Source organism: Anas platyrhynchos, chromosome 5 (genome assembly GCF_047663525.1).
Source record: "Anas platyrhynchos isolate ZD024472 breed Pekin duck chromosome 5, IASCAAS_PekinDuck_T2T, whole genome shotgun sequence".
Classification (NCBI taxonomy): Eukaryota; Metazoa; Chordata; class Aves; order Anseriformes; family Anatidae; genus Anas; species Anas platyrhynchos.
In genome coordinates, this window is record NC_092591.1 from 67643601 (window position 1) to 67714982 (window position 71382).

The following is a 71382-nucleotide window of genomic DNA, read 5'->3' on the forward strand; positions in this document are numbered from 1 at the left end:
AAAAATCAGGCCCCAGGAAATGCGTTCCGAGCCCCTTTGGACCATCCAAAAGTGTCACCAAAGGAAGGCTTTGGGTACAAGTGAACTCCCCAGGGGAGCCTTTATGCAGCCCCACATGCAACTGGACCCTCCGGGTTCGCTGTTTCCGAGCATCCCTAAACATAGCCCTAGCCGGCATCGAAGACGACTGAAAAATCAGGCCCCAGGAAATGCGTTGCAAGCCCTTTTCGCCCATCCAAAAGTGCCCCCAAAGGAAGGCTTTGGGTACAAGTGAACTCCCCAGGGGAGCCTTTACGCAGCCCCACATGCAACTGGACCCTCCGGGTTCACTGTTCCTGAGCATCCCTAAACATAGCCCTACCTGGCATCGATGGTGACTGAAAAATGAGGCCCAAGGAAATGCGTTACAAGCCCCATTCGCCCATGCAAAATTGCCCCCAAATGAAGGCTTTGGGTACAAGTGAACTCCCCAGGGGAGCCTTTACGCAGCCCCACATGCAACTGGACCCTCCAGGTTCGCTGTTTCTGAGCATCCGTAAACATAGCCCTAGCCGGCATAGAAGACGACTGAAAAATCAGGCCCCAGGAAATGCGTTGCGAGCCCTTTTCGCCCATCCAAAAGTGCCCCCAAAGGAAGGCTTTGGGTACAAGAGAACTCCCCAGGGGAGCCTTTACGCAGCCCCACATGCAACTGGACCCTTCGGGTTCGCTGTTCCTGAGCATCCCTAAACATAGCCCAAGCCGGCATCGATGATGACTGAAAAATCAGGCCCCAGAAAACGCGTTGCAAGCCCCTTTGGACCATCCCAAAGTGTCACCAAAGGAAGGCTTTGGGTACAAGTGAACTCCCCAGGGGAGCCTTTACGCAGCCCCACATGCAACTGGACCCTCCGGGTTCGCTGTTTCCGAGCATCCCTAAACATATCGCAAACCGGCATCGATGACGACTGAAAAATCAGGCCCCAGGAAATGCGTTAGAAGCCCTTTTCGCCCATCCAAAAGTGCCCCCAAAGGAAGGCTTTGGGTACAAGTGAACTCCCCAGGGGAGCCTTTACGCAGCCCCACATGCAACTGGACCCTCCGGGTTCGCTGTTCCTGAGCATCCCTAAACATAGCCCTACCTGGCATCGATGATGACTGAAAAATGAGGCCCAAGGAAATGCGTTACAAGCCCCATTCGCCCATGCAAAATTGCCCCCAAATGAAGGCTTTGGGTACAAGTGAACTCCCCAGGGGAGCCTTTACGCAGCCCCACATGCAACTGGACCCTCCAGGTTCGCTGTTTCTGAGCATCCGTAAACATAGCCCTAGCCGGCATAGAAGACGACTGAAAAATCAGGCCCCAGGAAATGCGTTAGAAGCCCTTTTCGCCCATCCAAAAGTGCCCCCAAAGGAAGGCTTTGGGTACAAGTGAACTCCCCAGGGGAGCCTTTACGCAGCCCCACATGCAACTGGACCCTCCGGGTTCGCTGTTCCTGAGCATCCCTAAACATAGCCCAAGCCGGCATCGATGATGACTGAAAAATCAGGCCCCAGAAAACGCGTTGCAAGCCCCTTTGGACCATCCCAAAGTGTCACCAAAGGAAGGCTTTGGGTACAAGAGAACTCCCCAGGGGAGCCTTTACGCAGCCCCACATGCAACTGGACCCTCCGGGTTCGCTGTTCCTGAGCAAAACTAAACGTAGCCCTAGCCGTCATCGGAGACGAGTGAAAAATCAGGCCCCAGGAAATGCGTTGCGAACCCCATTGGACCATCCAAAAGTGCCCCCAAAGGAAGGCTTTGGGTACAAGTGAACTCCCCAGGGGAGCCTTTACACTGCCCCACATGCAACTGGACCCTCCGGGTTCGCTGTTCATGAGCAAACCTAAACCTAGCCCAAGCCGTCATCGGAGACGAGTGAAAAATCAGGCCCCAGGAAATGCGTTGCGAGCCCTTTTCGCCCATCCAAAAGTGCCCCCAAAGGAAGGCTTTGGGTACAAGAGAACTCCCCAGGGGAGCCTTTACGCAGCCCCACATGCAACTGGACCCTCCGGGTTCGCTGTTCCTGAGCATCCCTAAACATAGCCCAAGCCGGCATCGATGATGACTGAAAAATCAGGCCCCAGAAAACGCGTTGCAAGCCCCTTTGGACCATCCCAAAGTGTCACCAAAGGAAGGCTTTGGGTACAAGTGAACTCCCCAGGGGAGCCTTTACGCAGCCCCACATGCAACTGGACCCTCCGTGTTCGCTGTTTCCGAGCATCCCTAAACATATCGCTAGCTGGCATCGATGACGACTGAAAAATCAGGCCCCAGGAAATGCGTTCCGAGCCCTTTTCGCCCATCCAAAAGTGCCCCCAAAGGAAGGCTTTGGGTACAAGAGAACTCCCCAGGGGAGCCTTTACGCAGCCCCACATGCAACTGGACCCTCCGCGTTCGCTGTTCCTGAGCAAAACTAAACGTAGCCCTAGCCGTCATCGGAGACGAGTGAAAAATCAGGCCCCAGGAAATGCGTTGCGAACCCCATTGGACCATCCAAAAGTGCCCCCAAAGGAAGGCTTTGGGTACAAGTGAACTCCCCAGGGGAGCCTTTACGCAGCCCCACATGCAACTAGACCCTCCGGGTTCGATTTTTCCGAGCAACGCTAAATATATCACTAGCAGGCATGGGAGAAGACTGAAAACCCGGGCCCCAGAAAACGCGTTGCAAGCCCCTTTGGACCATCCCAAAGTGTCACCAAAGGAAGGCTTCTGGTACAAGTGAACTCCCCAGGGGAGCCTTTACACTGCCCCACATGCAACTGGACCCTCCGGGTTCGCTGTTCATGAGCAAACCTAAACCTAGCCCAAGCCGTCATCGGAGACGAGTGAAAAATCAGGCCCCAGGAAATGCGTTACGAGCCCTTTTCGCCCATCCAAAAGTGCCCCCAAAGGAAGGCTTTGGATACAAGTGAACTCCCCAGGGGAGCCTTTACGCAGCCCCATACGCAACTGGACCCTCCGGGTTCGCTATTTCCAAGCGACCCTAAACATAGCCCTAGCAGTCATCGGAGACGAGTGAAAAATCAGGCCCCAGGAAATGCGTTCCGAGCCCCTTTGGACCATCCAAAAGTGTCACCAAAGGAAGGCTTTGGGTACAAGTGAACTCCCCAGGGGAGCCTTTATGCAGCCCCACATGCAACTGGACCCTCCGGGTTCGCTGTTTCCGAGCATCCCTAAACATAGCCCTAGCCGGCATCGAAGACGACTGAAAAATCAGGCCCCAGGAAATGCGTTGCAAGCCCTTTTCGCCCATCCAAAAGTGCCCCCAAAGGAAGGCTTTGGGTACAAGTGAACTCCCCAGGGGAGCCTTTACGCAGCCCCACATGCAACTGGACCCTCCGGGTTCACTGTTCCTGAGCATCCCTAAACATAGCCCTACCTGGCATCGATGGTGACTGAAAAATGAGGCCCAAGGAAATGCGTTACAAGCCCCATTCGCCCATGCAAAATTGCCCCCAAATGAAGGCTTTGGGTACAAGTGAACTCCCCAGGGGAGCCTTTACGCAGCCCCACATGCAACTGGACCCTCCAGGTTCGCTGTTTCTGAGCATCCGTAAACATAGCCCTAGCCGGCATAGAAGACGACTGAAAAATCAGGCCCCAGGAAATGCGTTGCGAGCCCTTTTCGCCCATCCAAAAGTGCCCCCAAAGGAAGGCTTTGGGTACAAGAGAACTCCCCAGGGGAGCCTTTACGCAGCCCCACATGCAACTGGACCCTTCGGGTTCGCTGTTCCTGAGCATCCCTAAACATAGCCCAAGCCGGCATCGATGATGACTGAAAAATCAGGCCCCAGAAAACGCGTTGCAAGCCCCTTTGGACCATCCCAAAGTGTCACCAAAGGAAGGCTTTGGGTACAAGTGAACTCCCCAGGGGAGCCTTTACGCAGCCCCACATGCAACTGGACCCTCCGGGTTCGCTGTTTCCGAGCATCCCTAAACATATCGCAAACCGGCATCGATGACGACTGAAAAATCAGGCCCCAGGAAATGCGTTAGAAGCCCTTTTCGCCCATCCAAAAGTGCCCCCAAAGGAAGGCTTTGGGTACAAGTGAACTCCCCAGGGGAGCCTTTACGCAGCCCCACATGCAACTGGACCCTCCGGGTTCGCTGTTCCTGAGCATCCCTAAACATAGCCCTACCTGGCATCGATGATGACTGAAAAATGAGGCCCAAGGAAATGCGTTACAAGCCCCATTCGCCCATGCAAAATTGCCCCCAAATGAAGGCTTTGGGTACAAGTGAACTCCCCAGGGGAGCCTTTACGCAGCCCCACATGCAACTGGACCCTCCAGGTTCGCTGTTTCTGAGCATCCGTAAACATAGCCCTAGCCGGCATAGAAGACGACTGAAAAATCAGGCCCCAGGAAATGCGTTAGAAGCCCTTTTCGCCCATCCAAAAGTGCCCCCAAAGGAAGGCTTTGGGTACAAGTGAACTCCCCAGGGGAGCCTTTACGCAGCCCCACATGCAACTGGACCCTCCGGGTTCGCTGTTCCTGAGCATCCCTAAACATAGCCCAAGCCGGCATCGATGATGACTGAAAAATCAGGCCCCAGAAAACGCGTTGCAAGCCCCTTTGGACCATCCCAAAGTGTCACCAAAGGAAGGCTTTGGGTACAAGAGAACTCCCCAGGGGAGCCTTTACGCAGCCCCACATGCAACTGGACCCTCCGGGTTCGCTGTTCCTGAGCAAAACTAAACGTAGCCCTAGCCGTCATCGGAGACGAGTGAAAAATCAGGCCCCAGGAAATGCGTTGCGAACCCCATTGGACCATCCCAAAGTGTCACCAAAGGAAGGCTTTGGGTACAAGAGAACTCCCCAGGGGAGCCTTTACGCAGCCCCACATGCAACTAGACCCTCCGGGTTCGATTTTTCCGAGCAACGCTAAATATATCACTAGCAGGCATGGGAGAAGACTGAAAACCCGGGCCCCAGAAAACGCGTTGCAAGCCCCTTTGGACCATCCCAAAGTGTCACCAAAGGAAGGCTTTTGGTATAAGTGAACTCCCCAGGGGAGCCTTTACACTGCCCCACATGCAACTGGACCCTCCGGGTTCGCTGTTCATGAGCAAACCTAAACCTAGCCCAAGCCGTCATCGGAGACGAGTGAAAAATCAGGCCCCAGGAAATGCGTTAGAAGCCCTTTTCGCCCATCCAAAAGTGCCCCCAAAGGAAGGCTTTGGGTACAAGTGAACTCCCCAGGGGAGCCTTTACGCAGCCCCATATGCAACTGGACCCTCCGGGTTCGCTGTTTCCAAGCGACCCTAAACATAGCCGTAGCAGTCATGGGAGACGAGTGAAAAATCAGGCCCCAGGAAATGCGTTCCGAGCCCCTTTGGACCATCCAAAAGTGTCACCAAAGGAAGGCTTTGGGTACAAGTGAACTCCCCAGGGGAGCCTTTACGCAGCCCCACATGCAACTGGACCCTCCGGGTTCGCTGTTTCCGAGCATCCCTAAACATAGCCCTAGCCGGCATCGAAGACGACTGAAAAATCAGGCCCCAGGAAATGCGTTGCAAGCCCTTTTCGCCCATCCAAAAGTGCCCCCAAAGGAAGGCTTTGGGTACAAGTGAACTCCCCAGGGGAGCCTTTACGCAGCCCCACATGCAACTGGACCCTCCGGGTTCGCTGTTCCTGAGCATCCCTAAACATAGCCCTACCTGGCATCGATGATGACTGAAAAATGAGGCCCAAGGAAATGCGTTACAAGCCCCATTCGCCCATGCAAAATTGCCCCCAAATGAAGGCTTTGGGTACAAGTGAACTCCCCAGGGGAGCCTTTACGCAGCCCCACATGCAACTGGACCCTCCAGGTTCGCTGTTTCTGAGCATCCGTAAACATAGCCCTAGCCGGCATAGAAGACGACTGAAAAATCAGGCCCCAGGAAATGCGTTGCGAGCCCTTTTCGCCCATCCAAAAGTGCCCCCAAAGGAAGGCTTTGGGTACAAGAGAACTCCCCAGGGGAGCCTTTACGCAGCCCCACATGCAACTGGACCCTTCGGGTTCGCTGTTCCTGAGCATCCCTAAACATATCGCAAGCCGGCATCGATGACGACTGAAAAATCAGGCCCCAGGAAATGCGTTAGAAGCCCTTTTCGCCCATCCAAAAGTGCCCCCAAAGGAAGGCTTTGGGTACAAGAGAACTCCCCAGGGGAGCCTTTACGCAGCCCCACATGCAACTGGACCCTCCGGGTTCGCTGTTTCCGAGCATCCCTAAACATATCGCAAGCCGGCATCGATGACGACTGAAAAATCAGGCCCCAGGAAATGCGTTACGAGCCCTTTTCGCCCATCCAAAAGTGCCCCCAAAGGAAGGCTTTGGGTACAAGAGAACTCCCCAGGGGAGCCTTTACGCAGCCCCACATGCAACTGGACCCTCCGGGTTCGCTGTTCCTGAGCATCCCTAAACATAGCCCAAGCCGGCATCGATGATGACTGAAAAATCAGGCCCCAGAAAACGCGTTGCAAGCCCCTTTGGACCATCCCAAAGTGTCACCAAAGGAAGGCTTTGGGTACAAGTGAACTCCCCAGGGGAGCCTTTACGCAGCCCCACATGCAACTGGACCCTCCGGGTTCGCTGTTTCCGAGCATCCCTAAACATATCGCAAGCCGGCATCGATGACGACTGAAAAATCAGGCCCCAGGAAATGCGTTAGAAGCCCTTTTCGCCCATCCAAAAGTGCCCCCAAAGGAAGGCTTTGGGTACAAGTGAACTCCCCAGGGGAGCCTTTGCGCAGCCCCACATGCAACTGGACCCTCCGGGTTCGCTGTTCCTGAGCATCCCTAAACATAGCACTACCTGGCATCGATGATGACTGAAAAATGAGGCCCAAGGAAATGCGTTACAAGCCCCATTCGCCCATGCAAAATTGCCCCCAAATGAAGGCTTTGGGTACAAGTGAACTCCCCAGGGGAGCCTTTACGCAGCCCCACATGCAACTGGACCCTCCAGGTTCGCTGTTTCTGAGCATCCGTAAACATAGTCCTAGCCGGCATCGAAGACGACTGAAAAATCAGGCCCCAGGAAATGCGTTGCGAGCCCTTTTCGCCCATCCAAAAGTGCCCCCAAAGGAAGGCTTTGGGTACAAGAGAACTCCCCAGGGGAGCCTTTACGCAGCCCCACATGCAACTGGACCCTCCGGGTTCGCTGTTCCTGAGCATCCCTAAACATAGCCCAAGCCGGCATCGATGATGACTGAAAAATCAGGCCCCAGAAAACGCGTTGCAAGCCCCTTTGGACCATCCCAAAGTGTCACCAAAGGAAGGCTTTGGGTACAAGAGAACTCCCCAGGGGAGCCTTTACGCAGCCCCACATGCAACTGGACCCTCCGGGTTCGCTGTTCCTGAGCAAAACTAAACGTAGCCCTAGCCGTCATCGGAGACGAGTGAAAAATCAGGCCCCAGGAAATGCGTTGCGAACCCCATTGGACCATCCAAAAGTGCCCCCAAAGGAAGGCTTTGGGTACAAGTGAACTCCCCAGGGGAGCCTTTACGCAGCCCCACATGCAACTAGACCCTCCGGGTTCGATTTTTCCGAGCAACGCTAAATATATCACTAGCAGGCATGGGAGAAGACTAAAAACCCGGGCCCCAGAAAACGCGTTGCAAGCCCCTTTGGACCATCCCAAAGTGTCACCAAAGGAAGGCTTTGGGTACAAGTGAACTCCCCAGGGGAGCCTTTACACTGCCCCACATGCAACTGGACCCTCCGGGTTCGCTGTTCCTGAGCAAAACTAAACGTAGCCCTAGCCGTCATCGGAGACGAGTGAAAAATCAGGCCCCAGGAAATGCGTTCCGAGCCCCTTTGGACCATCCAAAAGTGTCACCAAAGGAAGGCTTTGGGTACAAGTGAACTCCCCAGGGGAGCCTTTACGCAGCCCCACATGCAACTGGACCCTCCGGGTTCGCTGTTTCCGAGCATCCCTAAACATATCGGAAGCCGGCATCGATGACGACTGAAAAATCAGGCCCCAGGAAATGCGTTGCGAGCCCTTTTCGCCCATCCAAAAGTGCCCCCAAAGGAAGGCTTTGGGTACAAGTGAACTCCCCAGGGGAGCCTTTACGCAGCCCCACATGCAACTGGACCCTCCGGGTTCGCTGTTTCCGAGCATCCCTAAACATATCGCAAGCCGGCATCGATGACGACTGAAAAATCAGGCCCCAGGAAATGCGTTGCAAGCCCTTTTCGCCCATCCAAAAGTGCCCCCAAAGGAAGGCTTTGGGTACAAGTGAACTCCCCAGGGGAGCCTTTACGCAGCCCCACATGCAACTGGACCCTCCGGGTTCGCTGTTCCTGAGCATCCCTAAACATAGCCCTACCTGGCATCGATGATGACTGAAAAATGAGGCCCAAGGAAATGCGTTACAAGCCCCATTCGCCCATGCAAAATTGCCCCCAAATGAAGGCTTTGGGTACAAGTGAACTCCCCAGGGGAGCCTTTACGCAGCCCCACATGCAACTGGACCCTCCAGGTTCGCTGTTTCTGAGCATCCGTAAACATAGCCCTAGCCGGCATAGAAGACGACTGAAAAATCAGGCCCCAGGAAATGCGTTGCGAGCCCTTTTCGCCCATCCAAAAGTGCCCCCAAAGGAAGGCTTTGGGTACAAGAGAACTCCCCAGGGGAGCCTTTACGCAGCCCCACATGCAACTGGACCCTCCGCGTTCGCTGTTCCTGAGCATCCCTAAACATAGCCCAAGCCGGCATCGATGATGACTGAAAAATCAGGCCCCAGAAAACGCGTTGCAAGCCCCTTTGGACCATCCCAAAGTGTCACCAAAGGAAGGCTTTGGGTACAAGAGAACTCCCCAGGGGAGCCTTTACGCAGCCCCACATGCAACTAGACCCTCCGGGTTCGATTTTTCCGAGCAACGCTAAATATATCACTAGCAGGCATGGGAGAAGACTGAAAACCCGGGCCCCAGAAAACGCGTTGCAAGCCCCTTTGGACCATCCCAAAGTGTCACCAAAGGAAGGCTTTTGGTATAAGTGAACTCCCCAGGGGAGCCTTTACACTGCCCCACATGCAACTGGACCCTCCGGGTTCGCTGTTCATGAGCAAACCTAAACCTAGCCCAAGCCGTCATCGGAGACGAGTGAAAAATCAGGCCCCAGGAAATGCGTTACGAGCCCTTTTCGCCCATCCAAAAGTGCCCCCAAAGGAAGGCTTTGGATACAAGTGAACTCCCCAGGGGAGCCTTTACGCAGCCCCATACGCAACTGGACCCTCCGGGTTCGCTGTTTCCAAGCGACCCTAAACATAGCCCTAGCAGTCATCGGAGACGAGTGAAAAATCAGGCCGCAGGAAATGCGTTCCGAGCCCCTTTGGACCATCCAAAAGTGTCACCAAAGGAAGGCTTTGGGTACAAGTGAACTCCCCAGGGGAGCCTTTACGCAGCCCCACATGCAACTGGACCCTCCGGGTTCGCTGTTTCCGAGCATCCCTAAACATAGCCCTAGCCGGCATCGAAGACGACTGAAAAATCAGGCCCCAGGAAATGCGTTGCAAGCCCTTTTCGCCCATCCAAAAGTGCCCCCAAAGGAAGGCTTTGGGTACAAGTGAACTCCCCAGGGGAGCCTTTACGCAGCCCCACATGCAACTGGACCCTCCGGGTTCGCTGTTCCTGAGCATCCCTAAACATAGCCCTACCTGGCATCGATGATGACTGAAAAATGAGGCCCAAGGAAATGCGTTACAAGCCCCATTCGCCCATGCAAAATTGCCCCCAAATGAAGGCTTTGGGTACAAGTGAACTCCCCAGGGGAGCCTTTACGCAGCCCCACATGCAACTGGACCCTCCAGGTTCGCTGTTTCTGAGCATCCGTAAACATAGCCCTAGCCGGCATAGAAGACGACTGAAAAATCAGGCCCCAGGAAATGCGTTGCGAGCCCTTTTCGCCCATCCAAAAGTGCCCCCAAAGGAAGGCTTTGGGTACAAGAGAACTCCCCAGGGGAGCCTTTACGCAGCCCCACATGCAACTGGACCCTTCGGGTTCGCTGTTCCTGAGCATCCCTAAACATATCGCAAGCCGGCATCGATGACGACTGAAAAATCAGGCCCCAGGAAATGCGTTAGAAGCCCTTTTCGCCCATCCAAAAGTGCCCCCAAAGGAAGGCTTTGGGTACAAGAGAACTCCCCAGGGGAGCCTTTACGCAGCCCCACATGCAACTGGACCCTCCGGGTTCGCTGTTTCCGAGCATCCCTAAACATATCGCAAGCCGGCATCGATGACGACTGAAAAATCAGGCCCCAGGAAATGCGTTGCGAGCCCTTTTCGCCCATCCAAAAGTGCCCCCAAAGGAAAGCTTTGGGTACAAGAGAACTCCCCAGGGGAGCCTTTACGCAGCCCCACATGCAACTGGACCCTCCGGGTTCGCTGTTCCTGAGCATCCCTAAACATAGCCCAAGCCGGCATCGATGATGACTGAAAAATCAGGCCCCAGAAAATGCGTTGCAAGCCCCTTTGGACCATCCCAAAGTGTCACCAAAGGAAGGCTTTGGGTACAAGTGAACTCCCCAGGGGAGCCTTTACGCAGCCCCACATGCAACTGGACCCTCCGGGTTCGCTGTTTCCGAGCATCCCTAAACATATCGCAAGCAGGCATCGATGACGACTGAAAAATCAGGCCCCAGGAAATGCGTTAGAAGCCCTTTTCGCCCATCCAAAAGTGCCCCCAAAGGAAGGCTTTGGGTACAAGTGAACTCCCCAGGGGAGCCTTTACGCAGCCCCACATGCAACTGGACCCTCCGGGTTCGCTGTTCCTGAGCATCCCTAAACATAGCCCTACCTGGCATCGATGATGACTGAAAAATGAGGCCCAAGGAAATGCGTTACAAGCCCCATTCGCCCATGCAAAATTGCCCCCAAATGAAGGCTTTGGGTACAAGTGAACTCCCCAGGGGAGCCTTTACGCAGCCCCACATGCAACTGGACCCTCCGTGTTCGCTGTTTCCGAGCATCCGTAAACATAGCCCTAGCCGGCATAGAAGACGACTGAAAAATCAGGCCCCAGGAAATGCGTTGCGAGCCCTTTTCGCCCATCCAAAAGTGCCCCCAAAGGAAGGCTTTGGGTACAAGTGAACTCCCCAGGGGAGCCTTTACGCAGCCCCACATGCAACTGGACCCTTCGGGTTCGCTGTTCCTGAGCATCCCTAAACATAGCCCAAGCCGGCATCGATGATGACTGAAAAATCAGGCCCCAGAAAACGCGTTGCAAGCCCCTTTGGACCATCCCAAAGTGTCACCAAAGGAAGGCTTTGGGTACAAGAGAACTCCCCAGGGGAGCCTTTACGCAGCCCCACATGCAACTAGACCCTCCGGGTTCGATTTTTCCGAGCAACGCTAAATATATCACTAGCAGGCATGGGAGAAGACTGAAAACCCGGGCCCCAGAAAACGCGTTGCAAGCCCCTTTGGACCATCCCAAAGTGTCACCAAAGGAAGGCTTTTGGTATAAGTGAACTCCCCAGGGGAGCCTTTACACTGCCCCACATGCAACTGGACCCTCCGGGTTCGCTGTTCATGAGCAAACCTAAACCTAGCCCAAGCCGTCATCGGAGACGAGTGAAAAATCAGGCCCCAGGAAATGCGTTACGAGCCCTTTTCGCCCATCCAAAAGTGCCCCCAAAGGAAGGCTTTGGATACAAGTGAACTCCCCAGGGGAGCCTTTACGCAGCCCCATACGCAACTGGACCCTCCGGGTTCGCTGTTTCCAAGCGACCCTAAACATAGCACTAGCAGTCATCGGAGACGAGTGAAAAATCAGGCCGCAGGAAATGCGTTCCGAGCCCCTTTGGTCCATCCAAAAGTGTCACCAAAGGAAGGCTTTGGGTACAAGTGAACTCCCCAGGGGAGCCTTTACGCAGCCCCACATGCAACTGGACCCTCCGGGTTCGCTGTTTCCGAGCATCCCTAAACATATCGCAAGCCGGCATCGAAGACGACTGAAAAATCAGGCCCCAGGAAATGCGTTGCAAGCCCTTTTCGCCCATCCAAAAGTGCCCCCAAAGGAAGGCTTTGGGTACAAGAGAACTCCCCAGGGGAGCCTTTACGCAGCCCCACATGCAACTGGACCCTCCGGGTTCGCTGTTCCTGAGCATCCCTAAACATAGCCCAAGCCGGCATCGATGATGACTGAAAAATGAGGCCCAAGGAAATGCGTTACAAGCCCCATTCGCCCATGCAAAATTGCCCCCAAATGAAGGCTTTGGGTACAAGTGAACTCCCCAGGGGAGCCTTTACGCAGCCCCACATGCAACTGGACCCTCCAGGTTCGCTGTTTCTGAGCATCCGTAAACATAGCCCTAGCCGGCATAGAAGACGACTGAAAAATCAGGCCCCAGGAAATGCGTTGCGAGCCCTTTTCGCCCATTGAAAAGTGCCCCCAAAGGAAGGCTTTGGGTACAAGAGAACTCCCCAGGGGAGCCTTTACGCAGCCCCACATGCAACTGGACCCTTCGGGTTCGCTGTTCCTGAGCATCCCTAAACATATCGCAAGCCGGCATCGATGACGACTGAAAAATCAGGCCCCAGGAAATGCGTTAGAAGCCCTTTTCGCCCATCCAAAAGTGCCCCCAAAGGAAGGCTTTGGGTACAAGAGAACTCCCCAGGGGAGCCTTTACGCAGCCCCACATGCAACTGGACCCTCCGGGTTCGCTGTTTCCGAGCATCCCTAAACATATCGCAAGCCGGCATCGATGACGACTGAAAAATCAGGCCCCAGGAAATGCGTTGCGAGCCCTTTTCGCCCATCCAAAAGTGCCCCCAAAGGAAGGCTTTGGGTACAAGAGAACTCCCCAGGGGAGCCTTTACGCAGCCCCACATGCAACTGGACCCTTCGGGTTCGCTGTTCCTGACCATCCCTAAACATATCGCAAGCCGGCATCGATGATGACTGAAAAATCAGGCCCCAGAAAACGCGTTGCAAGCCCCTTTGGACCATCCAAAAGTGTCACCAAAGGAAGGCTTTGGGTACAAGTGAACTCCCCAGGGGAGCCTTTACGCAGCCCCACATGCAACTGGACCCTCCGGGTTCGCTGTTTCCGAGCATCCCTAAACATATCGCAAGGCGGCATCGATGACGACTGAAAAATCAGGCCCCATGAAATGCGTTAGAAGCCCTTTTCGCCCATCCAAAAGTGCCCCCAAAGGAAGGCTTTGGGTACAAGTGAACTCCCCAGGGGAGCCTTTACGCAGCCCCATATGCAACTGGACCCTCCGGGTTCGCTGTTTCCAAGCGACCCTAAACATAGCCGTAGCAGTCATGGGAGACGAGTGAAAAATCAGGCCCCAGGAAATGCGTTCCGAGCCCCTTTGGACCATCCAAAAGTGTCACCAAAGGAAGGCTTTGGGTACAAGTGAACTCCCCAGGGGAGCCTTTACGCAGCCCCACATGCAACTGGACCCTCCGGGTTCGCTGTTTCCGAGCATCCCTAAACATAGCCCTAGCCGGCATCGAAGACGACTGAAAAATCAGGCCCCAGGAAATGCGTTGCAAGCCCTTTTCGCCCATCCAAAAGTGCCCCAAAGGAAGGCTTTGGGTACAAGTGAACTCCCCAGGGGAGCCTTTACGCAGCCCCACATGCAACTGGACCCTCCGGGTTCGCTGTTCCTGAGCATCCCTAAACATAGCCCAAGCCGGCATCGATGACGACTGAAAAATCAGGCCCCAGGAAATGCGTTGCGAGCCCTTTTCGCCCATCCAAAAGTGCCCCCAAAGGAAGGCTTTGGGTACAAGAGAACTCCCCAGGGGAGCCTTTACGCAGCCCCACATGCAACTGGACCCTTCGGGTTCGCTGTTCCTGAGCATCCCTAAACATAGCCCAAGCCGGCATCGATGATGACTGAAAAATCAGGCCCCAGAAAACGCGTTGCAAGCCCTTTGGACCATCCCAAAGTGTCACCAAAGGAAGGCTTTGGGTACAAGTGAACTCCCCAGGGGAGCCTTTACGCAGCCCCACATGCAACTGGACCCTCCGGGTTCGCTGTTTCCGAGCATCCCTAAACATAGCCCTAGCCGGCATCGATGACGACTGAAAAATCAGGCCCCAGGAAATGCGTTAGAAGCCCTTTTCGCCCATCCAAAAGTGCCCCCAAAGGAAGGCTTTGGGTACAAGTGAACTCCCCAGGGGAGCCTTTGCGCAGCCCCACATGCAACTGGACCCTCCGGGTTCGCTGTTCCTGAGCATCCCTAAACATAGCCCTACCTGGCATCGATGATGACTGAAAAATGAGGCCCAAGGAAATGCGTTACAAGCCCCATTCGCCCATGCAAAATTGCCCCCAAATGAAGGCTTTGGGTACAAGTGAACTCCCCAGGGGAGCCTTTACGCAGCCCCACATGCAACTGGACCCTCCAGGTTCGCTGTTTCTGAGCATCCGTAAACATAGCCCTAGCCGGCATAGAAGACGACTGAAAAATCAGGCCCCAGGAAATGCGTTGCGAGCCCTTTTCGCCCATCCAAAAGTGCCCCCAAAGGAAGGCTTTGGGTACAAGAGAACTCCCCAGGGGAGCCTTTACGCAGCCCCACATGCAACTGGACCCTCCGGGTTCGCTGTTCCTGAGCATCCCTAAACATAGCCCAAGCCGGCATCGATGATGACTGAAAAATCAGGCCCCAGAAAATGCGTTGCAAGCCCCTTTGGACCATCCCAAAGTGTCACCAAAGGAAGGCTTTGGGTACAAGAGAACTCCCCAGGGGAGCCTTTACGCAGCCCCACATGCAACTGGACCCTCCGGGTTCGCTGTTTCCGAGCATCCCTAAACATAGCCCTACCCGGCATCGATGACGACTGAAAAATCAGGCCCCAGGAAATGCGTTACGAGCCCTTTTCGCCCATCCAAAAGTGCCCCCAAAGGAAGGCTTTGGGTACAAGTGAACTCCCCAGGGGAGCCTTTACGCAGCCCCATACGCAACTGGACCCTCCGGGTTCGCTGTTTCCAAGCGACCCTAAACATAGCCCTAGCAGTCATCGGAGACGAGTGAAAAATCAGGCCCCAGGAAATGCGTTCCGAGCCCCTTTGGACCATCCAAAAGTGTCACCAAAGGAAGGCTTTGGGTACAAGTGAACTCCCCAGGGGAGCCTTTACGCAGCCCCACATGCAACTGGACCCTCCGGGTTCGCTGTTTCCGAGCATCCCTAAACATAGCCCTAGCCGGCATCGAAGACGACTGAAAAATCAGGCCCCAGGAAATGCGTTGCAAGCCCTTTTCGCCCATCCAAAAGTGCCCCCAAAGGAAGGCTTTGGGTACAAGTGAACTCCCCAGGGGAGCCTTTACGCAGCCCCACATGCAACTGGACCCTCCGGGTTCGCTGTTCCTGAGCATCCCTAAACATAGCCCTACCTGGCATCGATGATGACTGAAAAATGAGGCCCAAGGAAATGCGTTACAAGCCCCATTCGCCCATGCAAAATTGCCCCCAAATGAAGGCTTTGGGTACAAGTGAACTCCCCAGGGGAGCCTTTACGCAGCCCCACATGCAACTGGACCCTCCAGGTTCGCTGTTTCCGAGCATCCGTAAACATAGCCCGAGCCGGCATAGAAGACGACTGAAAAATCAGGCCCCAGGAAATGCGTTGCGAGCCCTTTTCGCCCATCCAAAAGTGCCCCCAAAGGAAGGCTTTGGGTACAAGAGAACTCCCCAGGGGAGCCTTTACGCAGCCCCACATGCAACTGGACCCTCCGGGTTCGCTGTTCCTGAGCATCCCTAAACATAGCCCAAGCCGGCATCGATGATGACTGAAAAATCAGGCCCCAGAAAACGCGTTGCAAGCCCCTTTGGACCATCCCAAAGTGTCACCAAAGGAAGGCTTTGGGTACAAGTGAACTCCCCAGGGGAGCCTTTACGCAGCCCCACATGCAACTGGACCCTCCGGGTTCGCTGTTTCCGAGCATCCCTAAACATATCGCAAGCCGGCATCGATGACGACTGAAAAATCAGGCCCCAGGAAGTGCGTTGCGAGCCCTTTTCGCCCATCCAAAAGTGCCCCCAAAGGAAGGCTTTGGGTACAAGTGAACTCCCCAGGGGAGCCTTTACGCAGCCCCACATGCAACTGGACCCTCCGGGTTCGCTGTTCCTGAGCAAAACTAAACGTAGCCCTAGCCGTCATCGGAGACGAGTGAAAAATCAGGCCCCAGGAAATGCGTTGCGAACCCCATTGGACCATCCAAAAGTGCCCCCAAAGGAAGGCTTTGGGTACAAGTGAACTCCCCAGGGGAGCCTTTACGCAGCCCCACATGCAACTAGACCCTCCGGGTTCGATTTTTCCGAGCAACGCTAAATATATCACTAGCAGGCATGGGAGAAGACTGAAAACCCGGGCCCCAGAAAACGCGTTGCAAGCCCCTTTGGACCATCCAAAAGTGTCACCAAAGGAAGGCTTTGGGTACAAGTGAACTCCCCAGGGGAGCCTTTACACTGCCCCACATGCAACTGGACCCTCCGGGTTCGCTGTTCATGAGCAAACCTAAACCTAGCCCAAGCCGTCATCGGAGACGAGTGAAAAATCAGGCCCCAGGAAATGCGTTACGAGCCCTTTTCGCCCATCCAAAAGTGCCCCCAAAGGAAGGCTTTGGATACAAGTGAACTCCCCAGGGGAGCCTTTACGCAGCCCCATACGCAACTGGACCCTTCGGGTTCGCTGTTTCCAAGCGACCCTAAACATAGCCCTAGCAGTCATCGGAGACGAGTGAAAAATCAGGCCCCAGGAAATGCGTTCCGAGCCCCTTTGGACCATCCAAAAGTGTCACCAAAGGAAGGCTTTGGGTACAAGTGAACTCCCCAGGGGAGCCTTTACGCAGCCCCACATGCAACTGGACCCTCCGGGTTCGCTGTTTCCGAGCATCCCTAAACATAGCCCTAGCCGGCATCGAAGACGACTGAAAAATCAGGCCCCAGGAAATGCGTTGCAAGCCCTTTTCGCCCATCCAAAAGTGCCCCCAAAGGAAGGCTTTGGGTACAAGTGAACTCCCCAGGGGAGCCTTTACGCAGCCCCACATGCAACTGGACCCTCCGGGTTCGCTGTTTCCGAGCATCCCTAAACATATCGCAAGCCGGCATCGATGACGACTGAAAAATCAGGCCCCAGGAAATGCGTTAGAAGCCCTTTTCGCCCATCCAAAAGTGCCCCCAAAGGAAGGCTTTGGGTACAAGTGAACTCCCCAGGGGAGCCTTTACGCAGCCCCATATGCAACTGGACCCTCCAGGTTCGCTGTTTCCAAGCGACCCTAAACATAGCCGTAGCAGTCATGGGAGACGAGTGAAAAATCAAGCCCCAGGAAATGCGTTGCGAGCCCTTTTCGCCCATCCAAAAGTGCCCCCAAAGGAAGGCTTTGGGTACAAGAGAACTCCCCAGGGGAGCCTTTACGCAGCCCCACATGCAACTGGACCCTTCGGGTTCGCTGTTCCTGAGCATCCCTAAACATATCGCAAGCCGGCATCGATGACGACTGAAAAATCAGGCCCCAGGAAATGCGTTAGAAGCCCTTTTCGCCCATCCAAAAGTGCCCCCAAAGGAAGGCTTTGGGTACAAGAGAACTCCCCAGGGGAGCCTTTACGCAGCCCCACATGCAACTGGACCCTCCGGGTTCGCTGTTTCCGAGCATCCCTAAACATATCGCAAGCCGGCATCGATGACGACTGAAAAATCAGGCCCCAGGAAATGCGTTGCGAGCCCTTTTCGCCCATCCAAAAGTGCCCACAAAGGAAGGCTTTGGGTACAAGAGAACTCCCCAGGGGAGCCTTTACGCAGCCCCACATGCAACTGGACCCTCCGGGTTCGCTGTTCCTGAGCATCCCTAAACATAGCCCAAGCCGGCATCGATGATGACTGAAAAATCAGGCCCCAGAAAACGCGTTACAAGCCCCTTTGGACCATCCCAAAGTGTCACCAAAGGAAGGCTTTGGGTACAAGTGAACTCCCCAGGGGAGCCTTTACGCAGCCCCACATGCAACTAGACCCTCCGGGTTCGCTGTTTCCGAGCATCCCTAAACATATCGCAAGCAGGCATCGATGACGACTGAAAAATCAGGCCCCAGGAAATGCGTTAGAAGCCCTTTTCGCCCATCCAAAAGTGCCCCCAAAGGAAGGCTTTGGGTACAAGTGAACTCCCCAGGGGAGCCTTTGCGCAGCCCCACATGCAACTGGACCCTCCGGGTTCGCTGTTCCTGAGCATCCCTAAACATAGCCCTACCTGGCATCGATGATGACTGAAAAATGAGGCCCAAGGAAATGCGTTACAAGCCCCATTCGCCCATGCAAAATTGCCCCCAAATGAAGGCTTTGGGTACAAGTGAACTCCCCAGGGGAGCCTTTACGCAGCCCCACATGCAACTGGACCCTCCAGGTTCGCTGTTTCTGAGCATCCGTAAACATAGCCCTAGCCGGCATAGAAGACGACTGAAAAATCAGGCCCCAGGAAATGCGTTGCGAGCCCTTTTCGCCCATCCAAAAGTGCCCCCAAAGGAAGGCTTTGGGTACAAGAGAACTCCCCAGGGGAGCCTTTAAGCAGCCCCACATGCAACTGGACCCTCCGGGTTCGCTGTTCCTGAGCATCCCTAAACATAGCCCTACCTGGCATCGATGATGACTGAAAAATCAGGCCCCAGAAAATGCGTTGCAAGCCCCTTTGGACCATCCCAAAGTGTCACCAAAGGAAAGCTTTGGGTACAAGAGAACTCCCCAGGGGAGCCTTTACGCAGCCCCACATGCAACTGGACCCTCCGGGTTCGCTGTTCCTGAGCAAAACTAAACGTAGCCCTAGCCGTCATCGGAGACGAGTGAAAAATCAGGCCCCAGGAAATGCGTTACGAGCCCTTTTCGCCCATCCAAAAGTGCCCCCAAAGGAAGGCTTTGGATACAAGTGAACTCCCCAGGGGAGCCTTTACGCAGCCCCATACGCAACTGGACCCTTCGGGTTCGCTGTTTCCAAGCGACCCTAAACATAGCCCTAGCAGTCATCGGAGACGAGTGAAAAATCAGGCCCCAGGAAATGCGTTCCGAGCCCCTTTGGACCATCCCAAAGTGTCACCAAAGGAAGGCTTTGGGTACAAGTGAACTCCCCAGGGGAGCCTTTACACAGCCCCACATGCAACTGGACCCTCCGGGTTCGCTGTTTCCGAGCATCCCTAAACATAGCCCTAGCCGGCATCGAAGACGACTGAAAAATCAGGCCCCAGGAAATGCGTTGCAAGCCCTTTTCGCCCATCCAAAAGTGCCCCCAAAGGAAGGCTTTGGGTACAAGTGAACTCCCCAGGGGAGCCTTTACGCAGCCCCACATGCAACTGGACCCTCCGGGTTCGCTGTTTCCGAGCATCCCTAAACATATCGCAAGCCGGCATCGATGACGACTGAAAAATCAGGCCCCAGGAAATGCGTTAGAAGCCCTTTTCGCCCATCCAAAAGTGCCCCCAAAGGAAGGCTTTGGGTACAAGTGAACTCCCCAGGGGAGCCTTTACGCAGCCCCATATGCAACTGGACCCTCCAGGTTCGCTGTTTCCAAGCGACCCTAAACATAGCCGTAGCAGTCATGGGAGACGAGTGAAAAATCAAGCCCCAGGAAATGCGTTGCGAGCCCTTTTCGCCCATCCAAAAGTGCCCCCAAAGGAAGGCTTTGGGTACAAGAGAACTCCCCAGGGGAGCCTTTACGCAGCCCCACATGCAACTGGACCCTTCGGGTTCGCTGTTCCTGAGCATCCCTAAACATATCGCAAGCCGGCATCGATGACGACTGAAAAATCAGGCCCCAGGAAATGCGTTAGAAGCCCTTTTCGCCCATCCAAAAGTGCCCCCAAAGGAAGGCTTTGGGTACAAGAGAACTCCCCAGGGGAGCCTTTACGCAGCCCCACATGCAACTGGACCCTCCGGGTTCGCTGTTTCCGAGCATCCCTAAACATATCGCAAGCCGGCATCGATGACGACTGAAAAATCAGGCCCCAGGAAATGCGTTGCGAGCCCTTTTCGCCCATCCAAAAGTGCCCCCAAAGGAAGGCTTTGGGTACAAGAGAACTCCCCAGGGGAGCCTTTACGCAGCCCCACATGCAACTGGACCCTTCGGGTTCGCTGTTCCTGAGCATCCCTAAACATAGCCCAAGCCGGCATCGATGATGACTGAAAAATCAGGCCCCAGAAAACGCGTTACAAGCCCCTTTGGACCATCCCAAAGTGTCACCAAAGGAAGGCTTTGGGTACAAGTGAACTCCCCAGGGGAGCCTTTACGCAGCCCCACATGCAACTAGACCCTCCGGGTTCGCTGTTTCCGAGCATCCCTAAACATATCGCAAGCAGGCATCGATGACGACTGAAAAATCAGGCCCCAGGAAATGCGTTAGAAGCCCTTTTCGCCCATCCAAAAGTGCCCCCAAAGGAAGGCTTTGGGTACAAGTGAACTCCCCAGGGGAGCCTTTGCGCAGCCCCACATGCAACTGGACCCTCCGGGTTCGCTGTTCCTGAGCATCCCTAAACATAGCCCTACCTGGCATCGATGATGACTGAAAAATGAGGCCCAAGGAAATGCGTTACAAGCCCCATTCGCCCATGCAAAATTGCCCCCAAATGAAGGCTTTGGGTACAAGTGAACTCCCCAGGGGAGCCTTTACGCAGCCCCACATGCAACTGGACCCTCCAGGTTCGCTGTTTCTGAGCATCCGTAAACATAGCCCTAGCCGGCATAGAAGACGACTGAAAAATCAGGCCCCAGGAAATGCGTTGCGAGCCCTTTTCGCCCATCCAAAAGTGCCCCCAAAGGAAGGCTTTGGGTACAAGAGAACTCCCCAGGGGAGCCTTTAAGCAGCCCCACATGCAACTGGACCCTCCGGGTTCGCTGTTCCTGAGCATCCCTAAACATAGCCCTACCTGGCATCGATGATGACTGAAAAATCAGGCCCCAGAAAATGCGTTGCAAGCCCCTTTGGACCATCCCAAAGTGTCACCAAAGGAAAGCTTTGGGTACAAGAGAACTCCCCAGGGGAGCCTTTACGCAGCCCCACATGCAACTGGACCCTCCGGGTTCGCTGTTCCTGAGCAAAACTAAACGTAGCCCTAGCCGTCATCGGAGACGAGTGAAAAATCAGGCCCCAGGAAATGCGTTGCGAACCCCATTGGACCATCCAAAAGTGCCCCCAAAGGAAGGCTTTGGGTACAAGTGAACTCCCCAGGGGAGCCTTTACGCAGCCCCACATGCAACTAGACCCTCCGGGTTCGATTTTTCCGAGCAACGCTAAATATATCACTAGCAGGCATGGGAGAAGACTGAAAACCCGGGCCCCAGAAAACGCGTTGCAAGCCCCTTTGGACCATCCAAAAGTGTCACCAAAGGAAGGCTTTGGGTACAAGTGAACTCCCCAGGGGAGCCTTTACACTGCCCCACATGCAACTGGACCCTCCGGGTTCGCTGTTCATGAGCAAACCTAAACCTAGCCCAAGCCGTCATCGGAGATGAGTGAAAAATCAGGCCCCAGGAAATGCGTTACGAGCCCTTTTCGCCCATCCAAAAGTGCCCCCAAAGGAAGGCTTTGGATACAAGTGAACTCCCCAGGGGAGCCTTTACGCAGCCCCATACGCAACTGGACCCTCCGGGTTCGCTGTTTCCAAGCGACCCTAAACATAGCCCTAGCAGTCATCGGAGACGAGTGAAAAATCAGGCCCCAGGAAATGCGTTCCGAGCCCCTTTGGACCATCCAAAAGTGTCACCAAAGGAAGGCTTTGGGTACAAGTGAACTCCCCATGGGGGAGCCTTTACGCAGCCCCACATGCAACTGGACCCTCCGGGTTCGCTGTTTCCGAGCATCCCTAAACATAGCCCTAGCCGGCATCGAAGACGACTGAAAAATCAGGCCCCAGGAAATGCGTTGCAAGCCCTTTTCGCCCATCCAAAAGTGCCCCCAAAGGAAGGCTTTGGGTACAAGTGAACTCCCCAGGGGAGCCTTTACGCAGCCCCACATGCAACTGGACCCTCCGGGTTCGCTGTTCCTGAGCATCCCTAAACATAGCCCTACCTGGCATCGATGATGACTGAAAAATGAGGCCCAAGGAAATGCGTTACAAGCCCCATTCGCCCATGCAAAATTGCCCCCAAATGAAGGCTTTGGGTACAAGTGAACTCCCCAGGGGAGCCTTTACGCAGCCCCACATGCAACTGGACCCTCCAGGTTCGCTGTTTCTGAGCATCCGTAAACATAGCCCTAGCCGGCATAGAAGACGACTGAAAAATCAGGCCCCAGGAAATGCATTGCGAGCCCTTTTCGCCCATCCAAAAGTGCCCCCAAAGGAAGGCTTTGGGTACAAGAGAACTCCCCAGGGGAGCCTTTACGCAGCCCCACATGCAACTGGACCCTTCGGGTTCGCTGTTCCTGAGCATCCCTAAACATATCGCAAGCCGGCATCGATGACGACTGAAAAATCAGGCCCCAGGAAATGCGTTAGAAGCCCTTTTCGCCCATCCAAAAGTGCCCCCAAAGGAAGGCTTTGGGTACAAGAGAACTCCCCAGGGGAGCCTTTACGCAGCCCCACATGCAACTGGACCCTCCGGGTTCGCTGTTTCCGAGCATCCCTAAACATATCGCAAGCCGGCATCGATGACGACTGAAAAATCAGGCCCCAGGAAATGCGTTGCGAGCCCTTTTCGCCCATCCAAAAGTGCCCCCAAAGGAAGGCTTTGGGTACAAGAGAACTCCCCAGGGGAGCCTTTACGCAGCCCCACATGCAACTGGACCCTTCGGGTTCGCTGTTCCTGAGCATCCCTAAACATAGCCCAAGCCGGCATCGATGATGACTGAAAAATCAGGCCCCAGAAAACGCGTTACAAGCCCCTTTGGACCATCCCAAAGTGTCACCAAAGGAAGGCTTTGGGTACAAGTGAACTCCCCAGGGGAGCCTTTACGCAGCCCCACATGCAACTAGACCCTCCGGGTTCGCTGTTTCCGAGCATCCCTAAACATATCGCAAGCAGGCATCGATGACGACTGAAAAATCAGGCCCCAGGAAATGCGTTAGAAGCCCTTTTCGCCCATCCAAAAGTGCCCCCAAAGGAAGGCTTTGGGTACAAGTGAACTCCCCAGGGGAGCCTTTGCGCAGCCCCACATGCAACTGGACCCTCCGGGTTCGCTGTTCCTGAGCATCCCTAAACATAGCCCTACCTGGCATCGATGATGACTGAAAAATGAGGCCCAAGGAAATGCGTTACAAGCCCCATTCGCCCATGCAAAATTGCCCCCAAATGAAGGCTTTGGGTACAAGTGAACTCCCCAGGGGAGCCTTTACGCAGCCCCACATGCAACTGGACCCTCCAGGTTCGCTGTTTCTGAGCATCCGTAAACATAGCCCTAGCCGGCATAGAAGACGACTGAAAAATCAGGCCCCAGGAAATGCGTTGCGAGCCCTTTTCGCCCATCCAAAAGTGCCCCCAAAGGAAGGCTTTGGGTACAAGAGAACTCCCCAGGGGAGCCTTTAAGCAGCCCCACATGCAACTGGACCCTCCGGGTTCGCTGTTCCTGAGCATCCCTAAACATAGCCCTACCTGGCATCGATGATGACTGAAAAATCAGGCCCCAGAAAATGCGTTGCAAGCCCCTTTGGACCATCCCAAAGTGTCACCAAAGGAAAGCTTTGGGTACAAGAGAACTCCCCAGGGGAGCCTTTACGCAGCCCCACATGCAACTGGACCCTCCGGGTTCGCTGTTCCTGAGCAAAACTAAACGTAGCCCTAGCCGTCATCGGAGACGAGTGAAAAATCAGGCCCCAGGAAATGCGTTACGAACCCCATTGGACCATCCAAAAGTGCCCCCAAAGGAAGGCTTTGGGTACAAGTGAACTCCCCAGGGGAGCCTTTACGCAGCCCCACATGCAACTAGACCCTCCGGGTTCGATTTTTCCGAGCAACGCTAAATATATCACTAGCAGGCATGGGAGAAGACTGAAAACCCGGGCCCCAGAAAACGCGTTGCAAGCCCCTTTGGACCATCCAAAAGTGTCACCAAAGGAAGGCTTTGGGTACAAGTGAACTCCCCAGGGGAGCCTTTACACTGCCCCACATGCAACTGGACCCTCCGGGTTCGCTGTTCATGAGCAAACCTAAACCTAGCCCAAGCCGTCATCGGAGATGAGTGAAAAATCAGGCCCCAGGAAATGCGTTACGAGCCCTTTTCGCCCATCCAAAAGTGCCCCCAAAGGAAGGCTTTGGATACAAGTGAACTCCCCAGGGGAGCCTTTACGCAGCCCCATACGCAACTGGACCCTCCGGGTTCGCTGTTTCCAAGCGACCCTAAACATAGCCCTAGCAGTCATCGGAGACGAGTGAAAAATCAGGCCCCAGGAAATGCGTTGCAAGCCCTTTTCGCCCATCCAAAAGTGCCCCCAAAGGAAGGCTTTGGGTACAAGTGAACTCCCCAGGGGAGCCTTTACGCAGCCCCACATGCAACTGGACCCTCCGGGTTCGCTGTTCCTGAGCATCCCTAAACATAGCCCTACCTGGCATCGATGATGACTGAAAAATGAGGCCCAAGGAAATGCGTTACAAGCCCCATTCGCCCATGCAAAATTGCCCCCAAATGAAGGCTTTGGGTACAAGTGAACTCCCCAGGGGAGCCTTTACGCAGCCCCACATGCAACTGGACCCTCCAGGTTCGCTGTTTCTGAGCATCCGTAAACATAGCCCTAGCCGGCATAGAAGACGACTGAAAAATCAGGCCCCAGGAAATGCGTTGCGAGCCCTTTTCGCCCATCCAAAAGTGCCCCCAAAGGAAGGCTTTGGGTACAAGAGAACTCCCCAGGGGAGCCTTTACGCAGCCCCACATGCAACTGGACCCTCCGGGTTCGCTGTTCCTGAGCATCCCTAAACATAGCCCAAGCCGGCATCGATGATGACTGAAAAATCAGGCCCCAGAAAACGCGTTGCAAGCCCCTTTGGACCATCCCAAAGTGTCACCAAAGGAAGGCTTTGGGTACAAGTGAACTCCCCAGGGGAGCCTTTACGCAGCCCCACATGCAACTGGACCCTCCGGGTTCGCTGTTTCCGAGCATCCCTAAACATATCGCAAGCCGGCATCGATGACGACTGAAAAATCAGGCCCCAGGAAGTGCGTTGCGAGCCCTTTTCGCCCATCCAAAAGTGCCCCCAAAGGAAGGCTTTGGGTACAAGTGAACTCCCCAGGGGAGCCTTTACGCAGCCCCACATGCAACTGGACCCTCCGGGTTCGCTGTTCCTGAGCAAAACTAAACGTAGCCCTAGCCGTCATCGGAGACGAGTGAAAAATCAGGCCCCAGGAAATGCGTTGCGAACCCCATTGGACCATCCAAAAGTGCCCCCAAAGGAAGGCTTTGGGTACAAGTGAACTCCCCAGGGGAGCCTTTACGCAGCCCCACATGCAACTAGACCCTCCGGGTTCGATTTTTCCGAGCAACGCTAAATATATCACTAGCAGGCATGGGAGAAGACTGAAAACCCGGGCCCCAGAAAACGCGTTGCAAGCCCCTTTGGACCATCCCAAAGTGTCACCAAAGGAAGGCTTTGGGTACAAGTGAACTCCCCAGGGGAGCCTTTACACTGCCCCACATGCAACTGGACCCTCCGGGTTCGCTGTTCATGAGCAAACCTAAACCTAGCCCAAGCCGTCATCGGAGACGAGTGAAAAATCAGGCCCCAGGAAATGCGTTACGAGCCCTTTTCGCCCATCCAAAAGTGCCCCCAAAGGAAGGCTTTGGATACAAGTGAACTCCCCAGGGGAGCCTTTACGCAGCCCCATACGCAACTGGACCCTCCGGGTTCGCTGTTTCCAAGCGACCCTAAACATAGCCCTAGCAGTCATCGGAGACGAGTGAAAAATCAGGCCCCAGGAAATGCGTTCCGAGCCCCTTTGGACCATCCCAAAGTGTCACCAAAGGAAGGCTTTGGGTACAAGTGAACTCCCCAGGGGAGCCTTTACGCAGCCCCACATGCAACTGGACCCTCCGGGTTCGCTGTTTCCGAGCATCCCTAAACATAGCCCTAGCCGGCATCGAAGACGACTGAAAAATCAGGCCCCAGGAAATGCGTTGCAAGCCCTTTTCGCCCATCCAAAAGTGCCCCCAAAGGAAGGCTTTGGGTACAAGTGAACTCCCCAGGGGAGCCTTTACGCAGCCCCACATGCAACTGGACCCTCCGGGTTCGCTGTTCCTGAGCATCCCTAAACATAGCCCTTGCTGGCATCGAAGACGACTGAAAAATCAGGCCCCAGGAAATGCGTTCCGAGCCCCTTTGGACCATCCAAAAGTGTCACCAAAGGAAGGCTTTGGGTACAAGTGAACTCCCCAGGGGAGCCTTTACGCAGCCCCACATGCAACTGGACCCTCCGGGTTCGCTGTTTCCGAGCATCCCTAAACATAGCCCTAGCCGGCATCGAAGACGACTGAAAAATCAGGCCCCAGGAAATGCGTTGCAAGCCCTTTTCGCCCATCCAAAAGTGCCCCCAAAGGAAGGCTTTGGGTACAAGTGAACTCCCCAGGGGAGCCTTTACGCAGCCCCACATGCAACTGGACCCTCCGGGTTCGCTGTTCCTGAGCATCCCTAAACATAGCCCTACCTGGCATCGATGATGACTGAAAAATGAGGCCCAAGGAAATGCGTTACAAGCCCCATTCGCCCATGCAAAATTGCCCCCAAATGAAGGCTTTGGGTACAAGTGAACTCCCCAGGGGAGCCTTTACGCAGCCCCACATGCAACTGGACCCTCCAGGTTCGCTGTTTCTGAGCATCCGTAAACATAGCCCTAGCCGGCATAGAAGACGACTGAAAAATCAGGCCCCAGGAAATGCGTTGCGAGCCCTTTTCGCCCATCCAAAAGTGCCCCCAAAGGAAGGCTTTGGGTACAAGAGAACTCCCCAGGGGAGCCTTTACGCAGCCCCACATGCAACTGGACCCTCCGGGTTCGCTGTTCCTGAGCATCCCTAAACATAGCCCAAGCCGGCATCGATGATGACTGAAAAATCAGGCCCCAGAAAACGCGTTGCAAGCCCCTTTGGACCATCCCAAAGTGTCACCAAAGGAAGGCTTTGGGTACAAGTGAACTCCCCAGGGGAGCCTTTACGCAGCCCCACATGCAACTGGACCCTCCGGGTTCGCTGTTTCCGAGCATCCCTAAACATATCGCAAGCCGGCATCGATGACGACTGAAAAATCAGGCCCCAGGAAATGCGTTGCGAGCCCTTTTCGCCCATCCAAAAGTGCCCCCAAAGGAAGGCTTTGGGTACAAGTGAACTCCCCAGGGGAGCCTTTACGCAGCCCCACATGCAACTGGACCCTCCGGGTTCGCTGTTCCTGAGCAAAACTAAACGTAGCCCTAGCCGTCATCGGAGACGAGTGAAAAATCAGGCCCCAGGAAATGCGTTGCGAACCCCATTGGACCATCCAAAAGTGCCCCCAAAGGAAGGCTTTGGGTACAAGTGAACTCCCCAGGGGAGCCTTTACGCAGCCCCACATGCAACTAGACCCTCCGGGTTCGATTTTTCCGAGCAACGCTAAATATATCACTAGCAGGCATGGGAGAAGACTGAAAACCCGGGCCCCAGAAAACGCGTTGCAAGCCCCTTTGGACCATCCAAAAGTGTCACCAAAGGAAGGCTTTGGGTACAAGTGAACTCCCCAGGGGAGCCTTTACACTGCCCCACATGCAACTGGACCCTCCGGGTTCGCTGTTCATGAGCAAACCTAAACCTAGCCCAAGCCGTCATCGGAGACGAGTGAAAAATCAGGCCCCAGGAAATGCGTTACGAGCCCTTTTCGCCCATCCAAAAGTGCCCCCAAAGGAAGGCTTTGGATACAAGTGAACTCCCCAGGGGAGCCTTTACGCAGCCCCATACGCAACTGGACCCTCCGGGTTCGCTGTTTCCAAGCGACCCTAAACATAGCCCTAGCAGTCATCGGAGACGAGTGAAAAATCAGGCCCCAGGAAATGCGTTCCGAGCCCCTTTGGACCATCCAAAAGTGTCACCAAAGGAAGGCTTTGGGTACAAGTGAACTCCCCAGGGGAGCCTTTACGCAGCCCCACATGCAACTGGACCCTCCGGGTTCGCTGTTTCCGAGCATCCCTAAACATAGCCCTAGCCGGCATCGAAGACGACTGAAAAATCAGGCCCCAGGAAATGCGTTGCAAGCCCTTTTCGCCCATCCAAAAGTGCCCCCAAAGGAAGGCTTTGGGTACAAGTGAACTCCCCAGGGGAGCCTTTACGCAGCCCCACATGCAACTGGACCCTCCGGGTTCGCTGTTCCTGAGCATCCCTAAACATAGCCCTACCTGGCATCGATGATGACTGAAAAATGAGGCCCAAGGAAATGCGTTACAAGCCCCATTCGCCCATGCAAAATTGCCCCCAAATGAAGGCTTTGGGTACAAGTGAACTCCCCAGGGGAGCCTTTACGCAGCCCCACATGCAACTGGACCCTCCAGGTTCGCTGTTTCTGAGCATCCGTAAACATAGCCCTAGCCGGCATAGAAGACGACTGAAAAATCAGGCCCCAGGAAATGCGTTGCGAGCCCTTTTCGCCCATCCAAAAGTGCCCCCAAAGGAAGGCTTTGGGTACAAGAGAACTCCCCAGGGGAGCCTTTACGCAGCCCCACATGCAACTGGACCCTTCGGGTTCGCTGTTCCTGAGCATCCCTAAACATAGCCCAAGCCGGCATCGATGATGACTGAAAAATCAGGCCCCAGAAAATGCGTTGCAAGCCCCTTTGGACCATCCCAAAGTGTCACCAAAGGAAGGCTTTGGGTACAAGTGAACTCCCCAGGGGAGCCTTTACGCAGCCCCACATGCAACTGGACCCTCCGGGTTCGCTGTTTCCGAGCATCCCTAAACATATCGCAAGCCGGCATCGATGACGACTGAAAAATCAGGCCCCAGGAAATGCGTTAGAAGCCCTTTTCGCCCATCCAAAAGTGCCCCCAAAGGAAGGCTTTGGGTACAAGTGAACTCCCCAGGGGAGCCTTTACGCAGCCCCACATGCAACTGGACCCTCCGGGTTCGCTGTTCCTGAGCATCCCTAAACATAGCCCTACCTGGCATCGATGATGACTGAAAAATGAGGCCCAAGGAAATGCGTTACAAGCCCCATTCGCCCATGCAAAATTGCCCCCAAATGAAGGCTTTGGGTACAAGTGAACTCCCCAGGGGAGCCTTTACGCAGCCCCACATGCAACTGGACCCTCCAGGTTCGCTGTTTCTGAGCATCCGTAAACATAGCCCTAGCCGGCATAGAAGACGACTGAAAAATCAGGCCCCAGGAAATGCGTTGCGAGCCCTTTTCGCCCATCCAAAAGTGCCACCAAAGGAAGGCTTTGGGTACAAGAGAACTCCCCAGGGGAGCCTTTACGCAGCCCCACATGCAACTGGACCCTCCGCGTTCGCTGTTCCTGAGCATCCCTAAACATAGCCCAAGCCGGCATCGATGATGACTGAAAAATCAGGCCCCAGGAAATGCGTTGCGAACCCCATTGGACCATCCAAAAGTGCCCCCAAAGGAAGGCTTTGGGTACAAGAGAACTCCCCAGGGGAGCCTTTACGCAGCCCCACATGCAACTGGACCCTCCGGGTTCGCTGTTCCTGAGCAAAACTAAACGTAGCCCTAGCCGTCATCGGAGACGAGTGAAAAATCAGGCCCCAGGAAATGCGTTGCGAACCCCATTGGACCATCCAAAAGTGCCCCCAAAGGAAGGCTTTGGGTACAAGTGAACTCCCCAGGGAAGCCTTTACGCAGCCCCACATGCAACTGGACCCTCCGGGTTCGCTGTTCATGAGCAAACCTAAACCTAGCCCAAGCCGTCATCGGAGACGAGTGAAAAATCAGGCCCCAGGAAATGCGTTAAGAGCCCTTTTCGCCCATCCAAAAGTGCCCCCAAAGGAAGGCTTTGGGTACAAGTGAACTCCCCAGGGGAGCCTTTACGCAGCCCCATATGCAACTGGACCCTCCGGGTTCGCTGTTTCCAAGCGACCCTAAACATAGCCCTAGCAGTCATCGGCGACGAGTGAAAAATCAGGCCCCAGGAAATGCGTTCCGAGCCCCTTTGGACCATCCAAAAGTGTCACCAAAGGAAGGCTTTGGGTACAAGTGAACTCCCCAGGGGAGCCTTTACGCAGCCCCACATGCAACTGGACCCTCCGGGTTCGCTGTTTCCGAGCATCCCTAAACATAGCCCTAGCCGGCATCGAAGACGACTGAAAAATCAGGCCCCAGGAAATGCGTTGCAAGCCCTTTTCGCCCATCCAAAAGTGCCCCCAAAGGAAGGCTTTGGGTACAAGTGAACTCCCCAGGGGAGCCTTTACGCAGCCCCACATGCAACTAGACCCTCCGGGTTCGATTTTTCCGAGCAACGCTAAATATATCACTAGCAGGCATGGGAGAAGACTGAAAACCCGGGCCCCAGAAAACGCTTTGCAAGCCCCTTTGGACCATCCCAAAGTGTCACCAAAGGAAGGCTTTGGGTACAAGTGAACTCCCCAGGGGAGCCTTTACACTGCCCCACATGCAACTGGACCCTCCGGGTTCGCTGTTCATGAGCAAACCTAAACCTAGCCCAAGCCGTCATCGGAGACGAGTGAAAAATCAGGCCCCAGGAAATGCGTTACGAGCCCTTTTCGCCCATCCAAAAGTGCCCCCAAAGGAAGGCTTTGGGTACAAGTGAACTCCCCAGGGGAGCCTTTACGCAGCCCCATATGCAACTGGACCCTCCGGGTTCGCTGTTCCTGAGCATCCCTAAACATAGCCCTACCTGGCATCGATGATGACTGAAAAATGAGGCCCAAGGAAATGCGTTACAAGCCCCATTCGCCCATGCAAATTTGCCCCCAAATGAAGGCTTTGGGTACAAGTGAACTCCCCAGGGGAGCCTTTACGCAGCCCCACATGCAACTGGACCCTCCAGGTTCGCTGTTTCTGAGCATCCGTAAACATAGCCCTAGCCGGCATAGAAGACGACTGAAAAATCAGGCCCCAGGTAATGCGTTGCGAGCCCTTTTCGCCCATCCAAAAGTGCCCCCAAAGGAAGGCTTTGGGTACAAGAGAACTCCCCAGGGGAGCCTTTACGCAGCCCCACATGCAACTGGACCCTCCGGGTTCGCTGTTCATGAGCAAACGTTAACGTAGCCCTAGCAGTCATCGGAGACGAGTGAAAAATCAGGCCCCAGGAAATGCGTTGCGAGCCCCTTTGGACCATCCCAAAGTGTCACCAAAGGAAGGCTTTGGGTACAAGAGAACTCCCCAGGGGAGCCTTTACGCAGCCCCACATGCAACTGGACCCTCCGGGTTCGCTGTTCCTGAGCAAAACTAAACGTAGCCCTAGCCGTCATCGGAGACGAGTGAAAAATCAGGCCCCAGGAAATGCGTTGCGAACCCCATTGGACCATCCAAAAGTGCCCCCAAAGGAAGGCTTTGGGTACAAGAGAACTCCCCAGGGGAGCCTTTACGCAGCCCCACATGCAACTGGACCCTCCGGGTTCGCTGTTCCTGAGCAAAACTAAACGTAGCCCTAGCCGTCATCGGAGACGAGTGAAAAATCAGGCCCCAGGAAATGCGTTGCGAACCCCATTGGACCATCCAAAAGTGCCCCCAAAGGAAGGCTTTGGGTACAAGTGAACTCCCCAGGGAAGCCTTTACGCAGCCCCACATGCAACTGGACCCTCCGGGTTCGCTGTTCATGAGCAAACCTAAACCTAGCCCAAGCCGTCATCGGAGACGAGTGAAAAATCAGGCCCCAGGAAATGCGTTAAGAGCCCTTTTCGCCCATCCAAAAGTGCCCCCAAAGGAAGGCTTTGGGTACAAGTGAACTCCCCAGGGGAGCCTTTACGCAGCCCCATATGCAACTGGACCCTCCGGGTTCGCTGTTTCCAAGCGACCCTAAACATAGCCCTAGCAGTCATCGGAGACGAGTGAAAAATCAGGCCCCAGGAAATGCGTTCCGAGCCCCTTTGGACCATCCAAAAGTGTCACCAAAGGAAGGCTTTGGGTACAAGTGAACTCCCCAGGGGAGCCTTTACGCAGCCCCACATGCAACTGGACCCTCCAGGTTCGCTGTTTCTGAGCATCCGTAAACATAGCCCTAGCCGGCATAGAAGACGACTGAAAAATCAGGCCCCAGGAAATGCGTTGCGAGCCCTTTTCGCCCATCCAAAAGTGCCCCCAAAGGAAGGCTTTGGGTACAAGTGAACTCCCCAGGGGAGCCTTTACGCAGCCCCACATGCAACTAGACCCTCCGGGTTCGATTTTTCCGAGCAACGCTAAATATATCACTAGCAGGCATGGGAGAAGACTGAAAACCCGGGCCCCAGAAAACGCTTTGCAAGCCCCTTTGGACCATCCCAAAGTGTCACCAAAGGAAGGCTTTGGGTACAAGTGAACTCCCCAGGGGAGCCTTTACACTGCCCCACATTCAACTGGACCCTCCGGGTTCGCTGTTCATGAGCAAACCTAAACCTAGCCCAAGCCGTCATCGGAGACGAGTGAAAAATCAGGCCCCAGGAAATGCGTTACGAGCCCTTTTCGCCCATCCAAAAGTGCCCCCAAAGGAAGGCTTTGGGTACAAGTGAACTCCCCAGGGGAGCCTTTACGCAGCCCCACATGCAACTGGACCCTCCGGGTTCGCTGTTCCTGAGCATCCCTAAACATAGCCCTACCTGGCATCGATGATGACTGAAAAATGAGGCCCAAGGAAATGCGTTACAAGCCCCATTCGCCCATGCAAAATTGCCCCCAAATGAAGGCTTTGGGTACAAGTGAACTCCCCAGGGGAGCCTTTACGCAGCCCCACATGCAACTGGACCCTCCAGGTTCGCTGTTTCTGAGCATCCGTAAACATAGCCCTAGCCGGCATAGAAGACGACTGAAAAATCAGGCCCCAGGAAATGCGTTGCGAGCCCTTTTCGCCCATCCAAAAGTGCCCCCAAAGGAAGGCTTTGGGTACAAGAGAACTCCCCAGGGGAGCCTTTACGCAGCCCCACATGCAACTGGACCCTTCGGGTTCGCTGTTCCTGAGCATCCCTAAACATAGCCCAAGCCGGCATCGATGATGACTGAAAAATCAGGCCCCAGAAGACGCGTTGCAAGCCCCTTTGGACCATCCCAAAGTGTCACCAAAGGAAGGCTTTGGGTACAAGAGAACTCCCCAGGGGAGCCTTTACGCAGCCCCACATGCAACTGGACCCTCCGGGTTCGCTGTTCCTGAGCAAAACTAAACGTAGCCCTAGCCGTCATCGGAGACGAGTGAAAAATCAGGCCCCAGGAAATGCGTTGCGAACCCCATTGGACCATCCAAAAGTGCCCCCAAAGGAAGGCTTTGGGTACAAGTGAACTCCCCAGGGGAGCCTTTACGCAGCCCCACATGCAACTAGACCCTCCGGGTTCGATTTTTCCGAGCAACGCTAAATATATCACTAGCAGGCATGGGAGAAGACTGAAAACCCGGGCCCCAGAAAACGCGTTGCAAGCCCCTTTGGACCATCCAAAAGTGTCACCAAAGGAAGGCTTTGGGTACAAGTGAACTCCCCAGGGGAGCCTTTACACTGCCCCACATGCAACTAGACCCTCCGGGTTCGATTTTTCCGAGCAACGCTAAATATATCACTAGCAGGCATGGGAGAAGACTGAAAACCCGGGCCCCAGAAAACGCGTTGCAAGCCCCTTTGGACCATCCAAAAGTGCCCCCAAAGGAAGGCTTTGGGTACAAGTGAACTCCCCAGGGGAGCCTTTACACTGCCCCACATGCAACTAGACCCTCCGGGTTCGATTTTTCCGAGCAACGCTAAATATATCACTAGCAGGCATGGGAGAAGACTGAAAACCCGGGCCCCAGAAAACGCGTTGCAAGCCCCTTTGGACCATCCAAAAGTGTCACCAAAGGAAGGCTTTGGGTACAAGTGAACTCCCCAGGGGAGCCTTTACGCAGCCCCATACGCAACTGGACCCTCCGGGTTCGCTGTTTCCAAGCGACCCTAAACATAGCCCTACCTGGCATCGATGATGACTGAAAAATGAGGCCCAAGGAAATGCGTTACAAGCCCCATTCGCCCATGCAAAATTGCCCCCAAATGAAGGCTTTGGGTACAAGTGAACTCCCCAGGGGAGCCTTTACGCAGCCCCACATGCAACTGGACCCTCCAGGTTCGCTGTTTCTGAGCATCCGTAAACATAGCCCTAGCCGGCATAGAAGACGACTGAAAAATCAGGCCCCAGGAAATGCGTTGCGAGCCCTTTTCGCCCATCCAAAAGTGCCCCCAAAGGAAGGCTTTGGGTACAAGAGAACTCCCCAGGGGAGCCTTTACGCAGCCCCACATGCAACTGGACCCTCCGCGTTCGCTGTTATTGAGCATCCCTAAACATAGCCCAAGCCGGCATCGATGATGACTGAAAAATCAGGCCCAAGAAAACGCGTTGCAAGCCCCTTTGGACCATCCCAAAGTGTCACCAAAGGAAGGCTTTGGGTACAAGTGAACTCCCCAGGGGAGCCTTTACGCAGCCCCACATGCAACTGGACCCTCCGGGTTCGCTGTTTCCGAGCATCCCTAAACATATCGCAAGCCGGCATCGATGACGACTGAAAAATCAGGCCCCAGGAAATGCGTTGCGAGCCCTTTTCGCCCATCCAAAAGTGCCCCCAAAGGAAGGCTTTGGGTACAAGTGAACTCCCCAGGGGAGCCTTTACGCAGCCCCACATGCAACTGGACCCTCCGGGTTCGCTGTTCCTGAGCATCCCTAAACATAGCCCTACCTGGCATCGATGATGACTGAAAAATGAGGCCCAAGGAAATGCGTTACAAGCCCCATTCGCCCATGCAAAATTGCCCCCAAATGAAGGCTTTGGGTACAAGTGAACTCCCCAGAGGAGCCTTTACGCAGCCCCACATGCAACTGGACCCTCCAGGTTCGCTGTTTCTGAGCATCCGTAAACATAGCCCTAGCCGGCATAGAAGACGACTGAAAAATCAGGCCCCAGGAAATGCGTTGCGAGCCCTTTTCGCCCATCCAAAAGTGCCCCCAAAGGAAGGCTTTGGGTACAAGAGAACTCCCCAGGGGAGCCTTTACGCAGCCCCACATGCAACTGGACCCTCCGGGTTCGCTGTTCCTGAGCATCCCTAAACATAGCCCAAGCCGGCATCGATGATGACTGAAAAATCAGGCCCCAGAAAACGCGTTGCAAGCCCCTTTGGACCATCCCAAAGTGTCACCAAAGGAAGGCTTTGGGTACATCAGAAGTTCCCAGGGGAGCCTTTACGCAGCCCCACATGCAACTGGACCCTCCGGGTTCGCTGTTTCCGAGCATCCCTAAACATATCGCAAGCCGGCATCGATGACGACTGAAAAATCAGGCCCCAGGAAATGCGTTGCGAGCCCTTTTCGCCCATCCAAAAGTGCCCCCAAAGGAAGGCTTTGGGTACAAGTGAACTCCCCAGGGGAGCCTTTACGCAGCCCCACATGCAACTGGACCCTCCGGGTTCGCTGTTCCTGAGCATCCCTAAACATAGCCCTACCTGGCATCGATGATGACTGAAAAATGAGGCCCAAGGAAATGCGTTACAAGCCCCATTCGCCCATGCAAAATTGCCCCCAAATGAAGGCTTTGGGTACAAGTGAACTCCCCAGGGGAGCCTTTACGCAGCCCCACATGCAACTGGACCCTCCAGGTTCGCTGTTTCTGAGCATCCGTATACATAGCCCTAGCCGGCATAGAAGACGACTGAAAAATCAGGCCCCAGGAAATGCGTTGCGAGCCCTTTTCGCCCATCCAAAAGTGCCCCCAAAGGAAGGCTTTGGGTACAAGAGAACTCCCCAGGGGAGCCTTTACGCAGCCCCACATGCAACTGGACCCTCCGGGTTCGCTGTTCCTGAGCATCCCTAAACATAGCCCAAGCCGGCATCGATGATGACTGAAAAATCAGGCCCCAGAAAACGCGTTGCAAGCCCCTTTGGACCATCCCAAAGTGTCACCAAAGGAAGGCTTTGGGTACAAGAGAACTCCCCAGGGGAGCCTTTACGCAGCCCCACATGCAACTGGACCCTCCGCGTTCGCTGTTCCTGAGCAAAACTAAACGTAGCCCTAGCCGTCATCGGAGACGAGTGAAAAATCAGGCCCCAGGAAATGCGTTGCGAACCCCATTGGACCATCCAAAAGTGCCCCCAAAGGAAGGCTTTGGGTACAAGAGAACTCCCCAGGGGAGCCTTTACGCAGCCCCACATGCAACTGGACCCTCCGGGTTCGCTGTTCCTGAGAAAAACTAAACGTAGCCCTAGCCGTCATCGGAGACGAGTGAAAAATCAGGCCCCAGGAAATGCGTTGCGAACCCCATTGGACCATCCAAAAGTGCCCCCAAAGGAAGGCTTTGGGTACAAGTGAACTCCCCAGGGAAGCCTTTACGCAGCCCCACATGCAACTGGACCCTCCGGGTTCGCTGTTCATGAGCAAACCTAAACCTAGCCCAAGTCTTCATCGGAGACGAGTGAAAAATCAGGCCCCAGGAAATGCGTTACGAGCCCTTTTCGCCCATCCAAAAGTGCCCCCAAAGGAAGGCTTTGGGTACAAGTGAACTCCCCAGGGGAGCCTTTACGCAGCCCCATATGCAACTGGACCCTCCGGGTTCGCTCTTTCCAAGCGACCCTAAATATAGCCCTAGCAGTCATCGGAGACGAGTGAAAAATCAGGCCCCAGGAAATGCGTTCCGAGCCCCTTTGGACCATCCAAAAGTGTCACCAAAGGAAGGCTTTGGGTACAAGTGAACTCCCCAGGGGAGCCTTTACGCAGCCCCACATGCAACTGGACCCTCCGGGTTCGCTGTTTCCGAGCATCCCTAAACATATCGCAAGCCGGCATCGATGACGACTGAAAAATCAGGCCCCAGGAAATGCGTTGCGAGCCCTTTTCGCCCATCCAAAAGTGCCCCCAAAGGAAGGCTTTGGGTACAAGAGAACTCCCCAGGGGAGCCTTTACGCAGCCCCACATGCAACTGGACCCTCCGGGTTCGCTGTTCCTGAGCATCCCTAAACATAGCCCTACCTGGCATCGATGATGACTGAAAAATGAGGCCCAAGCAAATGCGTTACAAGCCCCATTCGCCCATGCAAAATTGCCCCCAAATGAAGGCTTTGGGTACAAGTGAACTCCCCAGGGGAGCCTTTACGCAGCCCCACATGCAACTGGACCCTCCAGGTTCGCTGTTTCTGAGCATCCGTAAACATAGCCCTAGCCGGCATAGAAGACGACTGAAAAATCAGGCCCCAGGAAATGCGTTGCGAGCCCTTTTCGCCCATCCAAAAGTGCCCCCAAAGGAAGGCTTTGGGTACAAGAGAACTCCCCAGGGGAGCCTTTACGCAGCCCCACATGCAACTGGACCCTCCGGGTTCGCTGTTCCTGAGCATCCCTAAACATAGCCCAAGCCGGCATCGATGATGACTGAAAAATCAGGCCCCAGAAAACGCGTTGCAAGCCCCTTTGGACCATCCCAAAGTGTCACCAAAGGAAGGCTTTGGGTACATCAGAAGTTCCCAGGGGAGCCTTTACGCAGCCCCACATGCAACTGGACCCTCCGGGTTCGCTGTTTCCGAGCATCCCTAAACATATCGCAAGCCGGCATCGATGACGACTGAAAAATCAGGCCCCAGGAAATGCGTTGCGAGCCCTTTTCGCCCATCCAAAAGTGCCCCCAAAGGAAGGCTTTGGGTACAAGTGAACTCCCCAGGGGAGCCTTTACGCAGCCCCACATGCAACTGGACCCTCCGGGTTCGCTGTTCCTGAGCATCCCTAAACATAGCCCTACCTGGCATCGATGATGACTGAAAAATGAGGCCCAAGGAAATGCGTTACAAGCCCCATTCGCCCATGCAAAATTGCCCCCAAATGAAGGCTTTGGGTACAAGTGAACTCCCCAGGGGAGCCTTTACGCAGCCCCACATGCAACTGGACCCTCCAGGTTCGCTGTTTCTGAGCATCCGTATACATAGCCCTAGCCGGCATAGAAGACGACTGAAAAATCAGGCCCCAGGAAATGCGTTGCGAGCCCTTTTCGCCCATCCAAAAGTGCCCCCAAAGGAAGGCTTTGGGTACAAGAGAACTCCCCAGGGGAGCCTTTACGCAGCCCCACATGCAACTGGACCCTCCGGGTTCGCTGTTCCTGAGCATCCCTAAACATAGCCCAAGCCGGCATCGATGATGACTGAAAAATCAGGCCCCAGAAAACGCGTTGCAAGCCCCTTTGGACCATCCCAAAGTGTCACCAAAGGAAGGCTTTGGGTACAAGAGAACTCCCCAGGGGAGCCTTTACGCAGCCCCACATGCAACTGGACCCTCCGCGTTCGCTGTTCCTGAGCAAAACTAAACGTAGCCCTAGCCGTCATCGGAGACGAGTGAAAAATCAGGCCCCAGGAAATGCGTTGCGAACCCCATTGGACCATCCAAAAGTGCCCCCAAAGGAAGGCTTTGGGTACAAGAGAACTCCCCAGGGGAGCCTTTACGCAGCCCCACATGCAACTGGACCCTCCGGGTTCGCTGTTCCTGAGCAAAACTAAACGTAGCCCAAGTCTTCATCGGAGACGAGTGAAAAATCAGGCCCCAGGAAATGCGTTACGAGCCCTTTTCGCCCATCCAAAAGTGCCCCCAAAGGAAGGCTTTGGGTACAAGTGAACTCCCCAGGGGAGCCTTTACGCAGCCCCATATGCAACTGGACCCTCCGGGTTCGCTGTTTCCAAGCGACCCTAAATATAGCCCTAGCAGTCATCGGAGACGAGTGAAAAATCAGGCCCCAGGAAATGCGTTCCGAGCCCCTTTGGACCATCCAAAAGTGTCACCAAAGGAAGGCTTTGGGTACAAGTGAACTCCCCAGGGGAGCCTTTACGCAGCCCCACATGCAACTGGACCCTCCGGGTTCGCTGTTTCCGAGCATCCCTAAACATAGCCCTAGCCGGCATCGAAGACGACTGAAAAATCAGGCCCCAGGAAATGCGTTGCAAGCCCTTTTCGCCCATCCAAAAGTGCCCCCAAAGGAAGGCTTTGGGTACAAGTGAACTCCCCAGGGGAGCCTTTATGCAGCCCCACATGCAACTGGACCCTCCGGGTTCGCTGTTCCTGAGCATCCCTAAACATAGCCCTACCTGGCATCGATGATGACTGAAAAATGAGGCCCAAGGAAATGCGTTACAAGCCCCATTCGCCCATGCAAAATTGCCCCCAAATGAAGGCTTTGGGTACAAGTGAACTCCCCAGGGGAGCCTTTACGCAGCCCCACATGCAACTGGACCCTCCGGGTTCGCTGTTTCCGAGCATCCCTAAACATATCGCAAGCCGGCATCGATGACGACTGAAAAATCAGGCCCCAGGAAATGCGTTAGAAGCCCTTTTCGCCCATCCAAAAGTGCCCCCAAAGGAAGGCTTTGGGTACAAGTGAACTCCCCAGGGGAGCCTTTACGCAGCCCCACATGCAACTGGACCCTCCGGGTTCGCTGTTAGTGAGCATCCCTAAACATAGCCCTACCTGGCATCGATGATGACTGAAAAATGAGGCCCAAGGAAATGCGTTACAAGCCCCATTCGCCCATGCAAAATTGCCCCCAAATGAAGGCTTTGGGTACATGTGAACTCCCCAGGGGAGCCTTTACGCAGCCCCACATGCAACTGGACCCTCCAGGTTCGCTGTTTCTGAGCATCCGTAAACATAGCCCTAGCCGGCATAGAAGACGACTGAAAAATCAGGCCCCAGGAAATGCGTTGCGAGCCCTTTTCGCCCATCCAAAAGTGCCCCCAAAGGAAGGCTTTGGGTACAAGAGAACTCCCCAGGGGAGCCTTTACGCAGCCCCACATGCAACTGGACCCTCCGAGTTCGCTGTTCCTGAGCATCCCTAAACATAGCCCAAGCCGGCATCGATGATGACTGAAAAATCAGGCCCCAGAAAACGCGTTGCAAGCCCCTTTGGACCATCCCAAAGTGTCACCAAAGGAAGGCTTTGGGTACAAGAGAACTCCCCAGGGGAGCCTTTACGCAGCCCCACATGCAACTGGACCCTCCGGGTTCGCTGTTCCTGAGCAAAACTAAACGTAGCCCTAGCCGTCATCGGAGACGAGTGAAAAATCAGGCCCCAGGAAATGCGTTGCGAACCCCATTGGATCATCCAAAAGTGCCCCCAAAGGAAGGCTTTGGGTACAAGTGAACTCCCCAGGGGAGCCTTTACGCAGCCCCACATGCAACTAGACCCTCCGGGTTCGATTTTTCCGAGCAACGCTAAATATATCACTAGCAGGCATGGGAGAAGACTGAAAACCCGGGCCCCAGAAAACGCGTTGCAAGCCCCTTTGGACCATCCCAAAGTGTCACCAAAGGAAGGCTTTGGGTACAAGAGAACTCCCCAGGGGAGCCTTTACACTGCCCCACATGCAACTGGACCCTCCGGGTTCGCTGTTCATGAGCAAACCTAAACCTAGCCCAAGCCGTCATCGGAGACGAGTGAAAAATCAGGCCCCAGGAAATGCGTTACGAGCCCTTTTCGCCCATCCAAAAGTGCCCCCAAAGGAAGGCTTTGGGTACAAGTGAACTCCCCAGGGGAGCCTTTACGCAGCCCCATATGCAACTGGACCCTCCGGGTTCGCTGTTTCCAAGCGACCCTAAACATAGCCCTAGCAGTCATCGGAGACGAGTGAAAAATCAGGCCCCAGGAAATGCGTTCCGAGCCCCTTTGGACCATCCAAAAGTGTCACCAAAGGAAGGCTTTGGGTACAAGTGAACTCCCCAGGGGAGCCTTTACGCAGCCCCACATGCAACTGGACCCTCCGGGTTCGCTGTTTCCGAGCATCCCTAAACATATCGCAAGCCGGCATCGATGACGACTGAAAAATCAGGCCCCAGGAAATGCGTTAGAAGCCCTTTTCGCCCATCCAAAAGTGCCCCCAAAGGAAGGCTTTGGGTACAAGTGAACTCCCCAGGGGAGCCTTTACGCAGCCCCACATGCAACTGGACCCTCCGGGTTCGCTGTTCCTGAGCATCTTTAAACATAGCCCTACCTGGCATCGATGATGACTGAAAAATGAGGCCCAAGGAAATGCGTTACAAGTCCCATTCGCCCATGCAAAATTGCCCCCAAATGAAGGCTTTGGGTACAAGTGAACTCCCCAGGGGAGCCTTTACGCAGCCCCACATGCAACTGGACCCTCCGGGTTCGCTGTTCCTGAGCAAAACTAAACCTAGCCCAAGCCGTCATCGGAGACGAGTGAAAAATCAGGCCCCAGGAAATGCGTTACGAGCCCTTTTCGCCCATCCAAAAGTGCCCCCAAAGGAAGGCTTTGGGTACAAGTGAACTCCCCAGGGGAGCCTTTACGCAGCCCCATATGCAACTGGACCCTCCGGGTTCGCTGTTTCCAAGCGACCCTAAACATAGCCCTAGCAGTCATCGGAGACGAGTGAAAAATCAGGCCCCAGGAAATGCGTTCCGAGCCCCTTTGGACCATCCAAAAGTGTCACCAAAGGAAGGCTTTGGGTACAAGTGAACTCCCCAGGGGAGCCTTTACGCAGCCCCACATGCAACTGGACCCTCCGGGTTCGCTGTTTCCGAGCATCCCTAAACATAGCCCTAGCCGGCATCGAAGACGACTGAAAAATCAGGCCCCAGGAAATGCGTTGCAAGCCCTTTTCGCCCATCCAAAAGTGCCCACAAAGGAAGGCTTTGGGTACAAGTGAACTCCCCAGGGGAGCCTTTACGCAGCCCCACATGCAACTGGACCCTCCGGGTTCGCTGTTCCTGAGCATCCCTAAACATAGCCCTACCTGGCATCGATGATGACTGAAAAATGAGGCCCAAGCAAATGCGTTACAAGCCCCATTCGCCCATCCAAAATTGCCCCCAGATGAAGGCTTTGGGTACAAGTGAACTCCCCAGGGGAGCCTTTACGCAGCCCCACATGCAACTGGACCCTCCAGGTTCGCTGTTTCTGAGCATCCGTAAACATAGCCCTAGCCGGCATAGAAGACGACTGAAAAATCAGGCCCCAGGAAATGCGTTGCGAGCCCTTTTCGCCCATTGAAAAGTGCCCCGAAAGGAAGGCTTTGGGTACAAGAGAACTCCCGAGGGGAGCCTTTACGCAGCCCCACATGCAACTGGACCCTTCGGGTTCGCTGTTCCTGAGCATCCCTAAACATAGCCCAAGCCGGCATCGATGATGACTGAAAAATCAGGCCCCAGAAAACGCGTTGCAAGCCCCTTTGGACCATCCCAAAGTGTCACCAAAGGAAGGCTTTGGGTACAAGTGAACTCCCCAGGGGAGCCTTTACGCAGCCCCACATGCAACTGGACCCTCCGGGTTCGCTGTTTCCGAGCATCCCTAAACATATCGCAAGCCGGCATCGATGACGACTGAAAAATCAGGCCCCAGGAAATGCGTTAGAAGCCCTTTTCGCCCATCCAAAAGTGCCCCCAAAGGAAGGCTTTGGGTACAAGTGAACTCCCCAGGGGAGCCTTTACGCAGCCCCACATGCAACTGGACCCTCCGGGTTCGCTGTTCCTGAGCATCCCTAAACATAGCCCTACCTGGCATCGATGATGACTGAAAAATGAGGCCCAAGGAAATGCGTTACAAGCCCCATTCGCCCATGCAAAATTGCCCCCAAATGAAGGCTTTGGGTACAAGTGAACTCCCCAGGGGAGCCTTTACGCAGCCCCACATGCAACTGGACCCTCCGGGTTCGCTGTTCCTGAGCAAAACTAAACGTAGCCCTAGCCGTCATCGGAGACGAGTGAAAAATCAGGCCCCAGGAAATGCGTTGCGAACCCCATTGGACCATCCAAAAGTGCCCCCAAAGGAAGGCTTTGGGTACAAGTGAACTCCCCAGGGGAGCCTTTACGCAGCCCCACATGCAACTAGACCCTCCGGGTTCGATTTTTCCGAGCAACGCTAAATATATCACTAGCAGGCATGGGAGAAGACTGAAAACCCGGGCCCCAGAAAACGCGTTGCAAGCCCCTTTGGACCATCCCAAAGTGTCACCAAAGGAAGGCTTTGGGTACAAGTGAACTCCCCAGGGGAGCCTTTACACTGCCCCACATGCAACTGGACCCTCCGGGTTCGCTGTTTCCGAGCATCCCTAAACGTAGCCCTAGCCGGCATCGAAAACGACTGAAAAATCAGGCCCCAGGAAATGCGTTGCAAGCCCTTTTCGCCCATCCAAAAGTGCCCACAAAGGAAGGCTTTGGGTACAAGTGAACTCCCCAGGGGAGCCTTTACGCAGCCCCACATACAACTGGACGCTCCGGGTTCGCTGTTTCCGAGCATCCCTAAACATAGCCCTAGCCGACATGGATGACGACTGAAAAATCAGGCCCCAGGAAACGCGTTGCAAGCCCCTTTGCACCATCCAAAAGTGTCACCAAAGGAAGGCTTTGGGTACAAGAGAACTCCCCAGGGGAGCCTTTACGCAGCCCCACATGCAACTGGACCCTCCGGGTTCGCTGTTTCCGAGCATCCCTAAACATATCGCAAGCCGGCATCGAAGACGACTGAAAAATCAGGCCCCAGGAAATGCGTTGCGAGCCCCTTTGGACCATCCAAAAGTGCCCCCAAAGGAAGGCTTTGGGTACAAGTGAACTCCCCAGGGGAGCCTTTATGCAGCCCCACATGCAACTGGACCCTCCGGGTTCGCTGTTTCCGAGCAAAGCTAAACATATCACTAGCAGTCATCGGAGACGAGTGAAGAATCAGGCCCCAGGAAATGCGTTCCGAGCCCCTGTGGACCATCCCGAAGTGTCACCAAAGGAAGGCTTTGGGTACAAGTGAACTCCCCAGGGGAGCCTTTACGCAGCCCCACATGCAACTGGACCCTCCGGGTTCGCTGTTTCCGAGCATCCCTAAACATATCGCAAGCCGGCATCGATGACGATTGAAAAATCAGGCCCCAGGAAATGCGTTAGAAGCCCTTTTCGCCCATCCAAAAGTGCCCCCAAAGGAAGGCTTTGGGTACAAGTGAACTCCCCAGGGGAGCCTTTACGCAGCCCCACATGCAACTGGACCCTCCGGGTTCGCTGTTCCTGAGCATCCCTAAACATAGCCCTACCTGGCATCGATGATGACTGAAAAATGAGGCCCAAGGAAATGCGTTACAAGCCCCATTCGCCCATGCAAAATTGCCCCCAAATGAAGGCTTTGGGTACAAGTGAACTCCCCAGGGGAGCCTTTACGCAGCCCCACATGCAACTGGACCCTCCGGGTTCGCTGTTCCTGAGCAAAACTAAACCTAGCCCAAGCCGTCATCGGAGACGAGTGAAAAATCAGGCCCCAGGAAATGCGTTACGAGCCCTTTTCGCCCATCCAAAAGTGCCCCCAAAGGAAGGCTTTGGGTACAAGTGAACTCCCCAGGGGAGCCTTTACGCAGCCCCATATGCAACTGGACCCTCCGGGTTCGCTGTTTCCAAGCGACCCTAAACATAGCCCTAGCAGTCATCGGAGACGAGTGAAAAATCAGGCCCCAGGAAATGCGTTCCGAGCCCCTTTGGACCATCCAAAAGTGTCACCAAAGGAAGGCTTTGGGTACAAGTGAACTCCCCAGGGGAGCCTTTACGCAGCCCCACATGCAACTGGACCCTCCGGGTTCGCTGTTTCCGAGCATCCCTAAACATAGCCCTAGCCGGCATCGAAGACGACTGAAAAATCAGGCCCCAGGAAATGCGTTGCAAGCCCTTTTCGCCCATCCAAAAGTGCCCCCAAAGGAAGGCTTTGGGTACAAGTGAACTCCCCAGGGGAGCCTTTACGCAGCCCCACATGCAACTAGACCCTCCGGGTTCGATTTTTCCGAGCAACGCTAAATATATCACTAGCAGGCATGGGAGAAGACTGAAAACCCGGGCCCCAGAAAACGCTTTGCAAGCCCCTTTGGACCATCCCAAAGTGTCACCAAAGGAAGGCTTTGGGTACAAGTGAACTCCCCAGGGGAGCCTTTACACTGCCCCACATTCAACTGGACCCTCCGGGTTCGCTGTTCATGAGCAAACCTAAACCTAGCCCAAGCCGTCATCGGAGACGAGTGAAAAATCAGGCCCCAGGAAATGCGTTACGAGCCCTTTTCGCCCATCCAAAAGTGCCCCCAAAGGAAGGCTTTGGGTACAAGTGAACTCCCCAGGGGAGCCTTTACGCAGCCCCACATGCAACTGGACCCTCCGGGTTCGCTGTTCCTGAGCATCCCTAAACATAGCCCTACCTGGCATCGATGATGACTGAAAAATGAGGCCCAAGGAAATGCGTTACAAGCCCCATTCGCCCATGCAAAATTGCCCCCAAATGAAGGCTTTGGGTACAAGTGAACTCCCCAGGGGAGCCTTTACGCAGCCCCACATGCAACTGGACCCTCCAGGTTCGCTGTTTCTGAGCATCCGTAAACATAGCCCTAGCCGGCATAGAAGACGACTGAAAAATCAGGCCCCAGGAAATGCGTTGCGAGCCCTTTTCGCCCATCCAAAAGTGCCCCCAAAGGAAGGCTTTGGGTACAAGAGAACTCCCCAGGGGAGCCTTTACGCAGCCCCACATGCAACTGGACCCTTCGGGTTCGCTGTTCCTGAGCATCCCTAAACATAGCCCAAGCCGGCATCGATGATGACTGAAAAATCAGGCCCCAGAAGACGCGTTGCAAGCCCCTTTGGACCATCCCAAAGTGTCACCAAAGGAAGGCTTTGGGTACAAGAGAACTCCCCAGGGGAGCCTTTACGCAGCCCCACATGCAACTGGACCCTCCGGGTTCGCTGTTCCTGAGCAAAACTAAACGTAGCCCTAGCCGTCATCGGAGACGAGTGAAAAATCAGGCCCCAGGAAATGCGTTGCGAACCCCATTGGACCATCCAAAAGTGCCCCCAAAGGAAGGCTTTGGGTACAAGTGAACTCCCCAGGGGAGCCTTTACGCAGCCCCACATGCAACTAGACCCTCCGGGTTCGATTTTTCCGAGCAACGCTAAATATATCACTAGCAGGCATGGGAGAAGACTGAAAACCCGGGCCCCAGAAAACGCGTTGCAAGCCCCTTTGGACCATCCAAAAGTGTCACCAAAGGAAGGCTTTGGGTACAAGTGAACTCCCCAGGGGAGCCTTTACACTGCCCCACATGCAACTAGACCCTCCGGGTTCGATTTTTCCGAGCAACGCTAAATATATCACTAGCAGGCATGGGAGAAGACTGAAAACCCGGGCCCCAGAAAACGCGTTGCAAGCCCCTTTGGACCATCCAAAAGTGCCCCCAAAGGAAGGCTTTGGGTACAAGTGAACTCCCCAGGGGAGCCTTTACGCAGCCCCACATGCAACTAGACCCTCCGGGTTCGATTTTTCCGAGCAACGCTAAATATATCACTAGCAGGCATGGGAGAAGACTGAAAACCCGGGCCCCAGAAAACGCGTTGCAAGCCCCTTTGGACCATCCAAAAGTGTCACCAAAGGAAGGCTTTGGGTACAAGTGAACTCCCCAGGGGAGCCTTTACGCAGCCCCATACGCAACTGGACCCTCCGGGTTCGCTGTTTCCAAGCGACCCTAAACATAGCCCTACCTGGCATCGATGATGACTGAAAAATGAGGCCCAAGGAAATGCGTTACAAGCCCCATTCGCCCATGCAAAATTGCCCCCAAATGAAGGCTTTGGGTACAAGTGAACTCCCCAGGGGAGCCTTTACGCAGCCCCACATGCAACTGGACCCTCCAGGTTCGCTGTTTCTGAGCATCCGTAAACATAGCCCTAGCCGGCATAGAAGACGACTGAAAAATCAGGCCCCAGGAAATGCGTTGCGAGCCCTTTTCGCCCATCCAAAAGTGCCCCCAAAGGAAGGCTTTGGGTACAAGAGAACTCCCCAGGGGAGCCTTTACGCAGCCCCACATGCAACTGGACCCTCCGCGTTCGCTGTTATTGAGCATCCCTAAACATAGCCCAAGCCGGCATCGATGATGACTGAAAAATCAGGCCCAAGAAAACGCGTTGCAAGCCCCTTTGGACCATCCCAAAGTGTCACCAAAGGAAGGCTTTGGGTACAAGTGAACTCCCCAGGGGAGCCTTTACGCAGCCCCACATGCAACTGGACCCTCCGGGTTCGCTGTTTCCGAGCATCCCTAAACATATCGCAAGCCGGCATCGATGACGACTGAAAAATCAGGCCCCAGGAAATGCGTTGCGAGCCCTTTTCGCCCATCCAAAAGTGCCCCCAAAGGAAGGCTTTGGGTACAAGTGAACTCCCCAGGGGAGCCTTTACGCAGCCCCACATGCAACTGGACCCTCCGGGTTCGCTGTTCCTGAGCATCCCTAAACATAGCCCTACCTGGCATCGATGATGACTGAAAAATGAGGCCCAAGGAAATGCGTTACAAGCCCCATTCGCCCATGCAAAATTGCCCCCAAATGAAGGCTTTGGGTACAAGTGAACTCCCCAGGGGAGCCTTTACGCAGCCCCACATGCAACTGGACCCTCCAGGTTCGCTGTTTCTGAGCATCCGTAAACATAGCCCTAGCCGGCATAGAAGACGACTGAAAAATCAGGCCCCAGGAAATGCGTTGCGAGCCCTTTTCGCCCATCCAAAAGTGCCCCCAAAGGAAGGCTTTGGGTACAAGAGAACTCCCCAGGGGAGCCTTTACGCAGCCCCACATGCAACTGGACCCTCCGGGTTCGCTGTTCCTGAGCATCCCTAAACATAGCCCAAGCCGGCATCGATGATGACTGAAAAATCAGGCCCCAGAAAACGCGTTGCAAGCCCCTTTGGACCATCCCAAAGTGTCACCAAAGGAAGGCTTTGGGTACATCAGAAGTTCCCAGGGGAGCCTTTACGCAGCCCCACATGCAACTGGACCCTCCGGGTTCGCTGTTTCCGAGCATCCCTAAACATATCGCAAGCCGGCATCGATGACGACTGAAAAATCAGGCCCCAGGAAATGCGTTGCGAGCCCTTTTCGCCCATCCAAAAGTGCCCCCAAAGGAAGGCTTTGGGTACAAGTGAACTCCCCAGGGGAGCCTTTACGCAGCCCCACATGCAACTGGACCCTCCGGGTTCGCTGTTCCTGAGCATCCCTAAACATAGCCCTACCTGGCATCGATGATGACTGAAAAATGAGGCCCAAGGAAATGCGTTACAAGCCCCATTCGCCCATGCAAAATTGCCCCCAAATGAAGGCTTTGGGTACAAGTGAACTCCCCAGGGGAGCCTTTACGCAGCCCCACATGCAACTGGACCCTCCAGGTTCGCTGTTTCTGAGCATCCGTATACATAGCCCTAGCCGGCATAGAAGACGACTGAAAAATCAGGCCCCAGGAAATGCGTTGCGAGATCTTTTCGCCCATCCAAAAGTGCCCCCAAAGGAAGGCTTTGGGTACAAGAGAACTCCCCAGGGGAGCCTTTACGCAGCCCCACATGCAACTGGACCCTCCGGGTTCGCTGTTCCTGAGCATCCCTAAACATAGCCCAAGCCGGCATCGATGATGACTGAAAAATCAGGCCCCAGAAAACGCGTTGCAAGCCCCTTTGGACCATCCCAAAGTGTCACCAAAGGAAGGCTTTGGGTACATCAGAAGTTCCCAGGGGAGCCTTTACGCAGCCCCACATGCAACTGGACCCTCCGCGTTCGCTGTTCCTGAGCAAAACTAAACGTAGCCCTAGCCGTCATCGGAGACGAGTGAAAAATCAGGCCCCAGGAAATGCGTTGCGAACCCCATTGGACCATCCAAAAGTGCCCCCAAAGGAAGGCTTTGGGTACAAGAGAACTCCCCAGGGGAGCCTTTACGCAGCCCCACATGCAACTGGACCCTCCGGGTTCGCTGTTCCTGAGCAAAACTAAACGTAGCCCTAGCCGTCATCGGAGACGAGTGAAAAATCAGGCCCCAGGAAATGCGTTGCGAACCCCATTGGACCATCCAAAAGTGCCCCCAAAGGAAGGCTTTGGGTACAAGTGAACTCCCCAGGGAAGCCTTTACGCAGCCCCACATGCAACTGGACCCTCCGGGTTCGCTGTTCATGAGCAAACCTAAACCTAGCCCAAGTCTTCATCGGAGACGAGTGAAAAATCAGGCCCCAGGAAATGCGTTACGAGCCCTTTTCGCCCATCCAAAAGTGCCCCCAAAGGAAGGCTTTGGGTACAAGTGAACTCCCCAGGGGAGCCTTTACGCAGCCCCATATGCAACTGGACCCTCCGGGTTCGCTGTTTCCAAGCGACCCTAAATATAGCCCTAGCAGTCATCGGAGACGAGTGAAAAATCAGGCCCCAGGAAATGCGTTCCGAGCCCCTTTGGACCATCCAAAAGTGTCACCAAAGGAAGGCTTTGGGTACAAGTGAACTCCCCAGGGGAGCCTTTACGCAGCCCCACATGCAACTGGACCCTCCGGGTTCGCTGTTTCCGAGCATCCCTAAACATATCGCAAGCCGGCATCGATGACGACTGAAAAATCAGGCCCCAGGAAATGCGTTGCGAGCCCTTTTCGCCCATCCAAAAGTGCCCCCAAAGGAAGGCTTTGGGTACAAGTGAACTCCCCAGGGGAGCCTTTACGCAGCCCCACATGCAACTGGACCCTCCGGGTTCGCTGTTCCTGAGCATCCCTAAACATAGCCCTACCTGGCATCGATGATGACTGAAAAATGAGGCCCAAGGAAATGCGTTACAAGCCCCATTCGCCCATGCAAAATTGCCCCCAAATGAAGGCTTTGGGTACAAGTGAACTCCCCAGGGGAGCCTTTACGCAGCCCCACATGCAACTGGACCCTCCAGGTTCGCTGTTTCTGAGCATCCGTAAACATAGCCCTAGCCGGCATAGAAGACGACTGAAAAATCAGGCCCCAGGAAATGCGTTGCGAGCCCTTTTCGCCCATCCAAAAGTGCCCCCAAAGGAAGGCTTTGGGTACAAGAGAACTCCCCAGGGGAGCCTTTACGCAGCCCCACATGCAACTGGACCCTCCGGGTTCGCTGTTCCTGAGCATCCCTAAACATAGCCCAAGCCGGCATCGATGATGACTGAAAAATCAGGCCCCAGAAAACGCGTTGCAAGCCCCTTTGGACCATCCCAAAGTGTCACCAAAGGAAGGCTTTGGGTACATCAGAAGTTCCCAGGGGAGCCTTTACGCAGCCCCACATGCAACTGGACCCTCCGGGTTCGCTGTTTCCGAGCATCCCTAAACATATCGCAAGCCGGCATCGATGACGACTGAAAAATCAGGCCCCAGGAAATGCGTTGCGAGCCCTTTTCGCCCATCCAAAAGTGCCCCCAAAGGAAGGCTTTGGGTACAAGTGAACTCCCCAGGGGAGCCTTTACGCAGCCCCACATGCAACTGGACCCTCCGGGTTCGCTGTTCCTGAGCATCCCTAAACATAGCCCTACCTGGCATCGATGATGACTGAAAAATGAGGCCCAAGGAAATGCGTTACAAGCCCCATTCGCCCATGCAAAATTGCCCCCAAATGAAGGCTTTGGGTACAAGTGAACTCCCCAGGGGAGCCTTTACGCAGCCCCACATGCAACTGGACCCTCCAGGTTCGCTGTTTCTGAGCATCCGTATACATAGCCCTAGCCGGCATAGAAGACGACTGAAAAATCAGGCCCCAGGAAATGCGTTGCGAGCCCTTTTCGCCCATCCAAAAGTGCCCCCAAAGGAAGGCTTTGGGTACAAGAGAACTCCCCAGGGGAGCCTTTACGCAGCCCCACATGCAACTGGACCCTCCGGGTTCGCTGTTCCTGAGCATCCCTAAACATAGCCCAAGCCGGCATCGATGATGACTGAAAAATCAGGCCCCAGAAAACGCGTTGCAAGCCCCTTTGGACCATCCCAAAGTGTCACCAAAGGAAGGCTTTGGGTACAAGAGAACTCCCCAGGGGAGCCTTTACGCAGCCCCACATGCAACTGGACCCTCCGCGTTCGCTGTTCCTGAGCAAAACTAAACGTAGCCCTAGCCGTCATCGGTGACGAGTGAAAAATCAGGCCCCAGGAAATGCGTTGCGAACCCCATTGGACCATCCAAAAGTGCCCCCAAAGGAAGGCTTTGGGTACAAGAGAACTCCCCAGGGGAGCCTTTACGCAGCCCCACATGCAACTGGACCCTCCGGGTTCGCTGTTCCTGAGCAAAACTAAACGTAGCCCTAGCCGTCATCGGAGACGAGTGAAAAATCAGGCCCCAGGAAATGCGTTGCGAACCCCATTGGACCATCCAAAAGTGCCCCCAAAGGAAGGCTTTGGGTACAAGTGAACTCCCCAGGGAAGCCTTTACGCAGCCCCACATGCAACTGGACCCTCCGGGTTCGCTGTTCATGAGCAAACCTAAACCTAGCCCAAGTCTTCATCGGAGACGAGTGAAAAATCAGGCCCCAGGAAATGCGTTACGAGCCCTTTTCGCCCATCCAAAAGTGCCCCCAAAGGAAGGCTTTGGGTACAAGTGAACTCCCCAGGGGAGCCTTTACGCAGCCCCATATGCAACTGGACCCTCCGGGTTCGCTGTTTCCAAGCGACCCTAAATATAGCCCTAGCAGTCATCGGAGACGAGTGAAAAATCAGGCCCCAGGAAATGCGTTCCGAGCCCCTTTGGACCATCCAAAAGTGTCACCAAAGGAAGGCTTTGGGTACAAGTGAACTCCCCAGGGGAGCCTTTACGCAGCCCCACATGCAACTGGACCCTCCGGGTTCGCTGTTTCCGAGCATCCCTAAACATAGCCCTAGCCGGCATCGAAGACGACTGAAAAATCAGGCCCCAGGAAATGCGTTGCAAGCCCTTTTCGCCCATCCAAAAGTGCCCCCAAAGGAAGGCTTTGGGTACAAGTGAACTCCCCAGGGGAGCCTTTATGCAGCCCCACATGCAACTGGACCCTCCGGGTTCGCTGTTCCTGAGCATCCCTAAACATAGCCCTACCTGGCATCGATGATGACTGAAAAATGAGGCCCAAGGAAATGCGTTACAAGCCCCATTCGCCCATGCAAAATTGCCCCCAAATGAAGGCTTTGGGTACAAGTGAACTCCCCAGGGGAGCCTTTACGCAGCCCCACATGCAACTGGACCCTCCGGGTTCGCTGTTTCTGAGCATCCGTAAACATAGCCCTAGCCGGCATAGAAGACGACTGAAAAATCAGGCCCCAGGAAATGCGTTGCGAGCCCTTTTCGCCCATCCAAAAGTGCCCCCAAAGGAAGGCTTTGGGTACAAGAGAACTCCCCAGGGGAGCCTTTACGCAGCCCCACATGCAACTGGACCCTTCGGGTTCGCTGTTCCTGAGCATCCCTAAACATAGCCCAAGCCGGCATCGATGATGACTGAAAAATCAGGCCCCAGAAAATGCGTTGCAAGCCCCTTTGGACCATCCAAAAGTGCCCCCAAAGGAAGGCTTTGGGTACAAGTGAACTCCCCAGGGGAGCCTTTACGCAGCCCCACATGCAACTGGACCCTCCGGGTTCGCTGTTTCCGAGCATCCCTAAACATATCGCAAGCCGGCATCGATGACGACTGAAAAATCAGGCCCCAGGAAATGCGTTAGAAGCCCTTTTCGCCCATCCAAAAGTGCCCCCAAAGGAAGGCTTTGGGTACAAGTGAACTCCCCAGGGGAGCCTTTACGCAGCCCCACATGCAACTGGACCCTCCGGGTTCGCTGTTCCTGAGCATCCCTAAACATAGCCCTACCTGGCATCGATGATGACTGAAAAATGAGGCCCAAGGAAATGCGTTACAAGCCCCATTCGCCCATGCAAAATTGCCCCCAAATGAAGGCTTTGGGTACATGTGAACTCCCCAGGGGAGCCTTTACGCAGCCCCACATGCAACTGGACCCTCCAGGTTCGCTGTTTCTGAGCATCCGTAAACATAGCCCTAGCCGGCATAGAAGACGACTGAAAAATCAGGCCCCAGGAAATGCGTTGCGAGCCCTTTTCGCCCATCCAAAAGTGCCCCCAAAGGAAGGCTTTGGGTACAAGAGAACTCCCCAGGGGAGCCTTTACGCAGCCCCACATGCAACTGGACCCTCCGAGTTCGCTGTTCCTGAGCATCCCTAAACATAGCCCAAGCCGGCATCGATGATGACTGAAAAATCAGGCCCCAGAAAACGCGTTGCAAGCCCCTTTGGACCATCCCAAAGTGTCACCAAAGGAAGGCTTTGGGTACAAGAGAACTCCCCAGGGGAGCCTTTACGCAGCCCCACATGCAACTGGACCCTCCGGGTTCGCTGTTCCTGAGCAAAACTAAACGTAGCCCTAGCCGTCATCGGAGACGAGTGAAAAATCAGGCCCCAGGAAATGCGTTGCGAACCCCATTGGATCATCCAAAAGTGCCCCCAAAGGAAGGCTTTGGGTACAAGTGAACTCCCCAGGGGAGCCTTTACGCAGCCCCACATGCAACTAGACCCTCCGGGTTCGATTTTTCCGAGCAACGCTAAATATATCACTAGCAGGCATGGGAGAAGACTGAAAACCCGGGCCCCAGAAAACGCGTTGCAAGCCCCTTTGGACCATCCCAAAGTGTCACCAAAGGAAGGCTTTGGGTACAAGAGAACTCCCCAGGGGAGCCTTTACACTGCCCCACATGCAACTGGACCCTCCGGGTTCGCTGTTCATGAGCAAACCTAAACCTAGCCCAAGCCGTCATCGGAGACGAGTGAAAAATCAGGCCCCAGGAAATGCGTTACGAGCCCTTTTCGCCCATCCAAAAGTGCCCCCAAAGGAAGGCTTTGGGTACAAGTGAACTCCCCAGGGGAGCCTTTACGCAGCCCCATATGCAACTGGACCCTCCGGGTTCGCTGTTTCCAAGCGACCCTAAACATAGCCCTAGCAGTCATCGGAGACGAGTGAAAAATCAGGCCCCAGGAAATGCGTTCCGAGCCCCTTTGGACCATCCAAAAGTGTCACCAAAGGAAGGCTTTGGGTACAAGTGAACTCCCCAGGGGAGCCTTTACGCAGCCCCACATGCAACTGGACCCTCCGGGTTCGCTGTTTCCGAGCATCCCTAAACATAGCCCTTGCTGGCATCGAAGACGACTGAAAAATCAGGCCCCAGGAAATGCGTTGCAAGCCCTTTTCGCCCATCCAAAAGTGCCCACAAAGGAAGGCTTTGGGTACAAGTGAACTCCCCAGGGGAGCCTTTACGCAGCCCCACATGCAACTGGACCCTCCGGGTTCGCTGTTCCTGAGCATCCCTAAACATAGCCCTACCTGGCATCGATGATGACTGAAAAATGAGGCCCAAGCAAATGCGTTACAAGCCCCATTCGCCCATCCAAAATTGCCCCCAGATGAAGGCTTTGGGTACAAGTGAACTCCCCAGGGGAGCCTTTACGCAGCCCCACATGCAACTGGACCCTCCAGGTTCGCTGTTTCTGAGCATCCGTAAACATAGCCCTAGCCGGCATAGAAGACGACTGAAAAATCAGGCCCCAGGAAATGCGTTGCGAGCCCTTTTCGCCCATTGAAAAGTGCCCCCAAAGGAAGGCTTTGGGTACAAGAGAACTCCCCAGGGGAGCCTTTACGCAGCCCCACATGCAACTGGACCCTTCGGGTTCGCTGTTCCTGAGCATCCCTAAACATAGCCCAAGCCGGCATCGATGATGACTGAAAAATCAGGCCCCAGAAAACGCGTTGCAAGCCCCTTTGGACCATCCCAAAGTGTCACCAAAGGAAGGCTTTGGGTACAAGTGAACTCCCCAGGGGAGCCTTTACGCAGCCCCACATGCAACTGGACCCTCCGGGTTCGCTGTTTCCGAGCATCCCTAAACATATCGCAAGCCGGCATCGATGACGACTGAAAAATCAGGCCCCAGGAAATGCGTTAGAAGCCCTTTTCGCCCATCCAAAAGTGCCCCCAAAGGAAGGCTTTGGGTACAAGTGAACTCCCCAGGGGAGCCTTTACGCAGCCCCACATGCAACTGGACCCTCCGGGTTCGCTGTTCCTGAGCATCCCTAAACATAGCCCTACCTGGCATCGATGATGACTGAAAAATGAGGCCCAAGGAAATGCGTTACAAGTCCCATTCGCCCATGCAAAATTGACCCCAAATGAAGGCTTTGGGTACAAGTGAACTCCCCAGGGGAGCCTTTACGCAGCCCCACATGCAACTGGACCCTCCGGGTTCGCTGTTCCTGAGCAAAACTAAACCTAGCCCAAGCCGTCATCGGAGACGAGTGAAAAATCAGGCCCCAGGAAATGCGTTACGAGCCCTTTTCGCCCATCCAAAAGTGCCCCCAAAGGAAGGCTTTGGGTACAAGTGAACTCCCCAGGGGAGCCTTTACGCAGCCCCATATGCAACTGGACCCTCCGGGTTCGCTGTTTCCAAGCGACCCTAAACATAGCCCTAGCAGTCATCGGAGACGAGTGAAAAATCAGGCCCCAGGAAATGCGTTCCGAGCCCCTTTGGACCATCCAAAATTGTCACCAAAGGAAGGCTTTGGGTACAAGTGAACTCCCCAGGGGAGCCTTTACGCAGCCCCACATGCAACTGGACCCTCCGGGTTCGCTGTTTCCGAGCATCCCTAAACATAGCCCTAGCCGGCATCGAAGACGACTGAAAAATCAGGCCCCAGGAAATGCGTTGCAAGCCCTTTTCGCCCATCCAAAAGTGCCCACAAAGGAAGGCTTTGGGTACAAGTGAACTCCCCAGGGGAGCCTTTACGCAGCCCCACATGCAACTGGACCCTCCGGGTTCGCTGTTCCTGAGCATCCCTAAACATAGCCCTACCTGGCATCGATGATGACTGAAAAATGAGGCCCAAGCAAATGCGTTACAAGCCCCATTCGCCCATCCAAAATTGCCCCCAGATGAAGGCTTTGGGTACAAGTGAACTCCCCAGGGGAGCCTTTACGCAGCCCCACATGCAACTGGACCCTCCAGGTTCGCTGTTTCTGAGCATCCGTAAACATAGCCCTAGCCGGCATAGAAGACGACTGAAAAATCAGGCCCCAGGAAATGCGTTGCGAGCCCTTTTCGCCCATTGAAAAGTGCCCCGAAAGGAAGGCTTTGGGTACAAGAGAACTCCCGAGGGGAGCCTTTACGCAGCCCCACATGCAACTGGACCCTTCGGGTTCGCTGTTCCTGAGCATCCCTAAACATAGCCCAAGCCGGCATCGATGATGACTGAAAAATCAGGCCCCAGAAAACGCGTTGCAAGCCCCTTTGGACCATCCCAAAGTGTCACCAAAGGAAGGCTTTGGGTACAAGTGAACTCCCCAGGGGAGCCTTTACGCAGCCCCACATGCAACTGGACCCTCCGGGTTCGCTGTTTCCGAGCATCCCTAAACATATCGCAAGCCGGCATCGATGACGACTGAAAAATCAGGCCCCAGGAAATGCGTTAGAAGCCCTTTTCGCCCATCCAAAAGTGCCCCCAAAGGAAGGCTTTGGGTACAAGTGAACTCCCCAGGGGAGCCTTTACGCAGCCCCACATGCAACTGGACCCTCCGGGTTCGCTGTTCCTGAGCATCCCTAAACATAGCCCTACCTGGCATCGATGATGACTGAAAAATGAGGCCCAAGGAAATGCGTTACAAGCCCCATTCGCCCATGCAAAATTGCCCCCAAATGAAGGCTTTGGGTACAAGTGAACTCCCCAGGGGAGCCTTTACGCAGCCCCACATGCAACTGGACCCTCCGGGTTCGCTGTTCCTGAGCAAAACTAAACGTAGCCCTAGCCGTCATCGGAGACGAGTGAAAAATCAGGCCCCAGGAAATGCGTTGCGAACCCCATTGGACCATCCAAAAGTGCCCCCAAAGGAAGGCTTTGGGTACAAGTGAACTCCCCAGGGGAGCCTTTACGCAGCCCCACATGCAACTAGACCCTCCGGGTTCGATTTTTCCGAGCAACGCTAAATATATCACTAGCAGGCATGGGAGAAGACTGAAAACCCGGGCCCCAGAAAACGCGTTGCAAGCCCCTTTGGACCATCCCAAAGTGTCACCAAAGGAAGGCTTTGGGTACAAGTGAACTCCCCAGGGGAGCCTTTACACTGCCCCACATGCAACTGGACCCTCCGGGTTCGCTGTTTCCGAGCATCCCTAAACGTAGCCCTAGCCGGCATCGAAAACGACTGAAAAATCAGGCCCCAGGAAATGCGTTGCAAGCCCTTTTCGCCCATCCAAAAGTGCCCACAAAGGAAGGCTTTGGGTACAAGTGAACTCCCCAGGGGAGCCTTTACGCAGCCCCACATACAACTGGACGCTCCGGGTTCGCTGTTTCCGAGCATCCCTAAACATAGCCCTAGCCGACATCGATGACGACTGAAAAATCAGGCCCCAGGAAACGCGTTGCAAGCCCCTTTGCACCATCCAAAAGTGTCACCAAAGGAAGGCTTTGGGTACAAGAGAACTCCCCAGGGGAGCCTTTACGCAGCCCCACATGCAACTGGACCCTCCGGGTTCGCTGTTTCCGAGCATCCCTAAACATATCGCAAGCCGGCATCGAAGACGACTGAAAAATCAGGCCCCAGGAAATGCGTTGCGAGCCCCTTTGGACCATCCAAAAGTGCCCCCAAAGGAAGGCTTTGGGTACAAGTGAACTCCCCAGGGGAGCCTTTATGCAGCCCCACATGCAACTGGACCCTCCGGGTTCGCTGTTTCCGAGCAAAGCTAAACATATCACTAGCAGTCATCGGAGACGAGTGAAGAATCAGGCCCCAGGAAATGCGTTCCGAGCCCCTGTGGACCATCCCGAAGTGTCACCAAAGGAAGGCTTTGGGTACAAGTGAACTCCCCAGGGGAGCCTTTACGCAGCCCCACATGCAACTGGACCCTCCGGGTTCGCTGTTTCCGAGCATCCCTAAACATATCGCAAGCCGGCATCGATGACGATTGAAAAATCAGGCCCCAGGAAATGCGTTAGAAGCCCTTTTCGCCCATCCAAAAGTGCCCCCAAAGGAAGGCTTTGGGTACAAGTGAACTCCCCAGGGGAGCCTTTACGCAGCCCCACATGCAACTGGACCCTCCGGGTTCGCTGTTCCTGAGCATCCCTAAACATATCCCTACCTGGCATCGATGATGACTGAAAAATGAGGCCCAAGGAAATGCGTTACAAGCCCCATTCGCCCATGCAAAATTGCCCCCAAATGAAGGCTTTGGGTACAAGTGAACTCCCCAGGGGAGCCTTTACGCAGCCCCACATGCAACTGGACCCTCCGGGTTCGCTGTTCCTGAGCAAAACTAAACCTAGCCCAAGCCGTCATCGGAGACGAGTGAAAAATCAGGCCCCAGGAAATGCGTTACGAGCCCTTTTCGCCCATCCAAAAGTGCCCCCAAAGGAAGGCTTTGGGTACAAGTGAACTCCCCAGGGGAGCCTTTACGCAGCCCCATATGCAACTGGACCCTCCGGGTTCGCTGTTTCCAAGCGACCCTAAACATAGCCCTAGCAGTCATCGGAGACGAGTGAAAAATCAGGCCCCAGGAAATGCGTTCCGAGCCCCTTTGGACCATCCAAAAGTGTCACCAAAGGAAGGCTTTGGGTACAAGTGAACTCCCCAGGGGAGCCTTTACGCAGCCCCACATGCAACTGGACCCTCCGGGTTCGCTGTTCCTGAGCATCCCTAAACATAGCCCTACCTGGCATCGATGACGACTGAAAAATGAGGCCCAAGCAAATGCGTTACAAGCCCCATTCGCCCATCCAAAATTGCCCCCAGATGAAGGCTTTGGGTACAAGTGAACTCCCCAGGGGAGCCTTTACGCAGCCCCACATGCAACTGGACCCTCCAGGTTCGCTGTTTCTGAGCATCCGTAAACATAGCCCTAGCCGGCATAGAAGACGACTGAAAAATCAGGCCCCAGGAAATGCGTTGCGAGCCCTTTTCGCCCATTGAAAAGTGCCCCGAAAGGAAGGCTTTGGGTACAAGAGAACTCCCGAGGGGAGCCTTTACGCAGCCCCACATGCAACTGGACCCTTCGGGTTCGCTGTTCCTGAGCATCCCTAAACATAGCCCAAGCCGGCATCGATGATGACTGAAAAATCAGGCCCCAGAAAACGCGTTGCAAGCCCCTTTGGACCATCCCAAAGTGTCACCAAAGGAAGGCTTTGGGTACAAGTGAACTCCCCAGGGGAGCCTTTACGCAGCCCCACATGCAACTGGACCCTCCGGGTTCGCTGTTTCCGAGCATCCCTAAACATATCGCAAGCCGGCGTCGATGACGACTGAAAAATCAGGCCCCAGGAAATGCGTTAGAAGCCCTTTTCGCCCATCCAAAAGTGCCCCCAAAGGAAGGCTTTGGGTACAAGTGAACTCCCCAGGGGAGCCTTTACGCAACCCCACATGCAACTGGACCCTCCGGGTTCGCTGTTCCTGAGCATCCCTAAACATAGCCCTACCTGGCATCGATGATGACTGAAAAATGAGGCCCAAGGAAATGCGTTACAAGCCCCATTCGCCCATGCAAAATTGCCCCCAAATGAAGGCTTTGGGTACAAGTGAACTCCCCAGGGGAGCCTTTACGCAGCCCCACATGCAACTGGACCCTCCGGGTTCGCTGTTCCTGAGCAAAACTAAACGTAGCCCTAGCCGTCATCGGAGACGAGTGAAAAATCAGGCCCCAGGAAATGCGTTGCGAACCCCATTGGACCATCCAAAAGTGCCCCCAAAGGAAGGCTTTGGGTACAAGTGAACTCCCCAGGGGAGCCTTTACGCAGCCCCACATGCAACTAGACCCTCCGGGTTCGATTTTTCCGAGCAACGCTAAATATATCACTAGCAGGCATGGGAGAAGACTGAAAACCCGGGCCCCAGAAAACGCGTTGCAAGCCCCTTTGGACCATCCCAAAGTGTCACCAAAGGAAGGCTTTGGGTACAAGTGAACTCCCCAGGGGAGCCTTTACACTGCCCCACATGCAACTGGACCCTCCGGGTTCGCTGTTTCCGAGCATCCCTAAACATAGCCCTAGCCGGCATCGAAAACGACTGAAAAATCAGGCCCCAGGAAATGCGTTGCAAGCCCTTTTCGCCCATCCAAAAGTGCCCACAAAGGAAGGCTTTGGGTACAAGTGAACTCCCCAGGGGAGCCTTTACGCAGCCCCACATACAACTGGACCCTCCGGGTTCGCTGTTTCCGAGCATCCCTAAACATAGCCCTAGCCGACATCGATGACGACTGAAAAATCAGGCCCCAGGAAACGCGTTGCAAGCCCCTTTGCACCATCCAAAAGTGTCACCAAAGGAAGGCTTTGGGTACAAGAGAACTCCCCAGGGGAGCCTTTACGCAGCCCCACATGCAACTGGACCCTCCGGGTTCGCTGTTTCCGAGCATCCCTAAACATGTCGCAAGCCGGCATCGAAGACGACTGAAAAATCAGGCCCCAGGAAATGCGTTGCGAGCCCCTTTGGACCATCCAAAAGTGCCCCCAAAGGAAGGCTTTGGGTACAAGTGAACTCCCCAGGGGAGCCTTTATGCAGCCCCACATGCAACTGGACCCTCCGGGTTCGCTGTTTCCGAGCAAAGCTAAACATATCACTAGCAGTCATCGGAGACGAGTGAAGAATCAGGCCCCAGGAAATGCGTTCCGAGCCCCTGTGGACCATCCCGAAGTGTCACCAAAGGAAGGCTTTGGGTACAAGAGAACTCCCCAGGGGAGCCTTTACGCAGCACCACATGCAACTGGACCTTTCGGGTTCGATTTTTCCAAGCAACCCTAAATATATTCCTAGCCGGCATAGGAGAAGACTGAAAACCCAGGCCCCAGAAAACGCGTTGCAAGCCCCTTTGGACCATCCCAAAGTGTCACCAAAGCAAGGCTTTGGGTACAAGAGAACTCCCCAGGGGAGCCTTTACGCAGCCCCACATGCAACTGGACCCTCTGGGTTCGCTGTTTCCGAGCATCCCTAAACATAGCCCTAGCCGGCATCGAAGACGACTGAAAAATCAGGCCCCAGGAATTGCGTTTCGAGCCCTTTTCGCCCATCCAAAAGTGCCCCGAAAGGAAGGCTTTGGGTACAAGTGAACTCCCCAGGGGAGCCTTTACGCAGCCCCACATGCAACTGGACCCTCCGGGTTTGCTGTTTCCGAGCATCCCTAAACATAGCCCTAGCCGGCATGGAAGACAACTGAAAAATCAGGCCCCAGGAAATGCGTTGCAAGCCCTTTTCGCCCATCCAAAAGTGCCCCCAAAGGAAGGCTTTGGGTACAAGTGAACTCCCCAGGGGAGCCTTTACGCAGCCCCACATGCAACTGGACCCTCCAGGTTCGCTGTTTCCGAGCATCCCTAAACATAGCGCTACCCGGCATCGAAGACGACTGAAAAATCTGGCCCCAGGAAATGCGTTACGAGCCCTTTTCGCCCATGCAAAAGTGCCCCCAAAGGAAGGCTTTGGGTACAAGTGAACTCCCCAGGGGAGCCTTTACGCAGCCCCACATGCAAATGGACCCTCCGGGTTCGATTTTTCCGAGCAACGCTAAATATATCACTAGCCGGCATGGGAGAAGACTGAAAACCTGGGCTCCAGAAAACGCGTTGCAAGCCCATTTGGACCATCCCAAAGTGTCACCAAAGGAAGGCTTTGGGTACAAGTGAACTCCCCAGGGGAGCCTTTATGCAGCCCCACATGCAACTGGACCCTCCGGGTTCGCTGTTTCCGAGCATCCCTAAACATAGCCCTAGCCGGCATCGAAGACGACTGAAAAATCAGGCCCCAGGAAATGCGTTGCAAGCCCTTTTCGCCCATCCAAAAGTGCCCCCAAAGGAAGGCTTTCGGTACAAGTGAACTCCCCAGGGGAGCCTTTACGCAGCCCCACATGCAACTGGACCCTCCGGGTTCGCTGTTCATGAGCATCCCTAAACATAGCGCTAGCCAGCATCGATGACGACTGAAAAATCAGGCCGCAGGAAATGCGTTACGAGCTATTTTCGGCCATCCAAAAGTACCCCCAAAGGAAGGCTTTGGGTACAAGTGAACTCCCCAGGGGAGCCTTTACGCAGCCCCACATGCAAATGGACCCTCCGGGTTCTCTGTTTCCGAGCATCCCTAAACATACCGCTAGCCGGCATTGATGACAACTGAAAAATCAGGCCCCAGGAAATGCGTTCCGAGCCATTTTTGGCCATCCAAAAGTGCCCCCAAAGGAGGCTTTGGGTACAAGTGAACTCCCCAGGGGAGCCTGTACGAAGCCACACATGCAACTGGACCCTCCGGGTTCGCTGTTTCCGAGCATCCCTAAACATAGACCTTGCCGGCATCGAAGACGACTGAAAAATCAGGCCCCAGGAAATGCGTTCCGAGCCCTTTTCGCCCATCCAAACGTGCCCCCAAACGAAGACTATGGGTACAAGTGAACTCCCCAGGGGAGCCTTTACGCAGCCCCACATGCAACTGGACCCTCCGGGTTCGCTGTTCATGAGCAAACCTAAACGTAGCCCTAGCCGTCCTTGGAGACGAGTGAAAAATCAGGCCCCAGGAAATGCGTTACGAGCCCTTTTCGCCCATCCAAAAGTGCCCCCAAATGAAGGGTTTGGGTACAAAAGAACTTCCCAGGGGAGCCTTTACGCAGCCCCATATGCAACAGGCCCCTCCGGGTTCGCTGTTTCCGAGCAAAACTAAACGTAGCCCTAGCAGTCATCGGAGACGAGTGAAAAATCAGGCCCCAGGAAATGCGTTCCGAGCCCCTTTGGACCATCCAAAAGTGCCCCCAAAGGAAGGCTTTGGGTACAAGAGAACTCCCCAGGGGAGCCTTTACGCAGCCCCACATGCAACTGGACCCTCTGGGTTCACTCTTTCACAACAAGCCTAAATATAGCCCTTACCGGCATGGGAGAAGACTGAAAATCTGAGCACCAGGAAACGCATTCCTAGCCACTTTCACCCACCCAAAAATTCCCGCAGAGGAAGGCTTTGGGTACAAGCGAATTCCCCAGGGGAGGCTTTACGCAGCCCCACATGCAACTGGACCCTCCGGGGTCACTCATTCCGAGCAACCCAAAAATATAATTCTAGCCATCATCAGAGACGATTGAAAAACCGGGCCCCAGAAAAAGAATTGCGAGCCCCTTTCGCACATCCAAAAGTGCCCCCAAAGGAAGGCTTTGGGTACAAGTGAACTCCCCAGGGGAGCCTTTACGCAGCCCCACATGCAACTGGACCCTCTGGGTTCGCTGTTTCCGAGCATCCCTAAACATAGCCCTAGCCGTCATCGGAGACGAGTGAAAAATCAGGCCCCAGGAAATGCGTTGCGAACCCCATTGGACCATCCAAAAGTGCCCCCAAAGGAAGGCTTTGGGTACAAGTGAACTCCCCAGGGGAGCCTTTACGCAGCCCCACATGCAACTGGACCCTCAGGGTTCGCTGTTTCCGAGCATCCATAAACGTATCCCTAGCCGGCATCGACGACGATTGAAAAATCAGGCCCCAGGAAATGCGTTCCGAGCCCTTTTTGCCCATCCAAAAGTGCACCCAAAGGAAGGCTTTGGGTACAAGAGAACTCCCCAGGGGAGCCTTTACGTAGCCCCACATGCAACTGGACCCTTCGGGTTCGATTTTTCCAAGCAACCCTAAATATATCCCTAGCGGGCATAGGAGAAGACTGAAAACCCGGGCCCCAGAAAAGGCGTTGCAAGCCCCTTTGGACCATCCAAAAGTGTCACCAAAGGAAGGCTTTGGGTACAAGAGAACTCCCCAGGGGAGCCTTTACGCAGCCCCACATGCAAATGGACCCTCCGGTTTCGATTTTTCCGAGCAACGCTAAATATATCATTAGCCGGCATGGGAGAAGACTGAAAACCCGGGCCCCAGAAAACGCGTTGCAAGCCCCTTTGGACCATCCAAAAGTGTAACCAAATGAAGGCTTTGGGTACAAGTGAACTCCCCAGGGGAGCCTTTACGCAGCCCCACATGCAACTGGACCCTCCTGGTTCGCTGTTCATGAGCAAACCTAAACGTAGCCCTAGCCGTCATCGGAGACGAGTGAAAAATCAGGCCCCAGGAAATGCCTTGCGAGCCCCTTTGGACCATACCAAAGTGCCCCCAAAGGAAAGCTTTGGGTACAAGTAAACTCCCCAGGGGAGCCTTTACGTAGCCCCATATGCAACTGGACCCTCCGTGTTCGCTGTTTCCGAGCAACCCTAAACATATTGCAAGCAGTCATCGGAGACGAGTGAAAAATCAGGCCCCAGGAAATGCGTTCCGAGCCCCTTTGGACCATCCAAAAGTGTCACCAAAGGAAGGCTTTGGGTACAAGTGAACTCCCCAGGGGAGCCTTTACGCAGCCCCACATGCAACTGGACCCTCAGGGTTCGCTGTTTCCGAGCATCACTAAACATAACACTAGCCGGCATCGAAGACGACTGAAAACTCAGGCCCCAGGAAATGCGTTGCGAGCCCTTTTCGCCCATCCAAAAGTGCCCCGAAAGGAAGGCTTTGGGTACAAGTGAACTCCCCAGGGGAGCCTTTACGCAGCCCCACATGCAACTGGTCCCTCCGGGTTCGCTGTTTCCGAGCATCCCTAAACATATCCCTAGCCGGCATCGACGACGATTGAAAAATCAGGCCCCAGGAAATGCGTTCCGAGCCCTTTTCGCCCATCCAAAAGTGCCACCAAAGGAAGGCTTTGGGTACAAGTGAACTCCCCAGGGGAGCCTTTACGCAGCCCCACATGCAACTGGACCCTTCTGGTTCGATTTTTCCAAGCAACCCTAAATATATCCCTAGCCGGCATGGGAGAAGACTGAAAACGCGGGCCACAGAAAATGCATTACAATCCCCTTTGGACCATCCCGAAGTGTCACCAAAAGAAGGCTTTTGGTACAAGTGAACTCCCCAGGGGAGCCTTTACGCAGCCCCACATGCAACTGGACCCTCCGGGTTCACTGTTCATGAGCAAACCTAAACGTATCCCTAGCCGTCATCGGAGACTAGTGAAAAATCAGGCCCCAGGAAATGCGTTACGAGCCCTTTTCGCTCATCCAAAAGTACCCCCAAAGGAAGGCTTTGGGTATAAGGGAACTCCCCAGGGGAGCCTTTACGCAGCCCCACATGCAACTGGACCCTCCGGGTTCGCTGTTCATGAGCAAACCTAAACGTAGCCCTAGCCGTCCTTGGAGACGAGTGAAAAATCAGGCCCCAGGAAATGCGTTGCGAGCCCTTTTCGCTTATCAAAAAGTGCCCCCAAAGGAAGGCTTTGGGTACAAGTGAACTCCCCAGGGGAGCCTTTACACAGTCCCACATGCAACTGGACCGTCCGGGTTCACTGTTCATGAGCAAACGTAAACGTAGCCCTAGCCGTCATCGGAGACGAGTGAAAAATCAGGCCCCAGGAAATGCGTTCCGAGCCCCTTTGGACCATCCAAAAGTGTCACCAAAGGAAGGCTTTGGGTACATCTGAAGTTCCCAGGGGAGCCTTTACGCAGCCCCATATGCAACTGGACCCTCCGGGTTCGCTGTTTCCGAGCAACCATAGACGTAGCCCTAGCAGTCATCGAATACGAGTGAAAAATCAGGCCCCAGGAAATGCGTTACGAGCCCCTTTGGACCATCCAAAAGTGTCACCAAAGGAAGGCTTTGGGTATAAGAGAACTCCCCAGGGGAGCCTTTACGCAGCCCCACATGCAACTGGACCCTCCGGGTTCACTGTTTTCGAGCATCCCTAAACATAGCGCTAGCCGACATCGAAGACGACTGAAAAATCAGGCCCCTGGAAATGCGTTGCAAGCCCCTTTGCACCATCCAAAAGTGTCACCAAAGAAGGCTTTGGGTACAAGTGAACTCCCCAGGGGAGCCTTTACGCAGCCCCACATGCAACTGGACCCTCCGAGTTCGCTGTTTCCGAGCATCCCTAAACATAGCCCTAACCGGCATCGATGACGACTGAAAAATCAGGCCCCAGGAAATGCGTTACGAGCTCTTTTCGCCCATCCAAAAGTGCCCCCAAAGGAAGGCTTTGGGTACAAGTGAACTCCCCAGGGGAGCCTTTACGCAGCCCCACATGCAACTGGACCCTCCGAGTTCGCTGTTTCCGAGCATCCCTAAACATAGCCCTAGCCGGCATCGAAGACGACTGAAAAATCAGAGCCCAGGAAATGCGTTGCGAGCCCTTTTCGCCCATCCAAAAGTGCCCCCAAAGGAAGGCTTTGGGTACAAGAGAACTCCCCAGGGGAGCCTTTACGCAGCCCCGCATGCAACTGGACCCTTCGGGTTCGATTTTTCCGAGCAACCCTAAATATATCACTAGCCGGCATAAGAGAAGACTGAAAACCCGGGCCCCAGAAAACGCGTTGCAAGCCCCTTTGGACCATCCCAAAGTGTCACCAAAGGAAGGCTTTGGGTACAAGTGAACTCCCCAGGGGAGCCTTTACGCAGCCCCACATGCAACTGGACCCTCCGGGTTCGATGTTCATGAGCAAGCGTAAACGTAGCCCTACCGTTATTGGAGACGAGTGAAAAATCCGGCCACAGGAAATGCGTTGCGATCCCCTTTGGACCATCCAAAAGTGCCTCCAAAGGAAGGATTTGGGTACATCTGAAGTTCCCAGGAGAGGGTTTACGCAGCCCCACATGCAACTGGACCCTCAGGGTTCGCTGTTCCTGAGCATCCCTATACATAGCCCTAGCCGGCATCGAAGACGACTGAAAAATCTGGCCCTAGTAAATGCGTTGCGAGCCCTTTTCCCCCATCCAAAAGTGCCCCCAAAGGAAGGCTTTGGGTACATCTGAAGTTCCCAGAGGAGCCTTTACGTAGCCCCATATGCAACTGGACCCTCCAGGTTCTCTGTTTCCGAGCAACCCTAAACATATTGCAAGCAGTCATCGGAGACGAGTGAAAAATCAGGCCCCAGGAAATGCGTTCCGAGCCCCTTTGGACCATCCAAAAGTGTCACCAAAGGAAGGCTTTGGGTACAAGTGAACTCCCCAGGGGAGCCTTTACGCAGCCCCACATGCAACTGGACCCTCAGGGTTCGCTGTTTCCGAGCATCCCTAAACATAACACTAGCCGGCATCGAAGACGACTGAAAACTCAGGCCCCAGGAAATGCGTTGCGAGCCCTTTTCGCCCATCCAAAAGTGCCCCGAAAGGAAGGCTTTGGGTACAAGTGAACTCCCCAGGGGAGCCTTTACGCAGCCCCACATGCAACTGGTCCCTCCGGGTTCGCTGTTTCCGAGCATCCCTAAACATATCCCTAGCCGGCATCGACGACGATTGAAAAATCAGGCCCCAGGAAATGCGTTGCGAGCCCTTTTCGCCCATCCAAAAGTGCCACCAAAGGAAAGCTTTGGGTACAAGTGAACTCCCCAGGGGAGCCTTTACGCAGCCCCACATGCAACTGGACCCTTCTGGTTCGATTTTTCCAAGCAACCCTAAATATATCCCTAGCCGGCATGGGAGAAGACTGAAAACGCGGGCCACAGAAAATGCATTACAATCCCCTTTGGACCATCCCGAAGTGTCACCAAAAGAAGGCTTTTGGTACAAGTGAACTCCCCACGGGAGCCTTTACGCAGCCCCACATGCAACTGGACCCTCCGGGTTCACTGTTCATGAGCAAACCTAAACGTATCCCTAGCCGTCATCGGAGACGAGTGAAAAATCAGGCCCCAGGAAATGCGTTACGAGCCCTTTTCGCTCATCCAAAAGTACCCCCAAAGGAAGGCTTTGGGTATAAGGGAACTCCCCAGGGGAGCCTTTACGCAGCCCCACATGCAACTGGACCCTCCGGGTTCGCTGTTCATGAGCAAACCTAAACGTAGCCCTAGCCGTCCTTGGAGACGAGTGAAAAATCAGGCCCCAGGAAATGCCTTGCGAGCCCTTTTCGCCCATCCAAAAGTGCCCCCAAAGGAAGGCTTTGGGTACAAGAGAACTCCCCAGGGGAGCCTTTACGCAGCCCCACATGCAACTGGACCCTCCGTGTTCGCTGTTCATGAGCAAACCTCTACGTAGCCCTAGCCGTCCTTGGAGACGAGTGAAAAATCAGGCCCCAGGAAATGCGTTGCGAGCCCTTTTCGCTTATCAAAAAGTGCCCCCAAAGGAAGGCTTTGGGTACAAGTGAACTCCCCAGGGGAGCCTTTACACAGTCCCACATGCAACTGGACCGTCCGGGTTCACTGTTCATGAGCAAACGTAAACGTAGCCCTAGCCGTCATCGGAGACGAGTGAAAAATCAGGCCCCAGGAAATGCGTTCCGAGCCCCTTTGGACCATCCAAAAGTGTCACCAAAGGAAGGCTTTGGGTACATCTGAAGTTCCCAGGGGAGCCTTTACGCAGCCCCATATGCAACTGGACCCTCCGGGTTCGCTGTTTCCGAGCAACCATAGACGTAGCCCTAGCAGTCATCGAATACGAGTGAAAAATCAGGCCCCAGGAAATGCGTTACGAGCCCCTTTGGACCATCCAAAAGTGTCACCAAAGGAAGGCTTTGGGTATAAGAGAACTCCCCAGGGGAGCCTTTACGCAGCCCCACATGCAACTGGACCCTCCGGGTTCACTGTTTTCGAGCATCCCTAAACATAGCCCTAGCCGACATCGATGACGACTGAAAAATCAGGCCCCAGGAAATGCGTTACGAGCTCTTTTCGCCCATCCAAAAGTGCCCCCAAAGGAAGGCTTTGGGTACAAGTGAACTCCCCTGGGGAGCCTTTACGCAGCCCCACATGCAACTGGACCCTCCGAGTTCGCTGTTTCCGAGCATCCCTAAACATAGCCCTAGCCGGCATCGAAGACGACTGAAAAATCAGGGCCCAGGAAATGCGTTGCGAGCCCTTTTCGCCCATCCAAAAGTGCCCCCAAAGGAAGGCTTTGGGTACAAGAGAACTCCCCAGGGGAGCCTTTACGCAGCCCCGCATGCAACTGGACCCTTCGGGTTCGATTTTTCCGAGCAACCCTAAATATATCACTAGCCGGCATAAGAGAAGACTGAAAACCCGGGCCCCAGAAAACGCGTTGCAAGCCCCTTTGGACCATCCCAAAGTGTCACCAAAGGAAGGCTTTGGGTACAAGTGAACTCCCCAGGGGAGCCTTTACGCAGCCCCACATGCAACTGGACCCTCCGGGTTCGATGTTCATGAGCAAGCGTAAACGTAGCCCTACCGTTATTGGAGACGAGTGAAAAATCCGGCCACAGGAAATGCGTTGCGATCCCCTTTGGACCATCCAAAAGTGCCTCCAAAGGAAGGATTTGGGTACATCTGAAGTTCCCAGGAGAGCCTTTACGCAGCCCCACATGCAACTGGACCCTCAGGGTTCGCTGTTCCTGAGCATCCCTATACATAGCCCTAGCCGGCATCGAAGACGACTGAAAAATCAGGCCCCAGGAAATGCGTTAGAAGCCCTTTTCGCCCATCGAAAAGTGCCCCCAAAGGAAGGCTTTGGGTACAAGAGAACTCCCCAGGGGAGCCTTTACGCAGCCCCTCATGCAACTGGACCCTTCGGGTTCGATTTTTCCGAGCAACCCTAAATATATCACTAGCCGGCATGGGAGAAGACTGAAAATCCGGGCCCTAGAAAACGAGATGCAAGCCCCTTTAGACCATCCAAAAGTGCCCCCAAAGGAAGGCTTTGGGTACATCAGAAGTTCCCAGGGGAGCCTTTACGCAGCCCCATATGCAACTGGACCCTCCGGGTTCGCTGTTTCCGAGCAACCATAAACGTAGCCCTAGCAGTCATCGGAGACGAGTGAAAAATCAGGCCCCAGGAAATGCGTTGCGAGCCCCTTTGGACCATCCAAAAGTGTCACCAAAGGAAGGCTTTGGGTACAAGAGAACTCCCCAGGGGAGCCTTTACGCAGCCCCACATGCAACTGGACCCTCCGGGTTCTCTGTTTTCGAGCATCCCTAAACATAGCCCTAACCGGCATCGCTGACGACTGAAAAATCAGGCCCCAGGAAATGCGTTGCAAGCCCATTTGCACCATCAAAAAGTGTAACCAAAGGAAGGCTTTGGGTACAAGAGAACTCCCCAGGGGAGCCTTTACGCAGCCCCACATGCAACTGGACCCTCCGAGTTCGCTGTTTCCGAGCATCCCTAAACATAGCCCTAACCGGCATCGCTGACGACTGAAAAATCAGGCCCCAGGAAATGCGTTACGATCTCTTTTCGCCCATCCAAAAGTGCCTCCAAAGGAAGGCTTTGGGTACAAGTGAACTCCCCAGGGGAGCCTTTACGCAGCCCCACATGCAACTGGACCCTCCGGGTTCGCTGTTTCCGAGCATCCCTAAACATAACACTAGCCGGCATCGATGACGACTGAAAAATCAGGCCCCAGGAAATGCGTTGCGAGCCCTTTTCGCCCATCCAAAAGTGCCCCCAAAGGAAGGCTTTGGGTATAAGGGAACTCCCCAGGGGAGCCTTTACGCAGCCCCACATGCAACTGGACCCTCCGGGTTCGCTGTTCATGAGCAAACGTAAACGTAGCCCTAGCCGTCCTAGGAGACGAGTGAAAAATCAGGCCCCAGGAAATGCGTTGCGAGCCCTTTTCGCCCATCCAAAAGTGCCCCCAAAGGAAGGCTTTGGGTACAAGTGAAATCCCCAGGGGAGCCTTTACGCAGCCCCACATGCAACTGGACCCTCCGGGTTCACTGTTCATGAGCAAACGTAAACGTAGCCCTAGCCGTCATCGGAGACGAGTGAAAAATCAGGCCCCAGGAAATGCGTTTCGAGCCCCTTTGGACCATGCAAAAGTGTCACCAAAGGAAGGCTTTGGGTACATCTGAAGTTCCCAGGGGAGCCTTTACGCAGCCCCATATGCAACTGGACCCTCCGGGTTCGCTGTTTCCGAGCAACCATAGACGTAGCCCTAGCAGTCATAGGAGACGAGTGAAAAATCAGGCCCCAGGAAATGCGTTACGAGTCCCTTTGGACCATCCAAAAGTGTCACCAAAGGAAGGCTTTGGGTACAAGTGAACTCCCCAGGGGAGCCTTTACGCAGCCCCACATGCAACTGGACCCTCCGAGTTCGCTGTTTCCGAGCATCCCTAAACATAGCCCTAACCGGCATCGCTGACGACTGAAAAATCAGGCCCCAGGAAATGCGTTACGAGCTCTTTTCGCCCATCCAAAAGTGCCCCCAAAGGAAGGCTTTGGGTACAAGTGAACTCCCCTGGGGAGCCTTTACGCAGCCCCACATGCAACTGGACCCTCCGAGTTCGCTGTTTCCGAGCATCCCTAAACATAGCCCTAGCCGGCATCGAAGACGACTGAAAAATCAGGGCCCAGGAAATGCGTTGCGAGCCCTTTTCGCCCATCCAAAAGTGCCCCCAAAGGAAGGCTTTGGGTACAAGAGAACTCCCCAGGGGAGCCTTTACGCAGCCCCACATGCAACTGGACCCTTTGGGTTCGATTTTTCCGAGCAACCCTAAATATATCAGTAGCCGGCATAAGAGAAGACTGAAAACCCGGGAACCAGAAAACGCGTTGCAAGCCCCTTTGGACCATCCCAAAGTGTCACCAAAGGAAGGCTTTGGGTACAAGTGAACTCCCCAGGGGAGACTTTACGCAGCCCCACATGCAATTGGACCCTCCGGG